This window comes from Capricornis sumatraensis, chromosome 1 (genome assembly GCF_032405125.1).
Source record: "Capricornis sumatraensis isolate serow.1 chromosome 1, serow.2, whole genome shotgun sequence".
In the NCBI taxonomy this organism is placed as follows: Eukaryota; Metazoa; Chordata; class Mammalia; order Artiodactyla; family Bovidae; genus Capricornis; species Capricornis sumatraensis.
The window spans coordinates 106,798,597-106,869,603 of record NC_091069.1 but is presented as its reverse complement, the minus strand read 5'-3'; positions in this window follow the sequence as shown (position 1 = coordinate 106,869,603).

Genomic DNA, 71,007 nt, shown 5'->3' with positions numbered 1-71,007 from the left:
CGCACGTGCATGCCCCCACTCGAGACGAGGCTTGACTCCCCTGGGGAGACTCCAGAAGTACCCCAAGATTCATGTCAGCACCGGAGAGGAATAAACAGTTTCCAGCCCTGACTCCACACAAGGTTTTTGGCACGGGTATCGTCGGGAGAGGAATCCCGAGAGGCCCCCTAGCAACTCGCATGGGGAATGGCCTTTCCTGAGGCCACCAGGGCGGGTCCCTGACGTCCCCATCGTAATTCGAGAACACCTGCTGCAACTCGAGAAAATCCAGGAAGTTCTCCCTTCCAGGCGAGATGAGGACTATTTCCGATGAGGTGTCAGGAGACTAATGACACCTAACCTCTGGAACTTCGAAAGGGTCTTTCACACCCTTGCTGCAACTCAAGAAATTCACCGCCATACCCGTCTCCACTCGAGAGGAAGCACGATGGTCCCGCCCACATCCAGAGGAGCCCCGTTTCCCCCTCGTAGCTCGAGATGAGGGATCCTTTCTCTGCTTTCAAAGGGAAAGAATTCCCGGCGTTCCCGTCGCATCTCAAGAGGAGGCGCTCTCAATAGGAAAGGCGAGAGGAACTCCATGGTCGTACAACCATTTCAAGAGTCCCCCATATATCTCAGTCCATTCCAGAGGAACCTCTTTTCCTTGCACTGGCTCATCTTTCACGCCGAGGATCGACTCACACCACGGTGGCACTTGGGTCAGCCCTGTGGGAAAGCCTCGAGGGAAAACCACAGATCCTTTGTTCCACGCGATGGGAAGCGTGACATTGCTGCTACAGCCTGGAAGGAAAGCGCACATGCATGCCCCCACTCAAGACTAGGCCTGACTCCCCTGGGGAGACTCCAGAAGTACCCCAAGATCCATGTCAGCACCGGAGAGGAAACCTCAGGTTCCGGCCCTGAATCCACACAAGGTTTTTGGCTCCGGTATCGATGGGAGAGGAATCCCGAGAGGCCCCCTATCAACTCGCATGGGGACTGGCCTTTCCTGAGGCCACCAGGGCGGGTCCCTGAGGTCCCCGTCGTAACTCCAGAACACGTGCCCGAACTCGAGAAAATCCAGGAAGCTCTCCCATCCAGGCGAGATGAGGCCTATTTCCGATGAGGCGCCTGGAGACTAATGACACCTAACCTCTGGAACTTCAAAAGGGTCTTTCACACCCTTGCTGCAACTCAAGAAGTTCACCGCCATATCCGTCTCCACTCGAGAGGAAGCAAGTTGGTCCCGCCCACATCCAGAGGAGCCCCGGTTCCCCCTCGTAGCTCGAGATGAGGGATCCTTCCCCTGCTTTCAACGGGAAAGAATTCCCGGCGTTCCCGTCGCATCTCAAGAGGAGGCACTCTCAACAGGAAAGGCGAGAGGAACTCCATGGTCGTACCACCATTCCAAGAGTCCCCCAGATGTCTCAGTCCATTCCAGAGGAACCTCTTGCCCTGCACTGGCTCATTTTTCACGCCGACGATCGACTCACACCACGGTGGCACGAGGAAAAGCCCTGTGGGAAAACCTCGAGGGTAAGCCTCGAGGGAAAACCACAGATCCTTTGATCCACGCGACGGGAAGCGTGACATTGCTGCTACAGCCTGGAAGGAAAGCGCACTTGCATGCCCCCACTCGAGACGAGGCCTGACTCCCCTGGGTAGACTCCAGATGTATCCAAAGATCCATGTCAGCCCCTGAGAGGAAACTTCGGTTCCCGCCCTGACTCCACACAAGGATTTTGGCCCCGGTATCGACGGGAGAGGAATCCCGAGAGGCCCCCTAGCAACTCGCATGGGCACTAGGCTTTCCTGAGGTAACCAGGGCGGGTCCCTGAGGTCCCCGTTGTAACTCGAGAACACCTGCCTCAACTCGAGAAAATCCAGGACGTTCTCCCTTCCAGGCGAGATGAGGCCTATTTCCGAGGAGGCGTCTGGAGACTAATGACACCTAACCTCTGGAACTTCGAAAGGGTCTTTCACACCCTTGCTGCAACTCAAGAAGTTCACCGCCATACCCGTCTCCACTCGAGAGGAAGCGTGATGGTCCCGCCCATATGCAGAGGAGCCCCGTTCCCCCCTCGTAGATCGAGATGAGGGATCCTTTCCCTGCTTTAAACGGGAAAGAATTCCCGGTGTTCCCGTCGCATCTCAAGAGGAGGCACTCTCAACAGGAAAGGCGAGAGGAACTCCATGGTCGTACCACCATTCCAAGAGTCCCCCAGATGTCTCAGTCCATTTCAGAGGAACCTCTTTGCCCTGCACTGGCTCATCGTTCACGCCGAGGATCGACTCACACCACGGTGGAACGTGGGACAGCCCTGTGGGAAAGCGTTGAGGGAAAGACTCGAGGGAAAACCACAGATCCTTTGATCCATGCGACGGGAAGCGTGACATTGCTGCTACAGCCTGGAAGGAAAGTGCACGTGCATGCCCCCACTCGAGACGAGGCCTGACTCCCCTGGGGAAGTCCAGAAGTACCCAAAGATCCATGTTAGCCCCTGAGGGGAATCCTCGGTTCCGGCCCTGACTCCACACAAGGTTTTACGCCCCTGTATCGACTGGAGAGGAATCCCGAGAGGCCCCCTAGCAACTCGCATGGGGACTGGCCTTTCCTGAGGCCACCAGGGCGGGTCACTGAGGTCCCCGTCGTAACTCGAGAACACCTGCCGCAACTTGAGAAAATCCAGGAAGTTCTCCCTTCCAGGCGAGATGAGGCCTATTTCCGATGAGGCGTCAGGAGACGAATGACACCTAACCTCTGGAACTTCGAAAAGGTCTTTCACACCCTTGCTGCAACTCAAAGAGGAAACACGATGGTCCCGCCCACATCCAGAGGAGCCCCGTTTCCCCCTCGTAGCTCGAGATGAGGGATCCTTTCCCTGCTTTCAACGGGAAAGAATTCCCGGTGTTCCGGTCGCATCTCAAGAGGAGGCACTCTCAACAGGAAAGGCGAGAGGAACTCCATGGTCGTACCACCATGCCAAGAGTCCCCCAGCTGTCTCAGTCCATTCCAGAGGAACCTCTTTGCCCTGCACCGGCTCATCTTTCACGCCGAGGATCGACTCACACCACGGTGGCACGTGGGACAGCCCTGTGGGAAAGCCTCGAGGGAAAACCACAGATCCTTTGATCCACGGGACGGGAAGCGTGACATTGCTGCTACAGCCTGGAAGGAAAGCGCACGTGCATGCCCCCACTCGAGACGAGGCCTGACTCCCCTGGGGAGACTCCAGAAGTACCCAAAGATCCATGTCAGACCCTGAGAGGAATCCTCGGTTCCGGCCCTGACACCACACAAGGATTTTGGCCCCGGTATCTACGGCAGAGGAATCCCGAGAGGCCCCGTAGCAACAGGCATGCGGACTGGCCTTTCCTGAGGCCACCAGGTCGGGTCCCTGAGGTCCACGTCGTATCTCCAGAACACCTGCCGCAACTCGAGAAAATCCAGGAAGTTCTCCCTTCCAGGCGAGATGAGGCCTATTTCCGATGAGGCGTCTGGAGACTAATGACACCTAACCTCTGCAACTTCGAAAGGGTCTTTCACAACCTTGCTGCAGCTCAAGAAGTTCACAGCCATACCCGTTTCCACTCGAGAGGAAGCACGATGGTCCCGCCCACATCCAGAGGAGCCCCGTTTCCCCCTCGTAGCTCGAGATGAGGGATCCTTTCCCTGCTTTCAACGAGAAAGAATTCCCGGCGTTCCCGTCGCATCTCAAGAGGAGGCACTCTCAACAGGAAAGGCGAGAGGAACTCCATGGTCGTACCACCATGCCAAGAGTCCCCCAGATGTCTCAGTCCATTCCAGAGGAACCTCTTTGCCCTGCACTGGCTCATCTTTCACGCCTAGGATCGATTCACACCACGGTGGTACCTGGGACAGCCCTGTGGGAAAGCCTCGAGGGAAAACCACAGATCCTTTGATCCACGCGACGGGAAGCGTGACATTGCTGCTACAGCCTGGAAGGAAAGTGCACGTGCATGCCCCCACTCGAGACGAGGCCTGACTCCCCTGGGGAGAGTCCAGAAGTACCCAAAGATCCATGTTAGCCCCTGAGGGGAATCCTCGGTTCCGGCCCTGACTCCACACAAGGTTTTACGCCCCTGTATCGACTGGAGAGGAATCCCGATAGGCCCCCTAGCAACTCGCATGGGGACTGGCCTTTCCTGAGGCCAGCAGGGCGGGTCACTGAGGTCCCCGTCGTAACTCGAGAACACCTGCCGCAACTTGAGAAAATCCAGGAAGTTCTCCCTTCCAGGCGAGATGAGGCCTATTTCCGATGAGGTGTCAGGAGACGAATGACACCTCACCTCTGGAACTTCGAAAAGGTCTTTCACACCCTTGCTGCAACTCAAAGAGGAAACACGATGGTCCCGCCCACATCCAGAGGAGCCCCGTTTCCCCCTCGTAGCTCGAGATGAGGGATCCTTTCCCTGCTTTCAACGAGAAAGAATTCCCGGCGTTCCCGTCGCATCTCAAGACGAGGCACTCTCAACAGGAAAGGCGAGAGGAACTCCATGGTCGTACCACCATTCCAAGAGTCCCCCAGATGTCTCAGTCCATTCCAGAGGAACCTCTTTGCCCTGCACTGGCTCATCTTCCACGCCGAGGATCGACTCACACCACGGTTGCACGTGGGACAGCCCTGTGGGAAAGGCTCGAGGGAAAGCCTCGAGGGAAAACCACAGATCCTTTGATCCACGCGACGGGAAGCGTGACATTGCTGCTACAGCCTGGAAGGAAAGCGCACGTGCATGCCCCATACTCGAGACGAGGCCTGACTCCCCTGGGGAGACTCCAGAAGTACCCAAAGATCCATGTCATCCCCTGAGAGGAATCCTGGGTTCCGGCCCTGACTCCACACAAGATTTTTGGCCCCGGTATCGACGGGAGAGTAATCCCGATAGGCTCCCTAGCAACTCGCATAGGGACTGGCCTTTCCGGCGGCCACCAGGGCGGGTCCCTGAGGTCCCCGTCTTAACTCGAGAACACCTGCCGCAACTCGAGAAAATCCAGGAAGTTCTCCCTTCCAGGCGAGATGAGGCCTATTTCCGATGAGGCGTCTGGAGACTAATGACACCTAACCTCTGGAACTTCGAAAGGGTCTTTCACACCCTTGCTGCTACTCAAGAAGTTCACCGCCATACCCGTCTCCACTTGAGAGGAAGCACGATGGTCCCGCCCACATCCAGAGGAGACCCGTTTCCCCCTCGTAGCTCGAGATGAGGGATCCTTTCTCTGCTTTCAACGGGAAAGAGTTCCCGGCGTTCCCGTCGCATCTCAAGAGGAGGCACTCTCAACAGGAAAGGCGAGAGGAACTCCATGGTCGTACCACCATGCCAAGAGTCCCCCAGATGTCTCAGTCCATTCCAGAGGAAACTCTTTGCCCTGCACTGGCTCATCTTTCATGCCAAGGATTGACTCACATCACGATTGCACGTGGGACAGCCCTGTGGGAAAGCCTCGAGGGAAAGCCTCGAGGGAAAACCACAGATCCTTGATCCACGCGACGGGAAGCGTGACATTGCTGCTACAGCCTGGAAGGAAAGCGCACGTGCATGCCCCCACTCGAGACGAGGCCTGACTCCCCTGGGGAGACTCCAGAAGGACCCAAAGATCCATGTCAGCGTCTGAGAGGAATGCTCGGTTCCGGCCCTGACTCCACACAAGGTTTTTGGCCCCGGTATCGACGGGAGAGGAATCCCGAGAGGCCTGCTAGCAACTCGCATGGGGACTGGCCTTTCCTGAGGCCACCAGGGCGGGTCCCTGAGGTCCCCGTCGTAACTCGAGAACACCTGCCGCAACTCGAGAAAATCCGGGAAGTTCTCCCTTCCAGGCGAGATGAGGCCTATTTCCGAGGAGGCGTCTGGAGACTAATGACACCTAACCTCTGGAACTTCGAAAGGGTCTTTCACACGCTTGCTGCAACTCAAGAAGTTCACCGCCATACCCGTCTCCACTCGAGAGGAAGCACGATGGTCCCGCCCACATCCAGAGGAGCCCCGTTTTCCCCTCGTAGCTCGAGATGAGGGATCCTTTCCCTGCTTTCAACGGGAAAGAATTCCCGGCGTTCCCGTCGCATCTCAAGAGGAGGCACTCTCAACAGGAAAGGCGAGAGGAACTCCATGGTCGTGCCACCATTCCAAGAGGCCCCAGATGTCTCTGTCCATTCCAGAGGAACCTCTTTTCCCTGCACCGGCTCATCTTTCAGGCCGAGGATCGACTCACACCACGGTGGCACATGGGACAGCCCTGTGGGAAAGCCTCGAGGGAAAGCCTCGAGGGAAAACCACAGATCCATTGTTCCACGCGATGGGAAGCGTGACACTGCTGCTACAGCCTGGAGGGAAAGCGCACGTGCATGCCTCCAATCGAGACATGGCCTGACTCCCGTGGGAAGACTCCAGAAGTACCCCAAGATCCATGTCAGAATCGGAGAGGAATCCTCAGTTTCCGGCCCTGACTCCACACAAGGTTTTTGGCCCTGGAATCGACGGGAGAGGAATCCCGAGAGGCCCCCTAGCAACTCGCATGGGGACTGGCCTTTCCTGAGGCCAGCAAGTCGGGTCCCTGAGGTCCCCGTCGTAACTCGAGAACACGTGCCGCAACTCGAGAAAATCCAGGAAGTTCTTCCTTCCAGGCCAGATGAGGCCTATTTCCGATGAGGCGTCTGGAGACTAATGACACCTAAGCTCTGGAACTTCGAAAGGGTCTTTCACACCCATGCTGCAACTCAAGAAGTTCACCGCCATGCCCGTCTCCACTCGAGAGGAAGCACGTAGGTCCCGCCCACATCCAGAGGAGCCCCGTTTCCCCCTAGTAGCTCGAGATGAGGGATCCTTTCCCTGCTTTCAACGGGAAAGAATTCCCAGCGTTCCCGTCGCATCTCAAGAGGAGGCGCTCTCAACAGGAAAGGCGAGAGGAACTCCATGGTCGTACCACCATTCCAAGAGTCCCCAAGATGTCTCAGTCCATTCCGAGGAACCTCTTTTCCCTGCACTGGCTCATCTTTCACGCCGAGGATCGACTCACACCACGGTGGCACGTGGGACAGCCCTGTGGGACAGCCTCGAGGGAAAACCACAGATCCTTTGATCCACGCGACGGGAAGCGTGACATTGCTGCTACAGCCTGGAAGGAAAGCGCACGTGCTTGCCCCCACTCGAGACGAGGCCTGACTCCCCTGGGGAGACTCCAGAAGGACCCAAAGCTCCATGTCAGCCCCTGAGAGGAATCCTCGGTTCCGGCCCTGACTCCACACAAGGATTTTGGCCCCGGTATCGATGGGAGAGGAATCCCGAAAGGCCCCCTAGCAACTCGCGTGGGAACTGGCCTTTCCTGAGGTCACCACGCCGGGTCCCTGAGGTCCCCGTCGTAACTTCAGAACACCTGCCACAACTCGAGAAAAATCAGGAAGTTCTCCGTTCCAGGCGAGATGAGGCCTATTTCCGATGAGGCGTCTGGAGACTAATGACACCTAACCTCTGGAACTTCGAAAGGGTCTTTCACACCCTTGCTGCAACTCAAGAAGTTCACCGCCATACCCGTCTCCACTCGAGAGGAAGCACGATTGTCCCGCCCACATCCAGAGGAGCCCCGTTTCCCCCTCGTAGCTCGAGATGAGGGATCCTTTCTCTGCTTTCAACGGGAAAGAATTCCCGGCATTTCCGTCGCATCTCTAGAGGAGGCACTCTCAACAGGAAAGGCGAGAGGAACTCCATGGTCGTACCACCATTCCAAGAGTCCCCCAGATGTCTCAGTCCATTCCAGAGGAACCTCTTTGCCCTGCACTGGCTCATCTTTCACGCCGAGGATCGACTCACACCACGGTTGCACGTGGGACAGCCCTGTGGGAAAGGCTCGAGGGAAAGCCTCGAGGGAAAACCACAGATCCTTTGATCCACGCGACGGGAAGCGTGACATTGCTGCTACAGCCTGGAAGGAAAGCGCACGTGCATGCCCCATACTCGAGACGAGGCCTGACTCCCCTGGGGAGACTCCAGAAGTACCCAAAGATCCATGTCATCCCCTGAGAGGAATCCTGGGTTCCGGCCCTGACTCCACACAAGATTTTTGGCCCCGGTTTCGACGGGAGAGTAATCCCGATAGGCTCCCTAGCAACTCGCATAGGGACTGGCCTTTCCGGCGGCCACCAGGGCGGGTCCCTGAGGTCCCCGTCTTAACTCGAGAACACCTGCCGCAAATCGAGAAAATCCAGGAAGTTCTCCCTTCCAGGCGAGATGAGGCCTATTTCCGATGAGGCGTCTGGAGACTAATGACACCTAACCTCTGGAACTTCGAAAGGGTCTTTCACACCCTTGCTGCTACTCAAGAAGTTCACCGCCATACCCGTCTCCACTTGAGAGGAAGCACGATGGTCCCGCCCACATCCAGAGGAGACCCGTTTCCCCCTCGTAGCTCGAGATGAGGGATCCTTTCTCTGCTTTCAACGGGAAAGTGTTCCCGGCGTTCCCGTCACATCTCAAGAGGAGGCACTCTCAACAGGAAAGGCGAGAGGAACTCCATGGTCGTACCACCATGCCAAGAGTCCCCCAGATGTCTCAGTCCATTCCAGAGGAAACTCTTTGCCCTGCACTGGATCATCTTTCATGCCGAGGATCGACTCACATCACGATTGCACGTGGGACAGCCCTGTGGGAAAGCCTCGAGGGAAAGCCTCGAGGGAAAACCACAGATCCTTGATCCACGCGACGGGAAGCGTGACATTGCTGCTACAGCCTGGAAGGAAAGCGCACGTGCATGCCCCCACTCGAGACGAGGCCTGACTCCCCTGGGGAGACTCCAGAAGGAACCAAAGATCCATGTCAGCGTCTGAGAGGAATGTTCGGTTCCGGCCCTGACTCCACACAAGGTTTTTGGCCCCGGTATCGACGGGAGAGGAATCCCGAGAGGCCTGCTAGCAACTCGCATGGGGACTGGCCTTTCCTGAGGCCACCAGGGCGGGTCCCTGAGGTCCCCGTCGTAACTCGAGAACACCTGCCGCAACTCGAGAAAATCCGGGAAGTTCTCCCTTCCAGGCGAGATGAGGCCTATTTCCGAGGAGGCGTCTGGAGACTAATGACACCTAACCTCTGGAACTTCGAAAGGGTCTTTCACACCCTTGCTGCAACTCAAGAAGTTCACCGCCATACCCGTCTCCACTCGAGAGGAAGCACGATTGTCCCGCCCACATCCAGAGGAGCCCCGTTTCCCCCTCGTAGCTCGAGATGAGGGATCCTTTCTCTGCTTTCAACGGGAAAGAATTCCCGGCATTCCCGTCGCATCTCTAGAGGAGGCACTCTCAACAGGAAAGGCGAGAGGAACTCCATGGTCGTACCACCATTCCAAGAGTCCCCCAGATGTCTCAGTCCATTCCAGAGGAACCTCTTTGCCCTGCACTGGCTCATCTTTCACGCCGAGGATCGACTCACACCACGGTTGCACGTGGGACAGCCCTGTGGGAAAGGCTCGAGGGAAAGCCTCGAGGGAAAACCACAGATCCTTTGATCCACGCGACGGGAAGCGTGACATTGCTGCTACAGCCTGGAAGGAAAGCGCACGTGCATGCCCCATACTCGAGACGAGGCCTGACTCCCCTGGGGAGACTCCAGAAGTACCCAAATATCCATGTCAGCCCCTGAGAGGAATGCTCGGTTCCGGCCCTGACTCCACACAAGGTTTTTGGCCCCGGTATCGACGGGAGAGGAATCCCGAGAGGCCTGCTAGGAACTCGCATGGGGACTGGCCTTTCCTGAGGCCACCAGGGCGGGTCCCTGAGGTCCCCGTCGTAACTCGAGAACACCTGCCGCAACTCGAGAAAATCCGGGAAGTTCTCCCTTCCAGGCGAGATGAGGCCTATTTCCGAGGAGGCGTCTGGAGACTAATGACACCTAACCTCTGGAACTTCGAAAGGGTCTTTCACACGCTTGCTGCAACTCAAGATGTTTACCGCCATACCCGTCTCCACTCGAGAGGAAGCACGATGGTCCCGCCCACATCCAGAGGAGCCCCGTTTTCCCCTCGTAGCTCGAGATGAGGGATCCTTTCCCTGCTTTCAACGGGAAAGAATTCCCGGCGTTCCCGTCGCATCTCAAGAGGAGGCACTCTCAACAGGAAAGGCGAGAGGAACTCCATGGTCGTGCCACCATTCCAAGAGGCCCCAGATGTCTCTGTCCATTCCAGAGGAACCTCTTTTCCCTGCACCGGCTCATCTTTCAGGCCGAGGATCGACTCACACCACGGTGGCACATGGGACAGCCCTGTGGGAAAGCCTCGAGGGAAAGCCTCGAGGGAAAACCACAGATCCATTGTTCCACGCGATGGGAAGCGTGACACTGCTGCTACAGCCTGGAGGGAAAGCGCACGTGCATGCCTCCAATCGAGACATGGCCTGACTCCCGTGGGAAGACTCCAGAAGTACCCCAAGATCCATGTCAGAATCGGAGAGGAATCCTCAGTTTCCGGCCCTGACTCCACACAAGGCTTTTGGCCCTGGAATCGACGGGAAAGGAATCCCGAGAGGCCCCCTAGCAACTCGCATGGGGACTGGCCTTTCCTGAGGCCAGCAAGTCGGGTCCCTGAGGTCCCCGTCGTAACTCGAGAACACGTGCCGCAACTCGAGAAAATCCAGGAAGTTCTTCCTTCCAGGCCAGATGAGGCCTATTTCCGATGAGGCGTCTGGAGACTAATGACACCTAAGCTCTGGAACTTCGAAAGGGTCTTTCACACCCATGCTGACCCTCAAGTTCACTGCCATGCCCGTCTCCACTCGAGAGGAAGCACGTAGGTCCCGCCCACATCCAGAGGAGCCCCGTTTCCTCCTAGTAGCTCGAGATGAGGGATCCTTTCCCTGCTTTCAACGGGAAAGAATTCCCGGCGTTCCCGTCGCATCTCAAGAGGAGGCGCTCTCAACAGGAAAGGCGAGAGGAACTCCATGGTCGTACCACCATTCCAAGAGTCCCCCAGATGTCTCAGTCCATTCCGAGGAACCTCTTTTCCCTGCACTGGCTCATCTTTCACGCCGAGGATCGACTCACACCACGGTGGCACGTGGGATAGCCCTGTGGGACAGCCTCGAGGGAAAACCACAGATCCTTTGATCCACGCGACGGGAAGCGTGACATTGCTGCTACAGCCTGGAAGGAAAGCGCACGTGCATGCCCCCACTCGAGACGAGGCTTGACTCCCCTGGGGAGACTCCAGAAGTACCCCAAGATTCATGTCAGCACCGGAGAGGAATAAACAGTTTCCAGCCCTGACTCCACACAAGGTTTTTGGCACGGGTATCGTCGGGAGAGGAATCCCGAGAGGCCCCCTAGCAACTCGCATGGGGAATGGCCTTTCCTGAGTCCACCAGGGCGGGTCCCTGACGTCCCCATCGTAATTCGAGAACACCTGCCGCAACTCGAGAAAATCCAGGAAGTTCTCCCTTCCAGGCGAGATGAGGACTATTTCCGATGAGGTGTCAGGAGACTAATGACACCTAACCTCTGGAACTTCGAAACGGTCTTTCACACCCTTGCTGCAACTCAAGAAATTCACCGCCATACCCGTCTCCACTCGAGAGGAAGCACGATGGTCCCGCCCACATCCAGAGGAGTCCCGTTTCCCCCTCGTAGCTCGAGATGAGGGATCCTTTCTCTGCTTTCAACGGGAAAGAATTCCCGGCGTTCCCGTCGCATCTCAAGAGGAGGCGCTCTCAATAGGAAAGGCGAGAGGAACTCCATGGTCGTACAACCATTTCAAGAGTCCCCCATATATCTCAGTCCATTCCAGAGGAACCTCTTTTCCTTGCACTGGCTCATCTTTCACGCCGAGGATCGACTCACACCACGGTGGCACTTGGGTCAGCCCTGTGGGAAAGCCTCGAGGGAAAACCACAGATCCTTTGATCCACGCGACGGGAAGCGTGACATTGCTGCTACAGCCTGGAAGGAATGCGCACCTGCATGCCCCCACTCGAGACGAGGCCTGACTCCCCTGGGTAGACTCCAGATGTATCCAAAGATCCATGTCAGCCCCTGAGAGGAATCTTCGGTTCCCGCCCTGACTCCACACAAGGATTTTGGCCCCGGTATCGACGGGAGAGGAATCCCGAGAGGCCCCCTAGCAACTCGCATGGGCACTAGGCTTTCCTGAGGTAACCAGGGCGGGTCCCTGAGGTCCCCGTCGTAACTCGAGAACACCTGCCTCAACTCGAGAAAATCCAGGACGTTCTCCCTTCCAGGCGAGATGAGGCCTATTTCGGAGGAGGCGTCTGGAGACTAATGACACCTAACCTCTGGAACTTCGAAAGGGTCTTTCACACCCTTGCTGCAACTCAAGAAGTTCACCGCCTTCCCCGTCTCCACTCGAGAGGAAGCGTGATGGTCCCGCCCATATGCAGAGGAGCCCCGTTTCCCCCTCGTAGATCGAGATAAGGGATCCTTTCCCTGCTTTAAACGGGAAAGAATTCCCGGTGTTCCCGTCGCATCTCAAGAGGAGGCACTCTCAACAGGAAAGGCGAGAGGAACTCCATGGTCGTACCACCATTCCAAGAGTCCCCCAGATGTCTCAGTCCATTCCAGAGGAACCTCTTTGCCCTGCACTGGCTCATCGTTCATGCCGAGGATCGACTCACACCACGGTGGAACGTGGGACAGCCCTGTGGGAAAGCGTCCAGGGAAAGACTCGAGGGAAAACCACAGATCCTTTGATCCACGCGACGGGAAGCGTGACATTGCTGCTACAGCCTGGAAGGAAAGCGCACGTGCATGCCCCCACTCGAGACGAGGCCTGACTCCCCTGGGGAGAGTCCAGAAGTACCCAAAGATCCATGTTAGCCCCTGAGGGGAATCCTCGGTTCCGGCCCTGACTCCACACAAGGTTTTAGGCCCCTGTATCGACTGGGGAGGAATCCCGAGAGGCCCCCTAGCAACTCTCATGGGGACTGGCCTTTCCTGAGGCCACCAGGGCGGGTCACTGAGGTCCCCGTCGTAACTCGAGAACACCTGCCGCAACTTGAGAAAATCCAGGAAGTTCTCCCTTCCAGGCGAGATGAGGCCTATTTCCGATGAGGCGTCTGGAGACTAATGACACCTAACCTCTGGAACTTCGAAAGGGTCTTTCACACCCTTGCTGCAACTCAAAGAGGAAACACGATGGTCCCGCCCACATCCAGAGGAGCCCCGTTTCCCCCTCGTAGCTCGAGATGAGGGATTCTTTCCCTGCTTTCAACGGGAAAGAATTCCCGGCGTTCCGGTCGCATCTCAAGAGGAGGCACTCTCAACAGGAAAGGCGAGAGGAACTCCATGGTCGTACCACCATGCCAAGAGTCCCCCAGATGTCTCAGTCCATTCCAGAGGAACCTCTTTGCCCTGCACTGGCTCATCTTTCACGCGGAGGATCGACTCAACAACGGTGGCACGTGGGACAGCCCTGTGGGAAAGCCTCGAGGGAAAACCACAGATCCTTTGATCCACGCGACGGGAAGCGTGACATTGCTGCTACAGCCTGAAAGGAAAGCGCACGTGCATGCCCCCACTCGAGACGAGGCCTGACTCCCCTGGGTAGACTCCAGATGTATCCAAAGATCCATGTCAGCCCCTGAGAGGAATCTTCGGTTCCCGCCCTGATTCCACACAAGGTTTTTGGCCCCGGTATCGACGGGAGAGGAATCCCGAGAGGCCCCATAGCAACTCGCATGGGGACTGGCATTTCCTGAGGCCACCAGGGCGGGTCACTGAGGTCCCCGTCGTAACTCGAGAACACCTGCCGCAACTTGAGAAAATCCAGGAAGTTCTCCCTTCCAGGCGAGATGAGGCCTATTTCCGATGAGGCGTCAGGAGACGAATGACACCTAACCTCTGGAACTTCGAAAAGGTCTTTCACACCCTTGCTGCAACTCAAAGAGGAAACACGATGGTCCCGCCCACATCCAGAGGAGCCCCGTTTCCCCCTCGTAGCTCGAGATGAGGGATCCTTTCCCTGCTTTCAACGGGAAAGAATTCCCGGCGTTCCGGTCGCATCTCAAGAGGAGGCACTCTCAACAGGAAAGGCGAGAGGAACTCCATGGTCATACCACCATGCCAAGAGTCCCCCAGATGTCTCAGTCCATTCCAGAGGAATCTCTTTGCCCTGCACCGGCTCATCTTTCACGCCGAGGATCGACTCACACCACGGTGGCACGTGGGACAGCCCTGTGGGAAAGCCTCGAGGGAAAACCACAGATCCTTTGATCCACGCGACGGGAAGCGTGACATTGCTGCTACAGCCTGGAAGGAAAGCGCACGTGCATGCCCCATACTCGAGACGAGGCCTGACTCCCCTGGGGAGACTCCAGAAGTACCCAAAGATCCATGTCAGCCCCTGAGAGGAATGCTCGGTTCCGGCCCTGACTCCACACAAGGTTTTTGGCCCCGGTATCGACGGGAGAGGAATCCCGAGAGGCCTGCTAGCAACTCGCATGGGGACTGGCCTTTCCTGAGGCCACCAGGGCGGGTCCCTGAGGTCCCCGTCGTAACTCGAGAACACCTGCCGCAACTCGAGAAAATCCGGGAAGTTCTCCCTTCCAGGCGAGATGAGGCCTATTTCCGAGGAGGCGTCTGGAGACTAATGACACCTAACCTCTGGAACTTCGAAAGGGTCTTTCACACGCTTGCTGCAACTCAAGATGTTTACCGCCATACCCGTCTCCACTCGAGAGGAAGCACGATGGTCCCGCCCACATCCAGAGGAGCCCCGTTTTCCCCTCGTAGCTCGAGATGAGGGATCCTTTCCCTGCTTTCAACGGGAAAGAATTCCCGGCGTTCCCGTCGCATCTCAAGAGGAGGCACTCTCAACAGGAAAGGCGAGAGGAACTCCATGGTCGTGCCACCATTCCAAGAGGCCCCAGATGTCTCTGTCCATTCCAGAGGAACCTCTTTTCCCTGCACCGGCTCATCTTTCAGGCCGAGGATCGACTCACACCACGGTGGCACATGGGACAGCCCTGTGGGAAAGCCTCGAGGGAAAGCCTCGAGGGAAAACCACAGATCCATTGTTCCACGCGATGGGAAGCGTGACACTGCTGCTACAGCCTGGAGGGAAAGCGCACGTGCATGCCTCCAATCGAGACATGGCCTGACTCCCGTGGGAGGACTCCAGAAGTACCCCAAGATCCATGTCAGAATCGGAGAGGAATCCTCAGTTTCCGGCCCTGACTCCACACAAGGTTTTTGGCCCTGGAATCGACGGGAAAGGAATCCCGAGAGGCCCCCTAGCAACTCGCATGGGGACTGGCCTTTCCTGAGGCCAGCAAGTCGGGTCCCTGAGGTCCCCGTCGTAACTCGAGAACACGTGCCGCAACTCGAGAAAATCCAGGAAGTTCTTCCTTCCAGGCCAGATGAGGCCTATTTCCGATGAGGCGTCTGGAGACTAATGACACCTAAGCTCTGGAACTTCGAAAGGGTCTTTCACACCCATGCTGACCCTCAAGTTCACTGCCATGCCCGTCTCCACTCGAGAGGAAGCACGTAGGTCCCGCCCACATCCAGAGGAGCCCCGTTTCCCCCTAGTAGCTCGAGATGAGGGATCCTTTCCCTGCTTTCAACGGGAAAGAATTCCCGGCGTTCCCGTCGCATCTCAAGAGGAGGCGCTCTCAACAGGAAAGGCGAGAGGAACTCCATGGTCGTACCACCATTCCAAGAGTCCCCCAGATGTCTCAGTCCATTCCGAGGAACCTCTTTTCCCTGCACTGGCTCATCTTTCACGCCGAGGATCGACTCACACCACGGTGGCACGTGGGATAGCCCTGTGGGACAGCCTCGAGGGAAAACCACAGATCCTTTGATCCACGCGACGGGAAGCGTGACATTGCTGCTACAGCCTGGAAGGAAAGCGCACGTGCATGCCCCCACTCGAGACGAGGCTTGACTCCCCTGGGGAGACTCCAGAAGTACCCCAAGATTCATGTCAGCACCGGAGAGGAATAAACAGTTTCCAGCCCTGACTCCACACAAGGTTTTTGGCACGGGTATCGTCGGGAGAGGAATCCCGAGAGGCCCCCTAGCAACTCGCATGGGGAATGGCCTTTCCTGAGTCCACCAGGGCGGGTCCCTGACGTCCCCATCGTAATTCGAGAACACCTGCCGCAACTCGAGAAAATCCAGGAAGTTCTCCCTTCCAGGCGAGATGAGGACTATTTCCGATGAGGTGTCAGGAGACTAATGACACCTAACCTCTGGAACTTCGAAACGGTCTTTCACACCCTTGCTGCAACTCAAGAAATTCACCGCCATACCCGTCTCCACTCGAGAGGAAGCACGATGGTCCCGCCCACATCCAGAGGAGTCCCGTTTCCCCCTCGTAGCTCGAGATGAGGGATCCTTTCTCTGCTTTCAACGGGAAAGAATTCCCGGCGTTCCCGTCGCATCTCAAGAGGAGGCGCTCTCAATAGGAAAGGCGAGAGGAACTCCATGGTCGTACAACCATTTCAAGAGTCCCCCATATATCTCAGTCCATTCCAGAGGAACCTCTTTTCCTTGCACTGGCTCATCTTTCACGCCGAGGATCGACTCACACCACGGTGGCACTTGGGTCAGCCCTGTGGGAAAGCCTCGAGGGAAAACCACAGATCCTTTGATCCACGCGACGGGAAGCGTGACATTGCTGCTACAGCCTGGAAGGAATGCGCACCTGCATGCCCCCACTCGAGACGAGGCCTGACTCCCCTGGGGAGACTCCAGATGTATCCAAAGATCCATGTCAGCCCCTGAGAGGAATCTTCGGTTCCCGCCCTGACTCCACACAAGGATTTTGGCCCCGGTATCGACGGGAGAGGAATCCCGAGAGGCCCCCTAGCAAATCGCATGGGCACTAGGCTTTCCTGAGGTAACCAGGGCGGGTCCCTGAGGTCCCCGTCGTAACTCGAGAACACCTGCCTCAACTCGAGAAAATCCAGGACGTTCTCCCTTCCAGGCGAGATGAGGCCTATTTCGGAGGAGGCGTCTGGAGACTAATGACACCTAACCTCTGGAACTTCGAAAGGGTCTTTCACACCCTTGCTGCAACTCAAGAAGTTCACCGCCTTCCCCGTCTCCACTCGAGAGGAAGCGTGATGGTCCCGCCCATATGCAGAGGAGCCCCGTTTCCCCCTCGTAGATCGAGATGAGGGATCCTTTCCCTGCTTTAAACGGGAAAGAATTCCCGGTGTTCCCGTCGCATCTCAAGAGGAGGCACTCTCAACAGGAAAGGCGAGAGGAACTCCATGGTCGTACCACCATTCCAAGAGTCCCCCAGATGTCTCAGTCCATTCCAGAGGAACCTCTTTGCCCTGCACTGGCTCATCGTTCATGCCGAGGATCGACTCACACCACGGTGGAACGTGGGACAGCCCTGTGGGAAAGCGTCCAGGGAAAGACTCGAGGGAAAACCACAGATCCTTTGATCCACGCGACGGGAAGCGTGACATTGCTGCTACAGCCTGGAAGGAATGCGCACCTGCATGCCCCCACTCGAGACGAGGCCTGACTCCCCTGGGGAGACTCCAGATGTATCCAAAGATCCATGTCAGCCCCTGAGAGGAATCTTCGGTTCCCGCCCTGACTCCACACAAGGATTTTGGCCCCGGTATCGACGGGAGAGGAATCCCGAGAGGCCCCCTAGCAAATCGCATGGGCACTAGGCTTTCCTGAGGTAACCAGGGCGGGTCCCTGAGGTCCCCGTCGTAACTCGAGAACACCTGCCTCAACTCGAGAAAATCCAGGACGTTCTCCCTTCCAGGCGAGATGAGGCCTATTTCGGAGGAGGCGTCTGGAGACTAATGACACCTAACCTCTGGAACTTCGAAAGGGTCTTTCACACCCTTGCTGCAACTCAAGAAGTTCACCGCCTTCCCCGTCTCCACTCGAGAGGAAGCGTGATGGTCCCGCCCATATGCAGAGGAGCCCCGTTTCCCCCTCGTAGATCGAGATGAGGGATCCTTTCCCTGCTTTAAACGGGAAAGAATTCCCGGTGTTCCCGTCGCATCTCAAGAGGAGGCACTCTCAACAGGAAAGGCGAGAGGAACTCCATGGTCGTACCACCATTCCAAGAGTCCCCCAGATGTCTCAGTCCATTCCAGAGGAACCTCTTTGCCCTGCACTGGCTCATCGTTCATGCCGAGGATCGACTCACACCACGGTGGAACGTGGGACAGCCCTGTGGGAAAGCGTCCAGGGAAAGACTCGAGGGAAAACCACAGATCCTTTGATCCACGCGACGGGAAGCGTGACATTGCTGCTACAGCCTGGAAGGAAAGCGCACGTGCATGCCCCCACTCGAGACGAGGCCTGACTCCCCTGGGGAGAGTCCAGAAGTACCCAAAGATCCATGTTAGCCCCTGAGGGGAATCCTCGGTTCCGGCCCTGACTCCACACAAGGTTTTAGGCCCCTGTATCGACTGGGGAGGAATCCCGAGAGGCCCCCTAGCAACTCTCATGGGGACTGGCCTTTCCTGAGGCCACCAGGGCGGGTCACTGAGGTCCCCGTCGTAACTCGAGAACACCTGCCGCAACTTGAGAAAATCCAGGAAGTTCTCCCTTCCAGGCGAGATGAGGCCTATTTCCGATGAGGCGTCAGGAAACGAATGACACCGAACCTCTGGAACTTCGAAAAGGTCTTTCACACCCTTGCTGCAACTCAAAGAGGAAACACGATGGTCCCGCCCACATCCAGAGGAGCCCCGTTTCCCCCTCGTAGCTCGAGATGAGGGATTCTTTCCCTGCTTTCAACGGGAAAGAATTCCCGGCGTTCCGGTCGCATCTCAAGAGGAGGCACTCTCAACAGGAAAGGCGAGAGGAACTCCATGGTCGTACCACCATGCCAAGAGTCCCCCAGATGTCTCAGTCCATTCCAGAGGAACCTCTTTGCCCTGCACTGGCTCATCTTTCACGCGGAGGATCGACTCAACAACGGTGGCACGTGGGACAGCCCTGTGGGAAAGCCTCGAGGGAAAACCACAGATCCTTTGATCCACGCGACGGGAAGCGTGACATTGCTGCTACAGCCTGAAAGGAAAGCGCACGTGCATGCCCCCACTCGAGACGAGGCCTGACTCCCCTGGGTAGACTCCAGATGTATCCAAAGATCCATGTCAGCCCCTGAGAGGAATCTTCGGTTCCCGCCCTGATTCCACACAAGGTTTTTGGCCCCGGTATCGACGGGAGAGGAATCCCGAGAGGCCCCCTAGCAACTCGCATGGGGACTGGCATTTCCTGAGGCCACCAGGGCGGGTCACTGAGGTCCCCGTCGTAACTCGAGAACACCTGCCGCAACTTGAGAAAATCCAGGAAGTTCTCCCTTCCAGGCGAGATGAGGCCTATTTCCGATGAGGCGTCAGGAGACGAATGACACCTAACCTCTGGAACTTCGAAAAGGTCTTTCACACCCTTGCTGCAACTCAAAGAGGAAACACGATGGTCCCGCCCACATCCAGAGGAGCCCCGTTTCCCCCTCGTAGCTCGAGATGAGGGATCCTTTCCCTGCTTTCAACGGGAAAGAATTCCCGGCGTTCCGGTCGCATCTCAAGAGGAGGCACTCTCAACAGGAAAGGCGAGAGGAACTCCATGGTCGTACCACCATGCCAAGAGTCCCCCAGATGTCTCAGTCCATTCCAGAGGAACCTCTTTGCCCTGCACCGGCTCATCTTTCACGCCGAGGATCGACTCACACCACGGTGGCACGTGGGACAGCCCTGTGGGAAAGCCTCGAGGGAAAACCACAGATACTTTGATCCACGCGACGGGAAGCGTGACATTGCTGCTACAGCCTGGAAGGAAAGCGCACGTGCATGCCCCATACTCGAGACAAGGCCTGACTCCCCTGGGGAGACTCCAGAAGTACCCAAAGATCCATGTCAGCCCCTGAGAGGAATGCTCGGTTCCGGCCCTGACTCCACACAAGGTTTTTGGCCCCGGTATCGACGGGAGAGGAATCCCGAGAGGCCTGCTAGCAACTCGCATGGGGACTGGCCTTTCCTGAGGCCACCAGGGCGGGTCCCTGAGGTCCCCGTCGTAACTCGAGAACACCTGCCGCAACTCGAGAAAATCCGGGAAGTTCTCCCTTCCAGGCGAGATGAGGCCTATTTCCGAGGAGGCGTCTGGAGACTAATGACACCTAACCTCTGGAACTTCGAAAGGGTCTTTCACACGCTTGCTGCAACTCAAGATGTTTACCGCCATACCCGTCTCCACTCGAGAGGAAGCACGATGGTCCCGCCCACATCCAGAGGAGCCCCGTTTTCCCCTCGTAGCTCGAGATGAGGGATCCTTTCCCTGCTTTCAACGGGAAAGAATTCCCGGCGTTCCCGTCGCATCTCAAGAGGAGGCACTCTCAACAGGAAAGGCGAGAGGAACTCCATGGTCGTGCCACCATTCCAAGAGGCCCCAGATGTCTCTGTCCATTCCAGAGGAACCTCTTTTCCCTGCACCGGCTCATCTTTCAGGCCGAGGATCGACTCACACCACGGTGGCACATGGGACAGCCCTGTGGGAAAGCCTCGAGGGAAAGCCTCGAGGGAAAACCACAGATCCATTGTTCCACACGATGGGAAGCGTGACACTGCTGCTACAGCCTGGAGGGAAAGCGCACGTGCATGCCTCCAATCGAGACATGGCCTGACTCCCGTGGGAAGACTCCAGAAGTACCCCAAGATCCATGTCAGAATCGGAGAGGAATCCTCAGTTTCCGGCCCTGACTCCACACAAGGTTTTTGGCCCTGGAATCGACGGGAAAGGAATCCCGAGAGGCCCCCTAGCAACTCGCATGGGGACTGGCCTTTCCTGAGGCCAGCAAGTCGGGTCCCTGAGGTCCCCGTCGTAACTCGAGAACACGTGCCGCAACTCGAGAAAATCCAGGAAGTTCTTCCTTCCAGGCCAGATGAGGCCTATTTCCGATGAGGCGTCTGGAGACTAATGACACCTAAGCTCTGGAACTTCGAAAGGGTCTTTCACACCCATGCTGACCCTCAAGTTCACTGCCATGCCCGTCTCCACTCGAGAGGAAGCACGTAGGTCCCGCCCACATCCAGAGGAGCCCCGTTTCCCCCTAGTAGCTCGAGATGAGGGATCCTTTCCCTGCTTTCAACGGGAAAGAATTCCCGGCGTTCCCGTCGCATCTCAAGAGGAGGCGCTCTCAACAGGAAAGGCGAGAGGAACTCCATGGTCGTACCACCATTCCAAGAGTCCCCCAGATGTCTCAGTCCATTCCGAGGAACCTCTTTTCCCTGCACTGGCTCATCTTTCACGCCGAGGATCGACTCACACCACGGTGGCACGTGGGATAGCCCTGTGGGACAGCCTCGAGGGAAAACCACAGATCCTTTGATCCACGCGACGGGAAGCGTGACATTGCTGCTACAGCCTGGAAGGAAAGCGCACGTGCATGCCCCCACTCGAGACGAGGCTTGACTCCCCTGGGGAGACTCCAGAAGTACCCCAAGATTCATGTCAGCACCGGAGAGGAATAAACAGTTTCCAGCCCTGACTCCACACAAGGTTTTTGGCACGGGTATCGTCGGGAGAGGAATCCCGAGAGGCCCCCTAGCAACTCGCATGGGGAATGGCCTTTCCTGAGTCCACCAGGGCGGGTCCCTGACGTCCCCATCGTAATTCGAGAACACCTGCCGCAACTCGAGAAAATCCAGGAAGTTCTCCCTTCCAGGCGAGATGAGGACTATTTCCGATGAGGTGTCAGGAGACTAATGACACCTAACCTCTGGAACTTCGAAACGGTCTTTCACACCCTTGCTGCAACTCAAGAAATTCACCGCCATACCCGTCTCCACTCGAGAGGAAGCACGATGGTCCCGCCCACATCCAGAGGAGTCCCGTTTCCCCCTCGTAGCTCGAGATGAGGGATCCTTTCTCTGCTTTCAACGGGAAAGAATTCCCGGCGTTCCCGTCGCATCTCAAGAGGAGGCGCTCTCAATAGGAAAGGCGAGAGGAACTCCATGGTCGTACAACCATTTCAAGAGTCCCCCATATATCTCAGTCCATTCCAGAGGAACCTCTTTTCCTTGCACTGGCTCATCTTTCACGCCGAGGATCGACTCACACCACGGTGGCACTTGGGTCAGCCCTGTGGGAAAGCCTCGAGGGAAAACCACAGATCCTTTGATCCACGCGACGGGAAGCGTGACATTGCTGCTACAGCCTGGAAGGAATGCGCACCTGCATGCCCCCACTCGAGACGAGGCCTGACTCCCCTGGGGAGACTCCAGATGTATCCAAAGATCCATGTCAGCCCCTGAGAGGAATCTTCGGTTCCCGCCCTGACTCCACACAAGGATTTTGGCCCCGGTATCGACGGGAGAGGAATCCCGAGAGGCCCCCTAGCAACTCGCATGGGCACTAGGCTTTCCTGAGGTAACCAGGGCGGGTCCCTGAGGTCCCCGTCGTAACTCGAGAACACCTGCCTCAACTCGAGAAAATCCAGGACGTTCTCCCTTCCAGGCGAGATGAGGCCTATTTCGGAGGAGGCGTCTGGAGACTAATGACACCTAACCTCTGGAACTTCGAAAGGGTCTTTCACACCCTTGCTGCAACTCAAGAAGTTCACCGCCTTCCCCGTCTCCACTCGAGAGGAAGCGTGATGGTCCCGCCCATATGCAGAGGAGCCCCGTTTCCCCCTCGTAGATCGAGATGAGGGATCCTTTCCCTGCTTTAAACGGGAAAGAATTCCCGGTGTTCCCGTCGCATCTCAAGAGGAGGCACTCTCAACAGGAAAGGCGAGAGGAACTCCATGGTCGTACCACCATTCCAAGAGTCCCCCAGATGTCTCAGTCCATTCCAGAGGAACCTCTTTGCCCTGCACTGGCTCATCGTTCATGCCGAGGATCGACTCACACCACGGTGGAACGTGGGACAGCCCTGTGGGAAAGCGTCCAGGGAAAGACTCGAGGGAAAACCACAGATCCTTTGATCCACGCGACGGGAAGCGTGACATTGCTGCTACAGCCTGGAAGGAAAGCGCACGTGCATGCCCCCACTCGAGACGAGGCCTGACTCCCCTGGGGAGAGTCCAGAAGTACCCAAAGATCCATGTTAGCCCCTGAGGGGAATCCTCGGTTCCGGCCCTGACTCCACACAAGGTTTTAGGCCCCTGTATCGACTGGGGAGGAATCCCGAGAGGCCCCCTAGCAACTCTCATGGGGACTGGCCTTTCCTGAGGCCACCAGGGCGGGTCACTGAGGTCCCCGTCGTAACTCGAGAACACCTGCCGCAACTTGAGAAAATCCAGGAAGTTCTCCCTTCCAGGCGAGATGAGGCCTATTTCCGATGAGGCGTCAGGAAACGAATGACACCTAACCTCTGGAACTTCGAAAAGGTCTTTCACACCCTTGCTGCAACTCAAAGAGGAAACACGATGGTCCCGCCCACATCCAGAGGAGCCCCGTTTCCCCCTCGTAGCTCGAGATGAGGGATTCTTTCCCTGCTTTCAACGGGAAAGAATTCCCGGCGTTCCGGTCGCATCTCAAGAGGAGGCACTCTCAACAGGAAAGGCGAGAGGAACTCCATGGTCGTACCACCATGCCAAGAGTCCCCCAGATGTCTCAGTCCATTCCAGAGGAACCTCTTTGCCCTGCTCTGGCTCATCTTTCACGCGGAGGATCGACTCAACAACGGTGGCACGTGGGACAGCCCTGTGGGAAAGCCTCGAGGGAAAACCACAGATCCTTTGATCCACGCGAAGGGAAGCGTGACATTGCTGCTACAGCCTGGAAGGAAAGCGCACGTGCTTGCCCCCACTCGAGACGAGGCCTGCCTCCCCTGGGGAGACTCCAGAAGGACCCAAAGCTCCATGTCAGCCCCTGAGAGGAATCCTCGGTTCCGGCCCTGACTCCACACAAGGATTTTGGCCCCGGTATAGACGGGAGAGGAATCCCGAGAGGCCCCCTAGCAACTCGCGTGGGAACTGGCCTTTCCTGAGGTCACCACGCCGGGTCCCTGAGGGCCCCGTCGTAACTTCAGAACACCTGCCGCAACTCGAGAAAAATCAGGAAGTTCTCCCTTCCAGGCGAGATGAGGCCTATTTCCGATGAGGCGTCTGGAGACTAATGACACCTAAACTCTGGAACTTCGAAAGGGTCTTTCACACCCTTGCTGCAACTCAAGAAGTTCACCGCCATACCCGTCTCCACTCGAGAGGAAGCACGATTGTCCCGCCCACATCCAGAGGAGCCCTGTTTCCCCCTCGTAGCTCGAGATGAGGGATCCTTTCCCTGCTTTCAACGGGAAAGAATTCCCGGCGTTCCCGTGGCATCTCAAGAGGAGGCACTCTCAACAGGAAAGGCGAGAGGAACTCCATGGTCGTACCACCATGCCAAGAGTCCCCCAGATGTCTCAGTCCATTCCAGAGGAACCTCTTTGCCCTGCACTGTCTCATCTTTCACGCCGAGGATCGACTCACTCCACGGTGGCACGTGGGACAGCCCTGTGGGAAAGCCGCGAGGGAAAGACTCGAGGGAAAACCACAGATCCTGTGATCCACGCGACGGGAAGAGTGACATTGCTGCTACAGCCTGGAAGGAAAGCGCACGTGCATGCCCCCACTCGAGACGAGGCCTGACTCCCCTGGGGAGACTCCAGAAGTACCCAAAGATCCAAGTCAGCCCCTGAGAGGAATCCTCGGTTCCGACCCTGACTCCACACAAGGTTTTTGGCCCCGGTATCGACGGGAGAGGAATCCCCAGAGAACCCCTAGCAACTCGCATCGGGACTGGCCTTTCCTGAGGCCACCAGGGCGGGTCCCTGAGGTCCCCGTCGTAACTCGAGAACACCTCCCTCAACTCGAGTAAATCCAGGAAGTTCTCCCTTCCAGGCGAGATGAGGCCTATTTCCGATGAGGCGTCTGGAGACTAATGACACCTAACCTCTGGAACTTCGAAAGGGTCTTTCACACCCTTGCTGCAACTCAAGAAGTTCACCGTGATACCGTCTCCACTCGAGAGGAAGGACGATGGTCCCGCCCACATCCAGAGGAGCCCCGTTTCCGCCTCGTAGCTCGAGATGAGGGATCCTTTCCCTGCTTTCAACGGGAAAGTATTCCCGGCGTTCCTGTCGCATCTTAAGAGGAGGCACTCTCAACAGGAAAGGCGAGAGGAACTCCATGGTCGTACCACCATGACAAAAGTCCCCCAGATGTCTCAGCCCATTCCAGAGGAATCTCTTTGCCCTGCACCGGCTCATCTTTCACGCCGAGGATCGACTCACACCACGGTTGCACGAGGGACAGCCCTGTGGGAAAGTCTCGAGGGAAAGCCTCGAGGGAAAACCACAGATCCTTTGATCCACGCGACGGGAAGCGTGACATTGCTGCTACAGCCTGGAAGGAAAGCGCACGTGCTTGCCCCCACTCGAGACGAGGCCTGCCTCCCCTGGGGAGACTCCAGAAGGACCCAAAGCTCCATGTCAGCCCCTGAGAGGAATCCTCGGTTCCGGCCCTGACTCCACACAAGGATTTTGGCCCCGATATGGACGGGAGAGGAATCCCGAGAGGCCCCCTAGCAACTCGCGTGGGAACTGGCCTTTCCTGAGGTCACCACGCCGGGTCCCTGAGGTCCCCGTCGTAACTTCAGAACACCTGCCGCAACTCGAGAAAAATCAGGAAGTTCTCCCTTCCAGGCGAGATGAGGCCTATTTCCGATGAGGCGTCTGGAGACTAATGACACCTAACCTCTGGAACTTCGAAAGGGTCTTTCACACCCTTGCTGCAACTCAAGAAGTTCACCGCCATACCCGTCTCCACTCGAGAGGAAGCACGATTGTCCCGCCCACATCCAGAGGAGCCCCGTTTCCCCCTCGTAGCTCGAGATGAGGGATCCTTTCCCTGCTTTCAACGGGAAAGAATTCCCGGCGTTCCCGTCGCATCTCTAGAGGAGGCACTCTCAACAGGAAAGGCGAGAGGAACTCCATGGTCGTACCACCATTCCAAGAGTCCCCCAGATGTCTCAGTCCATTCCAGAGGAACCTCTTTGCCCTGCACTGGCTCATCGTTCACGCCGAGGATCGACTCACACCACGGTGGAACGTGGGACAGCCCTGTGGGAAAGCGTCCAGGGAAAGACTCGAGGGAAAACCACAGATCCTTTGATCCACGCGACGGGAAGCGTGACATTGCTGCTACAGCCTGGAAGGAAAGCGCACGTGCATGCCCCCACTCGAGACGAGGCCTGACTCCCCTGGGGAGACGCCAGAAGTACCCAAAGATCCATGTTAGCCCCTGAGGGGAATCCTCGGTTCCGGCCCTGACTCCACACAAGGTTTTACGCCCCTGTATCGACTGGAGAGGAATCCCGAGAGGCCCCCTAGCAACTCGCATGGGGACTGGCCTTTCCTGAGGCCACCAGGGCGGGTCACTGAGGTCCCCGTCGTAACTCGAGAACACCTGCCGCAACTCGAGAAAATCCAGGAAGTTCTCCCTTCCAGGCGAGATGAGGCCTATTTCCGATGAGGCGTCAGGAGACGAATGACAACTAACCTCTGGAACTTCGAAAAGGTCTTTCACACCCTTGCTGCAACTCAAAGAGGAAACACGATGGTCCCGCCCACATCCAGAGGAGCCCCGTTTTCCCCTCGTAGCTCGAGATGAGGGATCCTTTCCCTGCTTTCAACGGGAAAGAATTCCCGGCGTTCCGGTCGCATCTCAAGAGGAGGCACTCTCAACAGGAAAGGCGAGAGGAACTCCATGGTCGTACCACCATGCCAAGAGTCCCCCAGATGTCTCAGTCCATTCCAGAGGAACCTCTTTGCCCTGCACCGGCTCATCTTCCACGCCAAGGATCGACTCACACCACGGTGGCACGTGGGACAGCCCTGTGGGAAAGCGTCCAGGGAAAGACTCGAGGGAAAACCACACATCCTGTGATCCACGCGACGGGAAGAGTGACATTGCTGCTACAGCCTGGAAGGAAAGCGCACGTGCATGTCCCCACTCGAGACGAGGCCTGACTCCCCTGGGGAGACTTCAGAAGTACCCAAAGATCCAAGTCAGCCCCTGAGAGGAATCCTCGGTTCCGACCCTGACTCCACACAAGGTTTTTGGCCCCGGTATCGACGGGAGAGGAATCCCCAGAGAACCCCTAGCAACTCGCATCGGGACTGGCCTTTCCTGAGGCCACCAGGGCGGGTCCCTGAGGTCCCCGTCGTAACTCGAGAACACCTCCCTCAACTCGAGTAAATCCAGGAAGTTCTCCCTTCCAGGCGAGATGAGGCCTATTTCCGATGAGGCGTCTGGAGACTAATGACACCTAACCTCTGGAACTTCGAAAGGGTCTTTCACACCCTTGCTGCAACTCAAGAAGTTCACCGTGATACCGTCTCCACTCGAGAGGAAGGACGATGGTCCCGCCCACATCCAGAGGAGCCCCGTTTCCGCCTCGTAGCTCGAGATGAGGGATCCTTTCCCTGCTTTCAACGGGAAAGTATTCCCGGCGTTCCTGTCGCATCTTAAGAGGAGGCACTCTCAACAGGAAAGGCGAGAGGAACTCCATGGTCGTACCACCATGCCAAAAGTCCCCCAGATGTCTCAGCCCATTCCAGAGGAATCTCTTTGCCCTGCACCGGCTCATCTTTCACGCCGAGGATCGACTCACACCACGGTTTCACGTGGGACAGCCCTGTGGGAAAGGCTCGAGGGAAAGCCTAGAGGGAAAACCACAGATCCTTTGATCCACGCGACGGGAAGCGTGACATTGCTGCTACAGTCTGGAAGGAAAGCGCACGTGCTTGCCCCCACTCGAGACGAGGCCTGCCTCCCCTGGGGAGACTCCAGAAGGACCCAAAGCTCCATGTCAGCCCCTGAGAGGAATCCTCGGTTCCGGCCCTGACTCCACACAAGGATTTTGGCCCCGGTATCGACGGGAGAGGAATCCCGAGAGGCCCCCTAGCAACTCGCGTGGGAACTGGCCTTTCCTGAGGTCACCACGCCGGGTCCCTGAGGTCCCCGTCGTAACTTCAGAACACCTGCCGCAACTCGAGAAAAATCAGGAAGTTCTCCCTTCCAGGCGAGATGAGGCCTATTTCCGATGAGGCGTCTGGAGACTAATGACACCTAACCTCTGGAACTTCGAAAGGGTCTTTCACACCCTTGCTGCAACTCAAGAAGTTCACCGCCATACCCGTCTCCACTCGAGAGGAAGCACGATTGTCCCGCCCACATCCAGAGGAGCCCCGTTTCCCCCTAGTAGCTCGAGATGAGGGATCCTTTCCCTGCTTTCAACGGGAAAGAATTCCCGGCGTTCCGGTCGCATCTCAAGAGGAGGCACTCTCAACAGGAAAGGCGAGAGGAACTCCTTGGTCGTACCACCATGCCAAGAGTCCCCCAGATGTCTCAGTCCATTCCAGAGGAACCTCTTTGCCCTGCACCGGCTCATCTTCCACGCCGAGGATCGACTCACACCACGGTGGCACGTGGGAGAGCCCTGTGGGAAAGCCTCGAGGGAAAACCACAGATCCTTTGATCCACGCGACGGGAAGCGTGACATTGCTGCTACAGCCTGGAAGGAAAGCGCACGTGCATGCCCCCACTCGAGACGAGGCCTCACTAACCTGGGGAGACTCCAGAAGTACCCAAAGATCCATGTCAGACCCTGAGAGGAATCCTCGGTTCCGGCCCTGACACCACACAAGGTTTTTGGCCCCGGTATCTACGGCAGAGGAATCCCGAGAGGCCCCGTAGCAACGCGCATGCGGACTGGCCTTTCCTGAGGCCACCAGGGCGGGTCCCTGAGGTGCCCGTCGTAACTCCAGAACACCTGCCGCAACTCGAGAAAATCCAGGAAGTTCTCCCTTCCAGGCGAGATGAGGCCTATTTCCGATGAGGCGTCTGGAGACTAATGACACCTAACCTCTGCAACTTCGAAAGGGTCTTTCACAACCTTGCTGCAACTCAAGAAGTTCACAGCCATACCCGTTTCCACTCGAGCGGAAGCACGATGGTCCCGCCCACATCCAGAGGAGCCCCGTTTCCCCCTCGTAGCTCGAGATGAGGGATCCTTTCCCTGCTTTCAACGAGAAAGAATTCCCGGCGTTCCCGTCGCATCTCAAGAGGAGGCACTCTCAACAGGAAAGGCGAGAGGAACTCCATGGTCGTACCACCATGCCAAGAGCCCCCAGATGTCTCAGTCCATTCCAGAGGAACCTCTTTGCCCTGCACTGGCTCATCGTTCACGCCGAGGACCGACTCACACCACGGTGGCACGTGGGACAGCCCTGTGGGAAAGCCTCGAGGGAAAGTCACAGATCCTTTGATCCAGGCGACGGGAAGCGTGACATTGCTCCTACAGCCTGGAAGGAAAGCGCACGTGCATGCCCCGACTCGAGACGAGGCCTGACTCCCCTGGGGAGACTCCAGAAGTACTGAAAGATCCATGTCAGCCCCTGAGAGGAATACTCGGTTCCGGCCCTGACTCCACACAAGGTTTTGGGCCCCGGTATCGACGGGTGAGGAATCCCGAGAGAACCCCTAGCAACTCGCATCGGGACTGGCCTTTCCTGAGGCCACCAGGGCGGGTCCCTGAGGTCCCCGTCGTAACTCGAGAACACCTCCCTCAACTCGAGTAAATCCAGGAAGTTCTCCCTTCCAGGCGAGATGAGGCCTATTTCCGATGAGGCGTCTGGAGACTAATGACACCAAACCTCTGGAACTTCGAAAGGGTCTTTCACACCCTTGATGCAACTCAAGAAGTTCACTGCCATACCCGTATCCACTCGAGAGGAAGCACGATGGTCCCGCCCACATCCAGAGGATCCCCGTTTCCCCCTCGTAGCTCAAGATGAGGGATCCTTTCCCTGCTTTCAACGGGAAAGAATTCCTGGCGTTTCCATCGCATCTCAAGAGGAGGCACTCTCAACAGGAAAGGCAAGAGGAACTCCATGGTCGTACCACCATTCCAAGAGTCCCCCAGATGTCTCAGTCCAGTCCAGAGGAACCTCTTTGCGTGCACTGGCTCATCGTTCACGCCGATTATCGACTCACACCACGGTGGCACGTGGGACAGCCCTGTGGGAAAGCCTCGAGGGAAAGCCTCGAGGGAAAAAAACAGATCCTTTGATCCACGCGACGGGAAGCGTGACATTGCTGCTACAGCCTGAAAGGAAAGGGAACGTGCATGCCCCCACTCGAGGCGAGGCCTGACTCCCCTGGGGAGACTCCAGAAGTACCCAAAGATCCATGTCAACCCCTGAGAGAAATCCTCGGTTCCGGCCCTGACTCCACACAAGGTTTTTGGCCCCGGTATCGACGGGAGAGGAATCCCGAGAGGCCCCCTAGCAACGCGCATGTGCACTGGCCTTTCCTGAGGCCACCAGGGCGGGTCCCTCAGGTCCCAGTCGTAACTCGAGAACACCTGCCGCAACTCGAGAAAATCCAGGAAGTTCTCCCTTCCAGGCGAGATGAGGCCTTTTTCCGATGAGGCGTCTGGAGACTCATGACACCTAACCTCTGGAACTTCGAAAGGGTCTTTCACACCCTTGCTGCAACTCAAGAAGTTCACCGCCATACCCGTCTCCACTCGAGAGGAAGCACGATTGTCCCACCCACATCCAGAGGAGCCCCGTTTCCCCCTCGTAGCTCGAGATGAGGGATCCTTTCCCTGCTTTCAACGGGAAAGATTTCCCGGCGTTCCCGTCGCATTTCAAGAGGAGGCACTCTCAACAGGAAAGGCGAGAGGAACTCCATGGTCGTACCACCATTCCAAGAGTCCCCCAGATGTCTCAGTCCATTCCAGAGGAACCTCTTTGCCCTGCACTGGCTCATCTTTCACGCCGAGGATAGTCTCACACCACGGTGGCACGTGGGACATCCCTGTGGGAAAGCCTCGAGGGAAAACCACAGATCCGTTGATCCACGCGACGGGAAGCGTGACATTGCTGCCACAGCTTGGAAGGAAAGCGCACGTGCATGCCCCCACTCGAGACGAGGCCTGACTCCCCTGCGGAGACTCCAGAAGGACCCAAAGATCCATGTCAGCCCCTGAGAGGAATCCTCGGTTCCGGCCCTGAATCCACACAAGGTTTTTGGCCCTGTTATCGAAGGGAGAGGAATCCCGAGAGGCCCCTTAGCAACTCACATGTAGACTGGCTTTTCCTGAGACCACCAGGGCGGGTCCCTGAGGTCCCCGTCGTAACTCGAGAACACCTGCCGCAACTCGAGAAAATCCAGGAAGTTCTCCCTTCCAGGCATGATGAGGCCTATTTACGATGAGGCGTCTATAAACTAATGACACCTAACCTCTGGAACTTCGAAAGGGTCTTTCACACCCTTGGTGCAACTCAAGAAGTTCACTGCCATACCCGTCTCCACTCGAGAGGAAGCACGATGGTCCCGTCCACATGCAGAGGAGCCCCGTTTCCCCCTCGTAGCTCGAGATGTGGGATCCTTTCCCTGCTTTCAACGGGAAAGAATTCCCGGCGTTCCCGTCACATCTGAAGAGGAGGCACTGTCAACAGGAAAGGCGAGAGGAACTCCATGGTCGTACCACCATTCCAAGAGTCCCCCAGATGTCTCAGTCCATTCCAGAGGAACCTCTTTGCCCTGCACTGGCTCATTTTTCACGCCGAAGATCGACTCACACCACGGTGGCACGTGGGACAGCCCTGTGGGAAAGCCTCGAGGGAAAGCCTCGAGGGAAAACCACAGATCCTTTAATCCACGCGACGAGAAGCGTGACATTGCTGCTAGAGCCTTGAAGGAAAGCGCACGTGCATGCACCCACTCGAGACGAGGCCTGACTCCCCTGGGGAGACTCCAGAAGTACCCAAAGATCCATGTCAGCCCCTGAGAGGAATCCTCGGTTCCGGCCCTGGCTCCACACAAGTATTTTGGCCCCGGTATCGATGGGAGAGGAATACCGAGAGGCCCCCTAGCAACTCGCATGGGGACTGGCCTTTCCTGAGGCCACCAGGGCGGATCCCTGAGGTCCCCATCGTAACTTGAGAACAGTTGCCCAAGCTCGAGAAAATCCTGGAAGTTCTCCCTTCCAGGAGAGATGAGGCCTATTTCCGATGAGGCGTCTGGACACTAAAGACACCTAACATATGGAACTTCGAAAGGGACTTTCACACCCTTGCTGCAACTCAAGAAGTTCACCGCCATACCCGTCTCCACTCGAGAGGAAGCACGATGGTCCCGCCCACATCCAGAGGAGCCCCGTTTCCCCCTCGTAGCTCGAGTTGAGGGATCCTTTCCCTGCTTTCAACGGGAAAGAATTCCCGGCGTTCCCATCGCATCTCAAGAGGAGGCACTCTCAACAGGAAAGGCGAGAGGAACTCCATGGTCGTACCACCATTCCAAGAGTCCCCCAGATGTCTCAGTCCATTCCAGAGGAACCTCTTTGCCCTGCACTGGCTCATCTTTCACGCCGAGGATCGACTCACACCACGGTGGCACGTGGGACAGCCCTGTGGAAAAGCTTCGTGGGAAAGCCTCGAGGGAAAACGACAGATCCTTTAATCCACGCGTTGGGAGGCGTGACAATGCTGCTACAGCCTGGAAGGAAAGCGCAGGTGCATTCCCCCACTCGAAACGAGGCCTGACTCCCCTGGGGAGACTCCAGAAGTACCCAAAGATCCATGTCAGGCCCTGAGAGGAATCCTCGGTTCGGGCCCTGACTCCACACAAGGTTTTTGGCCCCGGTATCGACGCGAGAGGAATCCCGAGAGGCCCCCTAGCAACTCGCATGGGGACTGGCCTTTCCTGAGGCCAGCAGGGCGGGACCCTGAGGTCCCCGTCGTAACTCGAGAACACCTGCCTCAACACGAGAAAATCCAGGAAGTTCTCGCTTCCAGGAGAGATGAGGCCTATTTCCGATGAGGCGTCTGGAGACTAATGACACCAAACCTCTGGAACTTCGAAAGGGTCTTTCACACCCTTGATGCAACTCAAGAAGTTCACTGCCATACCCGTATCCACTCGAGAGGAATCACGATGGTCCCGCCCACATCCAGAGGATCCCCGTTTCCCCCTCGTAGCTCAAGATGAGGGATCCTTTCCCTGCTTTCAACGGGAAAGAATTCCTGGCGTTTCCATCGCATCTCAAGAGGAGGCACTCTCAACAGGAAAGGCAAGAGGAACTCCATGGTCGTACCACCATTCCAAGAGTCCCCCAGATGTCTCAGTCCAGTCCAGAGGAACCTCATGGCGTGCACTGGCTCATCGTTCACGCCGATTATCGACTCACACCACGGTGGCACGTGGGACAGCCCTGTGGGAAAGCCTCGAGGGAAAGCCTCGAGGGAAAAAAACAGATCCTTTGATCCACGCGACGGGAAGCGTGACATTGCTGCTACAGCCTGAAAGGAAAGGGAACGTGCATGCCCCCACTCGAGGCGAGGCCTGACTCCCCTGGGGAGACTCCAGAAGGACCCAAAGATCCATGTCAGCCCCTGAGAGGAATCCTCGGTTCCGGCCCTGACTCCACACAAGGTTTTTGGCCCCGGTATCGACGGGGGAAGAATCCCAAGAGGCCCGCTAGCAACTCGCATGGGGACTGGCCTTTCCTGAGGCCACCAGGGCGGGTCCCTGATGTCCCCGTCGTAAGTCGAGAACAGCTGCCGCAACTCGAGAAAATCCAGGAAGTTCTCCCTTCCAGGCGAGATGAGGCCTATTTCCGATGAGGCGTCTGGAGACTAATGACACCTAACCTCTGGAACTTCGAAAGGGTCTTTCACACGCTTGCTGCAACTCAAGAAGTTCACCGCCATACCCGTCTCCACTCGAGAGGAAGCACGATGGTCCCGCCCACATCCAGAGGAGCCCCGTTTTCCCCTCGTAGCTCGAGATGAGGGATCCTTTCCCTGCTTTCAACGGGAAAGAATTCCCGGCGTTCCCATCGCATCTCAAGAGGAGGCACTCTCAACAGGAAAGGCGAGAGGAAATCCATGGTCGTACCACCATTCCAAGAGTCCCCCAGATGTCTCAGTCCATTCCAGAGGAACCTCTTTGCCCTGCACTGGCTCATCTTTCACGCCGAGGATAGTCTCACACCACGGTAGCACGTGGGACATCCCTGTGGGAAAGCCTCGAGGGAAAATCACAGATCCTTTGATCCACGCGACGGGAAGCGTGACATTGCTGCTACAGCTTGGAAGGAAAGCGCACGTGCATGCCCCCACTCGAGACGAGGCCTGACTCCCCTGCGGAGACTCCAGAAGGACCCAAAGATCCATGTCAGCCCCTGAGAGGAATCCTCGGTTCCGGCCGTGACTCCACACAAGGTTTTTGGCCCCGGTATCGACGGGAGAGGAATCCCGAGAGGCCCCTTAGCAACTCACATGTAGACTGGCTTTTCCTGAGACCACCAGGGCGGGTCCCTGAGGTCCCCGTCGTAACTCGAGAACACCTGCCGCAACTCGAGAAAATCCAGGAAGTTCTCCCTTCCAGGCGAAATGAGGCCTATTTACGATGAGGCGTCTATAGACTAATGACACCTAACCTCTGGAACTTCGAAAGGGTCTTTCACACCCTTGCTGCAACTAAAGAAGTTCACCGCCATACCCGTCTCCACTTCTGAGGAAGTAAGATGGTCCCGCCCACATCCAGAGGAGCCCCGTTATGCCCTCGTAGCTCGAGATGTGGGATCCTTTCCCTGCTTTCAACGGGAAAGATTTCCCGGCATTCCCGTCGCATCTCAAGAGGAGGCACTGTCAACAGGAAAGTCAAGAGGAACTCCATGGTCGAATCACCATTCCAGGAGTCCACCAGATGTTTCAGTCCATTCCAGAGGAACCTCTGTGCCCTGCACTGGCTCATCTTTCACGCCGAGGATCGACTCACACCACGATGGCACGTGGGACAGCCCTGTGGGAAAGCCTCGAAGGTAAAACACAGATCCTTTGATCCACGCGACGGGGAGCGTGACATTGCTGCTACAGCCTGGAAGGAAAGTGCACGTGCATGCCCCCACTCGAGACGAGGCCTGACTCCCCTGGGGAGACTCCAAAAGTACCCAAAGATCCATGTCAGCCCCTGAGAGGAATCCTCAGTTCCGGCCCTGACTCCACACAAGGTTTTTGGCCCCGGTATCGACGGGAGAGGAATCCCGAGAGGCCCCCTAGCAACTCGCATGTGCACTGGCCTTTCCTGAGGCCACCAGGGCGGGTCCCTGAGGTCCCAGTCGTATCTCGAGAACACCTGCCGCAACTCAAGAAAATCCAGGAAGTTCTCCCTTCCAGGCGAGATGAGGCCTTTTTCCGATGAGGCGTCTGGAGACTAATGACACCTAACCTCTGGAACTTCGAAAGGGTCTTTCACACCCTTGCTGCAACTCAAGAAGTTCACCGCCATACCCGTATCCACTTCTGAGGAAATAAGATGGTCCCGCCCACATCCAGAGGAGCCCCGTTTCCCCCTCGTAGCTCGAGATGAGGGATCCGTTCCCTGCTTTCAACGGGAAAGATTTCCCGGCATTCCCGTCGCATCTCAAGAGGAGGCACTGTCAACAGGAAAGGCAAGAGGAACTCCATGGTCGAATCACCATTCCAAGAGTCCCCCAGATGTCTCAGTCCATTCCAGAGGAACCTCTTTGCCCTGCACTGGCTCATCTTTAACGCCGAGGATCGACTCACACCACGGTGGCACGTGGGACAGCCCTGTGGGAAAGCCGCGAGGGAAAGACTCGAGGGAAAACCACAGATCCTGTGATCCACCCGACGGGAAGAGTGTCATTGCTGCTACAGCCTGGAAGGAAAGCGCACGTGCATACCCCCACTCGAGACGAGGCCTGACTCCCCTGGGGAGACTCCAGAAGTACCCAAAGATCCAAGTCAGCCCCTGAGAGGAATCCTCGGTTCCGACCCTGACTCCAAACAAGGTTTTTGGCGCCGGTATCGATGGGAGAGGAATCCCGAGAGGCCCCCTATCAACTCGCATGGGGACTGGCCTTTCCTGAGGCCACCAGGGCGGGTCCCTGAGATCCCCGTCGTAACTCGAGACCACCTCCCTCAACTCGAGGAAATCCAGGAAGTTCTCCCTTCCAGGCGAGATGAGGCCTATTTCCGATGAGGCGTCTGGAGACTAATGACACCTAACCTCTGGAACTTCGAAAGGGTCTTTCACACCCTTGCTGCAACTCAAGAAGTTCACCGTGATACCGTCTCCACTCGAGAGGAAGGAATATGGTCCCGCCCACATCCAGAGGAGCCCCGTTTCCCCCTCGTAGCTGGAGATGAGGGATCCTTTCCCTGCTTTCAACGGGAAAGTATTCCCGGCGTTCCTGTCGCATCTCAAGAGGAGGCACTTTCAACAGGAAAGGCGAGAGGAACTCCATGGTCGTCCCACCATGCCAAAAGTCCCCCAGATGTCTCAGCCCATTCCAGAGGAACCTCTTTGCCCTGCACCGGCTCATCTTTCACGCCGAGGGTCGACTCACACCACGGTGGCACGTGGGACAGCCCTGTGGGAAAGGCTCGAGGGAAAGCCTCGAGGGAAAACCACAGATCCTTTGATCCACGCGACGGGAAGCGAGACATTGCTGCTACAGCCTGGAAGGAAAGCGCACGTGCATGCCCCGACTCGAGACGAGGCCTGACTCCCCTGGGGAGACTCCAGAAGTACCCAAAGATCCATGTCAGCCCCTGAGAGGAATCCTCGGTTCCGGCCGTGACTCCACACAAGGTTTCTGGCCCCGGTATCGACGGGAGAGGAATTCCGAGAGGCCCCGTAGTAACTCGCATGGGGACTGGCCTTTAATGAGGCCACAAGGGCGGGTCCCTTAGGTCCCCGCCGTAACTCGAGAACACCTGTGGCAACTCGAGAAAGTCCAGGAAGTTTTCCCTTCCAGGCGAGATGAGGCCTATTTCCGATGAGGCTTCTGGAGACGAATGACACCTAAACTCTGGAACTTCGAAAGGGTCTTTCACACCCTTGCTGCAACTCAAGAAGTTCTCCGCCATACCCGTCTCCACTCAAGAGGAAGCAGGATGGTCCCGCCCACATCCAGAGTAGCCCCGTTTCCCCCTCGTAGCTCGAGATGAGGGATCCTTTCCCTGCTTTCAACGGGAAAGAAATCCCGGCGTTCCCGTCGCATCTCAAGAGGAGGCTATCTGACCTGGAAAGGCGAGAGGAACTCCATGGTCGTACCACCATTCCAAGAGTCCCCCAGATGTCTCAGTCCATTCCAGAGGAACCTCTTTGCCCTGCACTGGCTCATCTTTCATGCCGAAGATCGACTCACACCACGGTGGCACGTGGGACAGCCCTGTGGGAAAGCCTCGAGGGAAAACCACAGATCCTTTGATGCACGCGACTGGAAGCATGACATTGCTGCTACAGCCTGGAACGAAAGCGCAAGTGCATGCCCCCACTCGAGACGAGGCCTGACTCCCCTGGGCAGACTCCAGCAGTACCCAAAGATCCATGTCAGCCCCTGAGAGGATTCCTCGGTTCCGGCCCTGACTCCACACAAGGATTTTGGCCCCGGTATCGACGGGAGAGGAATCCCGAGAGGCCCCCTAGCAACTCGCATGGGGACTGGCCTTTCCTGAGGCCACCAGGGCGGGTCCCTAAGGTCCCCGTCGTAACTCGAGAACACCTGCCGCAATTCGAGAAAATCCAGGAATTCTCCCTTCCAGGCGAGATTAGGCCTATTTCCGATGAGGCGTCTGGAGACTAATGACACCTAACCTCTGGAACTTCGAAAGGGTCTTTCACACCCTTGCTGCAACTCAAGAAGTTCTCCGCCATACCCGTCTCCACTCGAGAGGAAGCACGATGGTCCCGCCCACATTCAGAGGAGCCCTGTTTCCCACTCGTAGCTCGAGATGAGAGATCCTTTCCCTACTTTCAACGGGAAAGAATTCCCGGCGTTCCCGTCGCATCTCAAGAGGAGGCACTCTCAACAGGAAAGGCGAGAGCAACTCCATGGTCGTACCACCATTCCAAGAGTCCCCCAGATGTCTCAGTCCATTCCAGAGGAAACTCTTTGCCCTGCACTGGCTCATCTTTCATGCCGAGGATCGACTCACACCACGGTGGCACGTGGGACAGCCCTGTGGGAAAGCCTCGAGGGAAAGCCTCGAGGAAAAACCACAGATCGTATGATCCACGGGACGGGAAGCGTGACAGTGCTGCTACAGCCTGGAACGAAAGCGCACGTGCATGCCCCCATTCGACACAAGGCTTGACTCCCCTGGGGACACTCCAGAAGTACCCAAAGATCCATGTCAGCCCCTGAGAGGAATCCTCGCTTCCGGCCCTGACTCCACACAAGGATTTCGGCCCCGGTATCGACGGGAGAGGAATCCCGAGAGGCCCCCTAGCAACTCGCATGGGGACTGGCCTTTCCTGAGGCCACCAGGGCGGGTCCCTGAGGTCCCCGTCGTAACTCGAGAACACCTGCCGCAACTCGAGAAAATCCAGGAAGTTCTCCCTTCCAGGCAACATGAGGCCTATTTCCGATGAGGCGTCTGGAGACGAATGACACCGAAACTCTTGAACTTCGAAAGGGTCTTTCACACCCTTGCTGCAACTCAAGAAGTTCACCGCCATACCCGTCTCCACTCGAGAGGAAGCACGATGGTCCTGCCCACATCCAGAGGAGCCCCATTTCCCCCTCGTAGCTCGAGATGAGGGATCCTTTCCCTGCTTTCAACGGGAAAGAATTCCCGGCGTTCCCGTCGCATCTCAAGGGGAGGCACTCTCAACTGGAAAGGCGAGAGGAACTCCATGGTCGTACCACCATTCCAAGAGTCCCCCAGATGTCTCAGTCCATTCCAGAGGAACCTCTTTGCCCTGCCCTGGCTCATCTTTCACAACGAGGATCGACTCACACCATGGTGGCACGTTGGACAGCCCTGTGGGAAAGCCTCGAGGGAAAACCACAGATCCTTTGATCCACGCGACGGGAAGCGTGACATTGCTGCTGCAGCCTGAAAGGAAAGCGCACGTGCATGCCCCCACTCGAGACGAGGCCTGACTCCCCTGAGAAGACCCCAGAAGTATCCAAAGATCCATGTCAGCCCCTGAGAGGAATCCTCGGTTACGGCCCTGACTCCACACAAGGTTTTGGCCCCGGTATCAACGGGAGAGGAATCCCGAGAGGCCCCCTAGCAACTCGCATGGGGACTGGCCTTTCCTGAGGCCACCAGGGCGGATCCCTGAGGTCCCCGTCATAACTCGAGAACACCTGCCGCAACTCTAGAAAATCGAGGAAGTTCTCCCTTCCAGGCGAGATGAGGCCTATTTCCGATGAGGCGTCTGGAGACTAATGACACCTAACCTCTGGAACTTCGAAAGGGTCTTTCACACGCTTGCTGCAACTCAAGAAGTTCACCGCCATACCCGTCTCCACTCGAGAGGAAGCACGATGGTCCCGCCCACATCCAGAGGAGCCCCGTTTCCCCCTCGTAGCTCGAGATGAGGGATCCTTTCCCTGCTTTCAACGGGAAAGAATTCCCGGCGTTCCCGTCTCATCTCAAGTGGAGGCACTCTCAACAGGAAAGGCGAGAGGAACTCCATGGTCCTACCACCATTCCAAGAGTCCCCCAGATGACTCAGTCCATTCCAGAGGAACCTCTTTGCCCTGCACTGGCTCATCTTTCACGCAGAGGATCGACTCACACCATGGTGGCACGTGGGACAGCCCTGTGGGAAAGCCTCGAGGGAAAGCCTCGAGGGAAAACCACAGATCCTTTGATCCACGAGACGGGAAGCGTTACATTGCTGCTACAGCCTGGAAGGAAAGCGCACGTGCATGCCCCCACTCGACACGAGGCCTGACTCCCCTGGGGAGATTCCAGAAGTACCCAAAGATCCATGTCAGCCCCTGAGAAGAATCCTCGGTTCTGGCCCTGACTTCACACAAGGTTTTTGGGCCCGATATCGACGGGAGAGGAATCCCGAGAGGCCCCCTAGAAAATCGCATGGGGACTGGCCTTTCCTGAGGCCACCAGGGCGGATCCCTGAGGTCCGCGTCGTAACTCGAGAACACCTGCCGCAACTCGAGAAAATCCAAGAAGTTCTCCCTTCCAGGCCAGATGAGGCCTATTTCCGATGAGGCGTCTGGAGATTAATGACACCTAAGCTCTGGAACTTCGAAATGGTCTTTCACACCCTTGCTGCAACTCAAGAAGTTCACCGCCATACCCGTCTCCACTCGAGAGGAAGCACGATGGTCCCGCCCACATCCAGAGGAGCCCCATTTCCCCCTCGTAGCTCGAGATGAGAGATCCTTTCCCTGCTTTCAACGGGAAAGAATTCCCGGCGTTTCCGTCGCATCTCAAGAGGAGGCACTCTCAACAGGAAAGGCGAGAGGAACTCCATGGTCGTACCACCATTGCAAGAGTCCCCCAGATGTCTCACTCCATTCCAGAGGGACCTCTTTTCCCTGCACTGGCTCATCTATCACGCCGAGGATGGACTCACACCACGGTGGCACGTGGGACAGCCCTGTGGGAAAGCCTCGAGGGAAAGCCTCGAGGGGAAACAACAGATCATTTGATCCACGCGATGGGAAGCATGACATTGCTGCTAAAGCCTGGTTGGAAAGCGCACGTGCATTCCCCCACTCGAGACGAGGCCTGACTCCCCTGGGGAGACTCCAGAAGTACCCCAAGATCCATGTCAGTACCGGAGAAGAAACCTCAGGTTCCGGCCCTGATTCCACACAACATTTTTGTCCCCGGTAACGATGGGAGTGGAATCCCGAAGGACCCCTATTAACTTGCATGGGGACTGGCCTTTCCTGAGGCCACCAGGGCGGGTCCCTGAGGTCTCCTTCGTAACTCGAGAACACCTGCTGCAACTCGAGAAAATCCAGGAAGTTCTCCCTTCCAGGCGAGATGAGGCCTATTTCCGATGAGGCGCCTGGAGACTAATGACACCTAACATCTGGAACTTCAAAAGGGGCTTTCACACCCTTGCTGCAAATCAAGAAGTTCACCGCCATACCCGTCTCCATTCGAGAGGAAGCACGATGGCTCCGCCCATGTCCAGAGGAGACCCGTTTCCCCCTCGTAGCTCGAGATGAGGGATCGTTTCCCGGCTTTCAACGGGAAAGTATTCCCGGCGTTCCCGTCTCATCTCGAAGAGGCACTCTCAACAGGAAAGGGGAGAGGAACTCCGCGGTGGTACCACCATTCCAAGTGTCCCCCGGATGTCTCAGTCCATTCCAGAGGAACCACTTTTTCCTGCACTGGCTCATCTTTCACGCCGAGGATCGACTCACACCACCGTGGCACGTGGGACAGCCCTGTGGGAAAGCCTGGAGGAAAGCCTCGAGGGAAAGCCTCGATGTAAAACCACGGTTCTTTGGTCCTCTCGACGGGAAGCGTGACATTGCTGCTACCGCCTGGAAGGAAAGCGCAAGTGCATGACCCCACTTGAGACGAGGGCTGACTCCCCTGGGGAGACTCCAGAGGTACCCCAAGATCCATGTGAGCACCGGAGAGGAATCCTCAGGTTCCATCCGTGACTCCACACAAGGTTTTAGGCCCCGGCATCGACGGGAGAGGAATCCCGAGAGGGACCCTAACAACTCGCATGCGGGCTGGCCTTTCCTGAGGCCACCGAAGCGGGTCCCTGAAGTCCCAGTCGTAACTCGAGAACACCTGACGCAACTTGAGAATATCCAGGAAGTTCTCTCCTCCAAGCGAGATGAGGCCTATTTCTCTGAGGCGTCTCGAGGCTAATGACACCTAACCTCTGGAACTTCGAAAGGGTCCTTCACACCCTTGCTGCAGCTCAAGAAGTTCCCCGCCATAGCCGCCTCCACTCGAGAGGAAGCACGAGGGTCCCGCCCACATGCAAAGGAGCCCTGTTTCCCCCTCGAAGCTCGAGATGTGGTATCCTTTTCCTTCATCGTCGGGAAAGAATTTCCGGCCTTCCCCTTGCATCTCAAGAGGAGGCGCTCTCAACAGGAAAGGCAAGAAGAACTCCAGGGTCGTGCCACCATTCCAAGAGTCCCCCAGATGTCTCATTCCATTCCAGAGGAAACTGTTTTCCCTGAACTGACTCGGCTTTCACGCCGAGGATCCACTCACACCAGGGTGGCACGTGGGACAGCCCTGTGGGAAAGCCTCGTGGGAAAGCCCCGAGGGAATGCCACAGATCCATTGATGCACGCGACGATAAGCGTGCCATTGGTGCTACAGCTCGGGAGGAAAGCGCACGTGCATGCTCCCACTGGAGACGAGGCCTGACTCCCTTGGAGAGACTTCAGAAGTACCCCAAGATCCATGTCAGCACCGGAGAGGAATCCTCAGGTTCTGGCCCTGACTCCACACAAGGTTTTGGGCTCCGTCATCAATGGGAGAGGAATCCCGAGAGGGCCCCTAGCACCTCGCATGGGGACTAGCTTTTCCAGAGGCCACCAGATCGGGTCCCTGAGGTCCCCGTCGTAACTCGAGAACACCTGCCACAAATCGAGAAAATCCAGAAAATTCTCCCCTCCAGGCGAGATGAGCCCCATTTCCGCTGAGGCGTCTCGAGGTTAATCACATCTATCCTCTGAAACTGCAAAAGAGTCCTTGACACCCTTGCTGCAACTCAAGAAGTTCCCTGACATAACCGTCTCTTCTCCTGAGGAGGCACGAAGATCCCGCCCACATCCAGAGTAGCCCGGTTCAAGCCTCGTAGCTCGAGATGAGGGATACTTTCCCTTCATCTACGGGAAATAATTCCCGGCATTCCCGTCGCATGTCAAGAGGATGCGCTCAAATAGGAAAGGCGAGAGGCACTCCAGGGTCGTGCCACCTTTCCAAGAGTCCCGCAGATGTCTCAGTCCATTCCAGAGGAACCTCTTTTCCCTGCACTGGCTCATATTTCACGCCGAGGATCGAGTCACACCACGGTGGAACCTGGGACAGCCCTGTGAGAAAGCTTCGTGGGAAAGCCTCGAGGGAAAACCACAGATCCCTTGATGTAGGCGACGTTAAACGTGGCACTCCTGCTACAGCTCGGGAGGAAAGCGCACGTGCATGCCCCAACTCGTGACGAGGCCTGACTCCCCTGGGGAGACTGCAGAAGTACCCCAAGATCCGTGTCCGAAGCCGAGAGGAATCCTCAGTTCCGGCCCTGGCTCTATGCAAGTTCTAAGGCCACGGGATCTATGGGAGAGGAACCCCGAGACGCCCCCTAGCAACTCCCATGAGGCCTGGCCTTTCCTGAGACCACCAGAGTGGATCCGTCAGGTCCCCTTCGTATCTCGAGAACACCTGCTGCAACTCGAGAAAATCCAGGAAGTTCTCCCCTCCAGGAGAGATGAGACCTATTTCCGCTAAGGCGTCTCGAGGCTAGTCAAACATAACCTCTGGACTTCGAAAGGGTTCTCCACACCTTTGCAGCAAATCAAGAAGTTCCCCGAGAACCCCGTCTCCACTAGAAAGGAAGCACAAGGGTCCCGCACACATCCAGAGGAGCCCTGTTCCTCCTCGTAGCTCGAGATGAGGGTCGTTTCCCTACTTCGTCGGGAATGAATTTCTGGCGCTTTAGTCGAAAATCAAGAGGAGGCGCTCTCAACAGAAAAGGCGAGAGGAACTCCAGGGTCGTGCCACCATTCCAAGAGTCCACGAGATATCTCAGTCCATTCCAGAGGAACCTGTTTTCCCTGCACTGGTTCGACTTTCACGCCATGGATCAACTCACAAAAAGGTTGCACGGTGGAACGCCTCGTGGGAAAGCCTCGTGGGAAAGCCACGAGGGAAGCTACCGATTTCATGATCCACTCTACGGGAAGAGTGACACTGGTGCTACAGCACGGGAGGAATGCGGACGTGCGTGAACCCACTCGAGACAATGACTAACACCCCTAGGGAGACTCCAGAAGTACCGCAATATCAAAGTCACCACTAGAGAGGAATCCTCAGGTTCCGGCCTGGTCTCCGCATAAGGTCATAGGTTCCGGCATCGACAGGAGCAGAATCCCAAGTGGCCCCCGAGCAACTCGCATGGGGATTGGCCTTTCCTGAGGCCACCTGATCAGGTCGCTGGTGTTCCACTGGCTTTTCCTGTTGAGAATGCCTCCTCTTGAAATGCGAAGGGAACGACGGGAATTCTTTCCCGACAAAGAAGGGAAAGGATTCCTCTTCTCGAGCTATGAGGCAGATACGGGGCTCCTCTGGATGTGGGCGGGACCCGCGTGCATCCTCAAGAGTGGAGGCGGGTTGGTCGGGGAACTTCTTGAGTTGCAGCAAGGGTGAGAAGGACCCTTTCGAAGTTCCAGAGGTTAGGTGTCATTAGCCTCGAGACGCCTCAACCAAAATGGGACTCATCTCGCCTGGAGGGGAAAACCTCCTGGATTTTCTCGAGTTGCGGCAGGTGCTCTCGAGTAACGATGGGGACATCAGGGACCCGACTGGTGGCCTCAAGAAAGGCCAGTCCCTGTGCGATTTGCTCCGGGGCAACTCGGGATACCTCTCCCATCGATATTGCGGCCTGAGACCTTGTGTGGAGTCTGGTCCGGAAACCTCAGATTCCTCTCCAGTGCTGGCCTGGATATTGGGGTACTTCTGGAGTCTCCCCAGGGGAGTCAGGCCTCATCTCGAGTAGGGGCTTGCACGTACGCTTTCCTCCCGGCTTTATCAGCAGTGTCAACCCTTCCGTCACGTGGATCAAGGGATCTGTGGCTTTCCCTCATGGCTTTCCCATGAGGCTTTCCCACATGGCTTTCCCACATGCCATCATGGTGTGGAGTTGAACCTCGTCGTGAAAGACGAGCCAGCGCAGGGAAAAGAGGTTCCTCTGGAATGGACTGAGACATCTGGGGTACTCTTGGAATGGTGGCACGACCCTGGAGCTCTTCACGCCTTTCCTGTTGAGAGCGCCTCCTCTTGAAACGTGACGGGAACCCTGGGAATTCGTTCCCGAGTAAGCAGGGAAAGGATCCCTCCTCTCGAGCTACGAGGCGGAAACGGGGCTCCTCTGGATGTGGGCGGGACCCTCGTGCTTGCTCTCCAGTGGAGACGGGTATGTCGGGGAACTTCTTGAGTTGCAGGAAGAGTGTGAGGGACCCTTTCGAAGTTCCAGAGGTTAGGTGTAATTAGCCTCGAGACGCCTCAGCGGAAATGGGCCTCATCTCGCCTGGAGGGGAGAACATCCTGGATTTTCTCGAGTTGCGGCTAGTGTTCTCGAGTTATGATGGGGACCTCACGGACCCATTCTGGTGGCCTCAGCTAAGGCCAGTACACATGCGAGTCGCAAGTGGGCATCTCAGGATATCTCTCCCGTCGATTCCAGTGACTAAGACCTTGTGTGGAATCGGAGCCAGAACCTGAGGTTTTGTCTCCTGTGTTGACTTGGATCTTGGGGTACTTCTGGAGTCTCCACAGTGGAGTCAGGCCACGTCTCGAGTGGGGGCATGTACCTGTGCTTTCCTCCCGAACTGTAGGAGCAGTGTCACCCTTCCCGTCTGGTGGATCAAGGGGTCAGTGGCTTTCCCACGAGGTTTTCTCACAGGGCTGTCCCACGGGCCACCGTGGTGTGAGTCAAACCTGGCGTGAAAGACAAGCCAGTGCAGGGAAAAGATGTTCCTCTGGAATGGACTGAGATATCTTGAGGACTCTAGGAGTCGTGGCAAGACCCTGGAGTTCCTCTCACCTTTCCTGTTGAGAGCGCCTCCTCTTGAGATGCGACGGGAATGCCGGGAATTCTTTCTGGACGAAGCAGGGAAAGGATCCCTCATATCGAGCTACAATGTGGAAACGGGTCTCATCCAGATGTTGGCGTGACCCTCGTGAATCATCTCGAGTGGAGACGGGTATGTCGGGGAACATCTTGAGTTGCAGCAAGAGTGTGAAGGACCCATTGGAAGGTCCAGAGGTTAGGTGTGAATAGCCTCGAGACGCTTCAGTGGAAATGTGCCTCATCTGGCCTGGAGGGGAGAACCTCCTGGTTTTTCTCGAGTTGAGCCCGGTGTTCTCGAGTTATGAAGGGGACCTCAGGAACCCGCTCTGGTGGCCTCAGGAAAAGCCAGTCCCCATGCGAGTTGCTATGGGGCATTGAGGGATAACTCTGCCCTCGATGTGGGGGGCCTAAGACATTGCCTGAAGTCTGGGCCGGAACCTGAGGATTCTTCTCCAGTGCTGACATGGATCTTGGGGTACTTCTGGAGCCTCCCCTGGGTAGCCAGTCCTCGTTACGAGTGAGGGCAAGCACGTGGGCTTACCTCCCTTGCTGTAGAAGTAGTGTCACACTTCCCGTCACGTGAATCTAGGGATTTGTTGTTTCCATCGAGGCTTTTCCATGAGGCTTTCCCACAGGGCTGTCCCACGTGCCACCGTGATGTGAGTCGATCCTAGGCGTGAAAGACGAGCCAGTGCATGGAAAACAGGTTCATCTGGAATAGACTGGGTTATCTGGGGGATTCTTGGAATGGTGTCACTACCCTGAAGTTCCTCAAGCCTTCCCTGTTGAGAGCACCTCCTCTTGAGATACGACGGGAATGCCAGGAACTCTTTCCCGACGAAACAAGAAAAGGATCCCTCATCTCGAACTTTGAAGCGGAAACGGGATTCCTTTGGATGTGGGCGGGACCCTCGTGCTACCTCTCGAGTGGAGACGGGTATGGCGGTGAACTTCTTGAGTTGCAGCAATGGTGAGAAGGACCCTTTCGAAGTTCCAGAGATTAGGTTTGATTAGCCTTGAGACGGCTCAGCAGAAATGGGCCTCATCTCGCCTGGAGGGGAGAACCTTCTGGATTTTCTCGAGATGCGGCACATGTTCTCGAGTTACGACGGGGTCCTCAGGGACCCGCTCTTGTGGCCTCAGGAAAGGCCAGGCCCCATGCGAGTTGCAATGGGGCATTTCGGGAAAACTCTCCCGTCGATGCCGGGGCCTAAGACCTTGTGTGGAGTCAGGGCCGGAAACTGAGGATTCATGTCCGGTGCTGACTTGGATCTTGGGGTACTTAAGCAGTCTACCCAGGGGAGTCAGCCCTCGTCTCGAGTGGGGGCATGCACGTGGGCTTTCCTCCCGAGCTGTAGCAGCAGTGTCATGCTTCCCATCCCGTGGATCAAGGGATCTGTGGCTTACCCTTGAGGCTTTCCCACGAGGCTTTCCCACAGGGCTGTTCCACGTGCCACCGTGGTGTGAGTCGATCCTCGGCTAGAAAGACGAGCCAGTGCAGGGAAAACAGCATCCTATGCAGTGGACTCATACATCTGGGGGACTCTTGGAATGGTAACACTACCCTGGAGATCCTCTGGCCTTTCTTGTTGAGAGCGCCTCCTCTTCAGTTGCGACGGGAATGCCGGGAATTCTTTCCTGAAGAAGTAGGGAAAGGATCCCTCATCTCGAGCTACGTGGCGGAAACGGGGCGCCTCTGGATTTGTGCGGGACCCTCGTGCATCCACTCAAGTCGAGGTGGATATGTCGGGGAACTTCTTGAGTTGCAGCCAGGGTGTGAAGGACCCTATCGAAGTTCCAGAAGTTAGGTGTCATCAGTCTCGAGATGCCTCATTGGAAATGGGCCTCAACTCGCCTGGCGGGGAGAGCTTCCTGGATTTTCTCGAGTTACTGCAGGTGTTCTCGAGTTACGATGGGGACCTCAGGGACCCGCCCTGGTGGCCTCAGGAAAGGTCAGTCCCCATGCGAGTTGTTAGGGTCTCTCTCAGGATTGCTCTCCCATCGATGCCGGTGCCCAAAACCTTGTGTGTACTCAGGGCCAAACCTGAGGATTCCTCTCCAGTGCTGACATGGATCTTGAGGTCCTTCTGGAGTCTCCCCAGGTTAGTCAGGCTTCGTCTCAAGTGGGGGCAGGCACGTGCGCTTTCCTCCCGAGCTGTAGAAGCAGTGTCACCCTTCCCGTCACGTGGATCAAGGAATCTGTGGTTTCCCTCGAGGCCTTCACACTAGGCTTTCCCACAGGGCTGTCCCACGTGACACGTGGTGTGAGACGATCCTCGGCGTGAAAGACGAGCCAGTGCAGGGAAAACAGGTTCCTCTGGAATGGACTGAGACATCTGGGGGACTCTTGGAATGGTTGCACGACCCTGGAGTTCCACTCGCCTTTCCTGTTGAGAGCGCCTCCTCTTGAAATGCGAGGGGAACGCCAGGAATTCTTTCCCGAAAAAGCAGGGAAAGGATCCCACATCTCGAGCTATGATGGGAAACGGGGCTCCTCTGGATGTGGGCGGGACCCTCGTGCTTCCTCTCGAGTGGAGGTGGGTATGGCCGGGAACTACTTGAGTTGCAGCAAGGGTGTGAAGAACCCTTTCGAAGTTCCAGAGGTTTGGAGTGATTAGCCTCAAGATGCCTCAGCGGAAATAGGCCTCATCTCGCCTGGATGGGAGAACTTCCTGGATTTTCTCGAGTTGCTGCAGGTGTCCTCGAGTTAGGACGGGGACCTCAGGGACCCGCACTGGTTGTCTCAGGAAAGACCATTCCGCATGCGAGTTGCTCGGGGGCATCTCGGGATTCCTCTCCCATTGATGCCGGGGCCTAATACCTTGTTTGAAGTCAGGGCCGGAACCTGAGGATTCCTCCCCGGTGCTGACTTGATCTTGGGGTACGTCAGGAGTCTCCCCAGGGGAATCAGTCCTCGTCTCGAGTGGGGGCATGCACGTGCCATTTTCCCCCAAGCTGTACCAGCAATGTCACGTTTACCGTCGCGTGGATAAAGGGATCTGTGGCATTTTCTCGAGGGATTCCCACGATGCTTTCCCACAGGGCTGTTCCACGTGCCACGTCGGTGTGAGTCGATCTTCGGCGTGAAAGATGAGATAGTGCAAGGAAAACAGGTTCCTCTGGAATAGACTCAAATATCTGGGGGACTCTTGGAATGGTGGCACGAACCTGGAGTGCCTCACGCCTTTCCTATTGAGAGTGCCTCCTCTTGAGATGAGATGGGAACGCCAGGAATTCTTTCCCGTTGAAAGCAGGGCAAGGATACCTCATCTCGAGCTACGAGGGGGAAACGGGGCTCCTCTGGATGTGGGCGGGACAATCGTGCTTCCTCTCGAGTGGAAATGGGTATGGAGGGGAATTTCTTGATTGGAGCAAGGGTGTGAAAGACCCTTTCGAAGTTCCAGAGGTTAGGTGTGATTAGCCTCGAGACGCCTCAGCGGAATTGGCCCTCATCTCGCCTGGAAGGGAGAACTTCCTGAATTTTCTCGATTTGCGGCAGGTGTTCTCGAGTTGCGACTGGGACCTCAGGGAACCCATCCGGTGGCCTCAGGAAAGGCCATTCCACATGTGAGTTTCTAGGGGGCCTCTCGAGATTCCTCTCCCGTGGTTGCCGGGCCTTAAGACCCTGTGTGGAATCAGGGTCGGAACCTGAGGATACCTCTCCGGTGCTGACATGGATTTTGGGGTACTTCTGGAGTCTCCCCAGGGGAGTCAGGCCTCGTCTCTAGTGGGGGCACGCACGTGCGCTTTGCTCCCAAGCTGTAGCAGCAGTGTCCCGCTTCCCGACGGGTGGATCAAGGGATCTGTGTTTTCCCTTGAGGCTTTCACACGAGGCTTTCCCTCAGGGCTGTCCCACGTGCCATAGTGGTGTGAGTCCATCCTCGGTTTCAAAGACGAGCCAGTGAAGGGAAAAGAGGTTCCTCTGGAATGGACTGAGACGTCTGGGGGACTCTTGAAATGTTGGCATGACCCAGGAGTTCATCTCGCCATTCCTGTTAAGAGCACCTCCTGTTGAGATGCGACGGGAAAGCAGGAAATTCTTGCCTGACGAAGCAGGGAAAGGATCCCCCATCTCGAGCTACGAGGGGTAAAAGGGGCTCCTCTGGATGTGGGCGGGACTTTCGTGCTTCCTCTCGTGTGGAGGCGGGTATGGCGGGGATCTTCTTGAGTTGCAGCAAGGGTGTGAAGGACCCTTTCTAACTTCCAGAGGTTAGGTGTGATTAGCCTGGAAACCCCTCAGGGGAAATAGGCCTCATCCCGCCTGGAGGGGAGAACTTCCTGATATTCTCGAGTTGCGGCAGGTGTTCTGGAGTTACGACGGGGACCTCAGGGACCCGCCCTGGTGGCCTCAGGAAAGGCCATTCCTCATGCGAGTTTCTACGGGGCCTCTCGGGATTCCTCTCCCGTCGATGCCGGGTCCTAAGACCTTGTGTGATGTCAGGGCTGGAACCTGAGGATTCCTCTCCGGTGCTGACATGGATCTTGCGGTACTTCTGGAGTCTCCCCAGGGGAATCAGGCCTGGTTTCGAGTGGGCGCATGCACGTGGGCTTTCCTCACGAGCTATAGCAGCAGAGTCACGCTTCCCGAAACGTAGATCAAGGAATCTGTGGTTTCCCTCGAGGCATTCTTACGGGGCTTTCCACAGGACTGTCCCACGTTCCACCGTGGTGTAAGTCGATCCTCGGCATGAAATAAGAGCCAGTGCAGGAAAAACAAGTTCCTCTGGATTGAACTGTGACACCTGGAGGAGTCTTGGAATGGTGACACGACCCTGGAGTGCCTCTCGCCTTTCCTATTGAGATGCCTGCTCCTGAGATGCGTCGGGAACGCCAGGAATTCTTTCCCGTTGAAAGCAGGGAGATGATCCCTCATCTCGAGGTACGAGGGGGAAACGGAGCTCCTCTGGATGTGGGCGGGACCATCGTGCTTTCTTTCGACTGGAAACGGGTATGGCAGGCACTTTCCTGAGTTGCATCAAGGGTGAGAAAAACCCTTTCAAAGTTCCAGAGTTTAGGTGTGATTAGCCTCGAGACGCCTCAGCGGAAATGGGCCTCATCTCGCCTGGAAGGGAGAACTTCCTGGATTTACTCTAGTGGCAGCAGGTGTTCTCGAGTTACGATGGGGACCTCAGGGACCCGCTCTGGTGGCCTCATGAAAAGCCATTCCCCATTAGAGTTGCTAGGGGGCCTTCCGGGATTCCTCTCCCATCGATGCCGGGGCCTAAGACCTGTTTGTAGTCAGGGCAGGAACCTGCGGATTCCTCTCCGGTGCTGACATGGATCTTGGGGTACTTCTGGAATCTCCCTAGGGGAGTCAGGCATCGTCTCGAATGGGGGCATGCACGTGCACTTTCCTCCTGACCTATAGCAGCAGTGTCACACTTCCCATTAAGCGGATCAAGGGATATGTGGTTTCCCTCGAGGCTTAGACACGAGGCTTTCCCTCAGGGCTGTCCCACGTGCCACCGTGGTGTGAATCTATCCTGGGCGTGAGGAACGAGCCAGTGCAGGGAAAACAGATTCCTCTGGAATGGACAGAGACATCAGGGGGACTCTTGGAATGGTGGCACCACCCTGGAGTTCCTCTCGCCTTTCCTGTTGAGAGTGCCACCTCTTGGGATGCGACAGGAAGGCTGGGAATTCTTTCTAGATGAAGCAGGAAAAAGATCCCTCATCTCGAGCTACGAGGAAGAAACGGGGCTCCTCTGGATGTGTGCGGGACCCTCGTTCTTCATCTCTAGTGGAAACGGATCTGCCGCGGAACTTCTTGAGTTGCCGCAAGGGTGTCAAGAAACCTTTCGAAGTTCCAGAAGTTACATGTGATTAGTCTTGAGACGCCTCAGCGGAAATGGGTCTCATCTCGCCTTTAGGGGAGAACTTCCTGGATTTTCTCGAGTGGCGGCAGGTGTTCTCGAGTTACGACGGGGAACTCAGGGACCCGCTCTGGTGGCTTCAGGAAAGGCAAGTACTTATGCGAGTTGCTAGTGGGACTCTCAGGATTCCTCTCCCGTTGATGCCTGGGCCTAATACCTTGTGTGGATTCGGGGCCGGAACCGGAGGAATCCTCTCCGGTGGTGGCATGGATCTTGGGGTTCTTATGGAGTCTCCCCAGGGGAGTCAGTCCTCTACTCCAGTGGAGGCATGCACTTGCGCTTTCCTCCCGAGCTGTAGCAGCAGTGTCACGCTTCCTGGCGCGTGGATCAAGGGATCTGTGGCTTTCCCTAAGGCTTTCCAACGAGGCTTTCCCACAGGGCTGTCCCACATGCCACCGTGGTGTGAGTCAATCCTCGGCATGAAAGACAAGCCATTGCAGGGAAAAGAGGTCCCTCTGAAAAGGACTGAGACATCTGGGGGAGTCTTTGAATGGTGGCACGATCCTGGAGTCCCTCTCGCCTTTCCTATTGAGAGTGCCTCCTCTTGAGATGCGACGGGGACGCCGGGAATTCTTTCCCATTGAAAGCAGGGAAAGGATCCCTTATCTCGAGCTACGAGGCGGAAACGGAGCTCCTCTGGATGTGGGGGGACACTCGTGCATCCTCTCGAGTGGAGACGGGTATGGCAAGGAACTGCTTGAGTTGCAGCAAGGGTGTGAAAGACCCTTTCGAAGTTCCAGAGGTTAGGTGTGATTAGCCTCGAAATGCCTCAGTGGAAATAGGCCTCATCTCGCCTGGAGGGGAGAACTTCCTGGACTTTCTCGAGTTGCAGCAGGTGTTCTGGAGTTACGACGGGGACCTCAGGGACACGCTTTGGTGGCCTCAGGAAAGGCCAGTCCCTATGAGAGTTGCTAGGGGGCCTCTCCGGATTCCTCTCCCGTCCATACCGGGGCCAAAAACCTTGTGTGGAGTCAGGGCCGGAACCTGAGAATTCCTCGCCGGTGCTGACATCGATCTTGGGGTACTTCTGGAGTCTCCCCAGGGGAGTTAGGCTTTGTTTCGAGTGGGAGCATGCACGTGTGCTTTCCTTCCAAGCTGTAGCAGCAATATCACGTATCCCGTCACGTGGAACAAAGGATCTGTGGATTTCCATCGAGACTTTCCCACAGGGATGTCCCACGTCCCACCGTGGTGTGAGTCGATCCTCGGCGTGAAAGATGAGCCAGTGCAGGGAAAAGAGGTTCCTCTGGATGGACTTAGACATCTGGGGGACTCTTGGAATGGTGGTACGACCATGGAGATCCTCTCGCCTTTCCTGTTGAGAGTGCCTCCCCTTGAGATGCGACGGGAACGTTGGGAATACTTTCCCGTTGAAAGCAGGGAAAGGTACCCTCATCTCGAGCTACGAGGGGGAAACCGGGCTCCTCTGGATGTGGGCGGGACCATCGTGGTTCCTCTCCAATGGAGACGGCTAAGGCGATGAACTTCTTGAGATGCGGCAATGGTGTGAAAGACCCTTTCGAATTTTCCAGGGGTTAGGTGTCATTAGTGTCCAGGCACCTCATCGGAAATAGGCCTCATCTCGCCTGGACGGGAGAACTTCCTGGATTTTCTCGAGTTGTTGCAGGTGTTCTCGAGTTACGACGGGGACCTCAGGGACTCGCCCTGTTGGCCTCAGGAAAGGCCAGTCCCCATGCGAGTTGCTAGGGGGCCTCTAGGGATTCCTCTCCCGTCGATACCGGGGCCAAAATCCTTGTGTGGAGTCAGGGCCGGAACCTGAGGATTTCTCTCCGGTGTTTACATGGATCTTGGGCTACTTCTGGAGAATTCCCAGGGGAGTCAGGCCTCGTCTCGACTGGGGGGATGCACGTGGGCTTTCCTTCCAGGCTGTAGCAGCACTGTCACGCTTCCCGTCACGTGGATCAAAGGATCTGTGGTTTTCCCTCGAGGCTTTCCCTCGAGGCTTTCCCTACCGGCTGTCCCACGTGCCACCGTGGTGTGAGTCGATCCTCGGCATGAAAGATGAGCCAGTGCAGGGAAAAGAGTTTCCTCAGAACGGAATGAGACATCTGGGGGACTCTTGGAATGGTGGTACGACCATGGAGTTCCTCTCGCCTTTCCTGTTTAAAGTGCCTTCTCTTGAGATGGGACTGGAACGCCGGGAATTCTTTCCCGTTGAAAGCAGGGGAAGGATCCCTCATCTCGAGCTACGAGGGGAAACGGGGCTCCTCTGGGTGTGGGCGGAACCATCGTGCTTCCTCTCGAGTGGAGACGGGTATGGCGGTGAACTTCTTGAGCTGCAGCAAGGGTGTGAAAGACCCTTTCGAAGTTGCAGAGGTGAGGTGTCATTAGTCTCCAGACGCCTCATCGGAAATAGGGCTCATCTCGCCTGGAAGGGAGAACTTCCTGGATTTTCTCTAGTTGCGGCAGGTGTTCTCAAGTTACGTCGGGGACCTCAGGGACCCGCCCTGGTGGCATCAGGAAAGGCCTGTCCCCATGCGAGTTGCTAGCGGGCCTCTCCGGATTCCTCTCCCGTCGATACAAGGGCCAAAATCCTTGTGTGGACTGAGTGCCGGAACCGAGGATTCCTCTCAGGGGCTGACATGGATCTTTGGGTACTTCTGGAGTCTCCCCAGGGGAGTCAGGCCTCGTCTCGAGTGGGAGCATGCACGTGCGCTTTCCTTCCAGGCTGTAGCAGCAATGTCATGCTTTCCGTCGCATGCATCAAAGGATCTGTTGTTTTCCCTCGAGGCTTTCCCTCGAGGCTTTCCCACAGGGCTGTCCCACGTGCCACTGTGGTGTGTGTCGATCCTCGGCGAGAAAGATGAGCCAGTGCAAGGCAAAGAGGTTCCTCTGGAATGGACTGAGACATCTGGGGGACTCTTGGAATGGTGGTAGGACCATGGAGTTCCTCTCGCCTTTCCTGTTGAGAGTGCCTCCTCTTGAGATGCGACAGGAACGCCGGGAATTCTTTCCCGTTGAAAGCAGGGAAAGGGTCCCTCATCTCGAGCTACGAGCGGGAAACGGGGATCCTCTGGATGTGGGCGGGACCATCGTGCTTCCTCTCGAGTGGAGACGGGCATGGCGGTGAACTTCTTGAGTTGCAGCAAGGGTGTGAAAGACCCTTTCGAAGTTCCAGAGGTTAGGTGTCATTAGTCTCCAGATGCCTCATCGGAAATAGGCCTCACCTCGTCTGGAAGGGAGAACTTCCTGGATTTTCTCGAGTTGCGGCAGGTCTTCTCGAGTTACGACGGGGACCTCAGGGACCCGCCCTGGTGGCCTCAGGAAAGGCCAGACCCCATGCGAGTTGCTAGGGGGCCTCTCGGGATTTCTCTTCCGTCGATACCGGGGCCAAAAACCTTGTGTGGAGTCAGGGCGGGAACCGAGGATTCCTCTCAGGGGCTGACATGAATCTTTGGGTACTTCTGGAGTTTCTCAAGGGGAGTCAGGCCTCGTCTCGAGTGGGGGCATGCACGTGCACTTTCCATCCAGGCTGAAGCAGCATTGCCACGATACCTGTCGCGTGGATCAAAGGATCTGTGGTTTTCCCTCGAGGCTTTCCCTGGAGACTTTCCCAAAGGGCTGTCCCACGTGCAACCGTGGTTGAGTCGTTCCTCGGCGTGTAAGATGAGCCAGTGCAGGGCAAAGAGGTTCCTCTGGAATGGACTGAGACATCTGGGGGACTCTTGGCATGCTGGTAGGAACATGGAGTTCCTCTTGCCTTTCCTGCTGAGAGTGCCTTCTCTTGAGATGGGACTGGAACGCCGGGAATTTTTTCCCGTTGAAAGCAGGGAAGGGATCCCTAATCTCGAGCTACGAGGGGGAAACGGGGCTCCTCTGGATGTGGGCGAGACCATCGTGCTTCCTCTCAAGTGGAGACGGGTATGGCGGTGAACTTCTTGAGTTGCAGCAAGGGTGTGAAAGTCCCTTTCGAAGTTCCAGAGGTTAGGTGTCATCAGTATCCAGACGCCTCATCGGAAATAGGCCTCATCTCGCCTGGAAGGAAGAACTTCCTGGATTTTCTCGAGTTGCGGCAGGTGTTCTCGAGTTACGACGGGGACCTCAGGGACACGCCCTGGTGGCCTCAGGAAAGGCCAGTCCCCATGCGAGTTGCTAGGGGGCCTTTCGGGATTCCTCTCCCGTCGATACCATGGCCAAAAACCTTGTGTGGAGTCAGGGCCGGAACCGAGGATTCCTCTCAGGGGCTGACATGGATCTTTGGGTACTTCTGGAGTCTCCCCAGGGGAGTCAGGCCTCGTCTCGAGTGGGGGTATGCACGTGCGCATTCCTTTCAGGCTGTAGCAGCAATGTCATGCTTCCCGTCGCGAGGATCAAAGGATTTGTGGTTTTCCCTCGAGACATTCCCTCGAGGCTTTCCCACAGGGCTGTCCCACGTGCCACGGTGGTGTGAGTCGATCCTCGGCGTGAAAGATGAGCCAGTGCAGGGCAAAGAGGTTCCTCTGGAATGGACTGAGACATCTGGGGACCTCTTGGAATGGTGGTACGACCATGGAGTTCCTCTCGCCTTTCCTGTTGAGAGTGCCTCCTCTTGAGATGCGACGGGAACGTCGGGAATTCTTTCCCGTTGAAAGTAGGGAACGGATCCCTCATCTCGAGCTACGAGGGGGAAACGGGGCTCCACTGGGTGTGGGCGGAACCATCGTGATTCCTCTGAGTGGAGACGGGTATGGCGGTGAACTTCTTGAGCTGCAGCAAGGGTGTGAAAGACCCTTTCGAAGTTCCAGAGGTGAGGTGTCATTAGTCTCCAGACGCCTCATCGGAAATAGGCATCATCTCGCCTGGAAGGGAGAACTTCCTGGATTTTCTCTAGTTGCGGCAGGTGTTCTCAAGTTACGTCGGGGACCTCAGGGACCCGCCCTGGTGGCCTCAGGAAAGGCCTGTCCCCATGCGAGTTGCTAGCGGGCCTCTCGGGATTCCTCTCCCGTCGATACCGGGGCCAAAAACCTTGTGCGGAGTCAGGGCCGGAACCGAGGATTCCTCTCAGGGGCTGACATGGATCTTGGGTATTTCTGGAGTCTCCCCAGGGGAGTCAGGCCTCGTCTCGAGTGGGGGCATGCACGTGCGCTTTCCTTCCAGGCTGTAGCAGCAATGTCAGGCTTCCCGTCTCGAGGATCAAAGGATTTGTGGTTTTCCCTCGAGGCATTCCCTCGAGGCTTTCCCACAGGGCTGTTCCACGTGCCACCGTGGTGTGAGTCGATCCTCGGCGTGAAAGATGAGCCAGTGCAGGGCAAAGAGGTTCCTCTGGAATGGACTGAGACATCTGGGGGACTCTTGGAATGGTGGTACGACCATGGAGTTCCTCTCGCCTTTCCTGTTTAAAGTGCCTTCTCTTGAGATGCGACGGGAATGTAGGGAATTCTTTCCCGTTGAAAGCAGGGAAAGGATCCCACATCTCGAGCTTCGAGGGGGAAACGGGCCTCCTCTGGATGTGGGCGGGACCATCGTGCTTCCTCTCGTCTGGAGATGGGTTTTGCGGTGAACTTCTAGAGTTGCAGCAAGGGTGTGAAAGACGCTTTCCAAGTTCCAGAGGTTAGGTGTCATTAGTCTCCAGAGGCCTCATCGGAAATAGGCCTCATCTCGCCTGGAAGGAAGAACTTCCTGGATTTTCTCGAGTTGCGGCAGGTGTTCTCGAGTTTCGACGGGGACCTCAGGGACACGCCCTGGTGGCCTCAGGAAAGGCCAGTCCCCATGCGAGTTGCTAGGGGGCCTTTCGGGATTCCTCTCCCGTCGATACCATGGCCAAAAACCTTGTGTGGAGTCAGGGCCGGAACCGAGGATTCCTCTCAGGGGCAGACATGGATCTTTGGGTACTTTTAGAGTCTCCCCAGGGGAGTCAGGCCTCGTCTCGAGTGGGGGCATGCACGTGCGCTTTCCTTTCAGGCTGTAGCAGCAATGTCAGGCTTCCCGTCGCGAGGATCAAAGGATTTGTGGTTTTCCCTCGAGGCATTCCCTCGAGGCTTTCCCACAGGGCTGTCCCACGTGCCACCGTGGTGTGAGTCGATCCTCGGCGTGAAAGATGAGCCAGTGCTGGGCAAAGAGTTTCCTCTGGAATGGACTGAGACATCTGGGGGACTCTTGGAATGGTGGTACGACCATGGAGTTCCTCTCGCCTTTCCTGTTGAGAGTGCCTCCTCTTGAGATACGACGGGAACGTCGGGAATTCTTTCCCGTTTAAAGCGGGGAAAGAATCCCTCATCTCGAGCTACGAGGGGGAAACGGGGCTCCTCTGGATGTGGGCGGAACCATCGTGCTTCCTCTGAGTGGAGACGGGTATGGCGGTGAACTTCTTGAGCTGCAGCAAGGGTGTGAAAGACCCTTTCGAAGTTCCAGAGGTGAGGTGTCATTAGTCTCCAGACGCCTCATTGGAAATAGGCATCATCTCGCCTGGAAGGGAGAACTTCCTGGATTTTCTCTAGTTGCGGCAGGTGTTCTCAAGTTACGTCGGGGACCTCAGGGACCCGCCCTGGTGGCCTCAGGAAAGGCCTGTCCCCATGCGAGTTGCTAGCGGGCCTCTCCGGATTCCTCTCCCGTCGATACCGGGGCCAAAAACCTTGTGTGGAGTCAGGGCCGGAACCGAGGATTCCTCTCAGGGGCTGACATGGATCTTGGGTATTTCTGGAGTCTCCCCAGGGGAGTCAGGCCTCGTCTCGAGTGGGGGCATGCACGTGCGCTTTCCTTCCAGGCTGTAGCAGCAATGTCAGGCTTCCCGTCGCGAGGATCAAAGGATCTGTAGTTTTCCCTCGAGGCATTCCCTCGAGGCTTTCCCACAGGGCTGTTCCACGTGCCACCGTGGTGTGAGTCGATCCTCGGCGTGAAAGATGAGCCAGTGCAGGGCAAAGAGGTTCCTCTGGAATGGACTGAGACATCTGGGGGACTCTTGGAATGGTGGTACGACCATGGAGTTCCTCTCGCCTTTCCTGTTTAAAGTGCCTTCTCTTGAGATGCGACTGGAATGTCGGGAATTCTTTCCCGTTGAAAGCAGGGAAAGGATCCCACATCTCGAGCTACGAGGGGGAAACGGGCCTCCTCTGTATGTGGGCGGGACCATCGTGCTTCCTCTCGTCTGGAGACGGGTTTTGCGGTGAACTTCTAGAGTTGCAGCAAGGGTGTGAAAGACGCTTTCCAAGTTCCAGAGGTTAGGTGTCATTAGTCTCCAGAGGCCTCATCGGAAATAGGCCTCATCTCGCCTGGAAGGAAGAACTTCCTGGATTTTCTCGAGTTGCGGCAGGTGTTCTCGAGTTTCGACGGGGACCTCAGGGACACGCCCTGGTGGCCTCAGGAAAGGCCAGTCCCCATGCGAGTTGCTAGGGGGCCTTTCGGGATTCCTCTCCCGTCGATACCATGGCCAAAAACCTTGTGTGGAGTCAGGGCCGGAACCGAGGATTCCTCTCAGGGGCTGACATGGATCTTTGGGTACTTTTAGAGTCTCCCCAGGGGAGTCAGGCCTCGTCTCGAGTGGGGGCATGCACGTGTGCTTTCCTTTCAGGCTGTAGCAGCAATGTCAGGCTTCCCGTCGCGAGGATCAAAGGATTTGTGGTTTTCCCTCGAGGCATTCCCTCGAGGCTTTCCCACAGGGCTGTCCCACGGGCCACCGTGGTGTGAGTCGATCCTCGGCGTGAAAGATGAGCCAGTGCTGGGCAAAGAGTTTCCTCTGGAATGGACTGAGACATCTGGGGGACTCTTGGAATGGTGGTACGACCATGGAGTTCCTCTCGCCTTTCCTGTTGAGAGTGCCTCCTCTTGAGATACGACGGGAACGTCGGGAATTCTTTCCCGTTTAAAGAGGGGAAAGGATCCCTCATCTCGAGCTACGAGGGGGAAACGGGGCTCCTCTGGATGTGGGCGGAACCATCGTGCTTCCTCTGAGTGGAGACGGGTATGGCGGTGAACTTCTTGAGCTGCAGCAAGGGTGTGAAAGACCCTTTCGAAGTTCCAGAGGTTAGGTGTCATTAGTCTCCAGACGCCTCATCGGAAATAGGCTTCATCTCGCCTGGAAGGAAGAACTTCCTGGATTTTCTCGAGTTGTTGCAGGTGTTCTCGAGTTACGACGGGGACCTCAGGGACCCGCCCTGGTGGCCTCAGGAAAGGCCAGTCCCCATGCAAGTTGCTAGGGGGCCTCTCGAGATTCCTCTCCCATCGATACCGGGGCCAAACACCTTGTGTGGAGTCAGGACCGGAACCGAGGATTCCTCTCAGGGGCTGACATGGATCTTTGGGTACTTCTGGAGTCTCCCCAGGGGAGTCAGGCCTCGTCTTGATTGGAGGCATGCAGGTGCGCATTCCTTCCAGGCTGTAGCAGCAATGTCATGCTTCCCTTCGCGTGGATCAACGGATCTGTGGTTTTCCCTCGAGGCTTTCCCTCGAGGCTTTCCCACAGGGCTGTCCCACGTGCTACCGAGGTGTGAGTCGATCCTCGGCGTGCAAGATGTGCCAGTGCAGGGCAAAGAGGTTCCTCTGGAATGGACTGAGACATCTGGGGGACTCTTGGAATGGTGGTACGACCATGGAGTTCCTCTCGCCTTTCCTGTTGAGAGTGCCTCCTCTTGAGATGCGACGGAAACGCCGGGAATTCTTTCCCGTTGAAAGCAGGGAAAGGATCCCTCATCTCGAGCTACGAGGGGGAAACGGGGCTCCTCTGGATGTGGGCGGGACAATCGTGCTTCCTCTCGAGTGGAGACGGGTATGGCGGTGAACTTCTGGAATTGCAGAAAGGGTGTGAAAGACGCTTTCCAAGTTCCAGAGGTGAGGTGTCATTAGTCTCCAGACGCCTCATCGGAAATAGGCCTCATCTCGCCTGGAAGGAAGAACTTCCTGGATTTTCTCGAGTTGCGGCAGGTGTTCTCGAGTTACGACGGGGACCTCAGGGACACGCCCTGGTGGCCTCAGGAAAGGCCAGTCCCCATGCGAGTTGCTAGGGGGCCTTTCGGGATTCCTCTCCCGTCGATACCATGGCCAAAAACCTTGTGTGGAGTCAGGGCCGGAACTTAGGATTCCTCTCAGGGGCTGACATGGATCTTGGGTATTTCTGGAGTCTCCCCAGGGGAGTCAGGCCTCGTCTCGAGTGGGGGCATGCACGTGCGCTTTCCTTCCAGGCTGTAGCAGCAATGTCAGGCTTCCCGTCGCGAGGATCAAAGGATTTGTGGTTTTCCCTCGAGGCATTCCCTCGAGGCTTTCCCACAGGGCTGTCCCACGTGCCACCGTGATGTGAGTCGATCCTCGGCGTGAAAGATGAGCCAGTGCAGGGCAAAGAGGTTCCTCTGGAATGGACTGAGTCATCTGGAGGACTCTTGGAATGGTGGTACGACCATGGAGTTCCTCTCGCCTTTCCTGTTTAAAGTGCCTTCTCTTGAGATGCGACGGAAATGTCGGGAATTCTTTCCCGTTGAAAGCAGGGAAAGGATCCCACATCTCGAGCTACGAGGGGGAAACGGGCCTCCTCTGGATGAGGGCGGGACCATCGTGCTTCCTCTCGAGTGGAGACGGGTTTGGCGGTGAACTTCTTGAGTTGCAGCAAGGGTGTGAAAGACCCTTTCGAAGTTCCAGAGGTTAGGTGTCATTAGTCTCCAGACGCCTCATCGGAAATAGGCCTCATCTCGCCTGGAAGGGAGAACTTCCTGGATTTTCTCGAGTTGGGGCAGGTGTTCTCGAGTTACGACGGGGACCTCAGGGACCCGCCCTGGTGGCCTCAGGAAAGGCCAGTCCCCATGTGAGTTGCTAGGGGGCATCTCGGGATTCCTCTCCTGTCGAAACCGGGACTAAAAACCTTGTGTGGAGTCAGGGCCGGAACCGAGGATTCCTCTCAGGGGCTGACATGGATCTTTGGGTACTTCTGGAGTCTCCCCAGGGGAGTCAGGCCTCGTCTCGAGTGGGGGCATGCACGTGCGCTTTCCTTCCAGGCTGTAGCAGCAATGTAACGCTTCCAGTAGCGTGGATCAAAGGATCTGTGGTTTTCCCTCGAGGCTTTCCCTCGAGGCTTTCCCACAGGGCTGTCCGACGTGCTACCGTGGTGTGAGTCGATCCTCGGCGTGAAAGATGAGCCAATGCAGGGCAAAGAGTTTCCTCTGGAATGGACAGAGACATCTGAGGGACTCTTGGAATGGTGTCACGACCATGGAGTTCCTCTCGTCTTTCCTGTTGAGAGTGCCGCCTCTTGAGATGTGACGGGAACACCTGGAAGTCTTTTCTGTTGAAAGCAGGGAAAGGATCCCTCATCTCGAGCTACGAGGGGGAAACGGGGCTCCTCTGGATGTGGGCGGGAGCATCGTGCTTCCTCTCGAGTGGAGACGGTATGGCGGTGAACTTCTGGAGTTGCCGCAAGGGTGTGAAAGACGCTTTCCAAGTTCCAGAGGTTAGGTGTGATTAGTCTCCAGACGCCTCATCGGAAATAGGCCTCATCTCGCCTGGAAGGGAGAACTTCCTGGATTTTCTCGAGTTGCGGCAGGTTTTCTCGAGTTACGACGGGGACCTCAGGGAACCGCCCTGGTGGCCTCAGGAAAGGCCAGTCCCCATGCAAGTTGCTAGGGGGCCTCTCGAGATTCCTCTCCCGTCGATACCGGGGCCAAAAACCTTGTGTGGAGTCAGGACCGGAACCGAGGATTCCTCTCAGGGGCTGACATGGGTCTTTGGGTACTTCTGGAGTCTCCCCAGGGGAGTCAGGCCTCGTCTTGATTGGAGGCATGCACGTGCGCATTCCTTCCAGGCTGTAGCAGCAATGTCACGCTTCCCGTCGCGTGGATCAAAGGATCTGTGGTTTTCCCTCGAGGCTTTCCCTCGAGGCTTTCCCACAGGGCTGTCCCACGTGCTACCGAGGTGTGAGTCGATCCTCGGCGTGCAAGATGTGCCAGTGCAGGGCAAAGAGGTTCCTCTGGAATGGACTGAGACATCTGGGGGACTCTTGGAATGGTGGTACGACCATGGAGTTCCTCTCGCCTTTCCTGTTGAGAGTGCCTCCTCTTGAGATGCGACTGAAACGCCGGGAATTCTTTCCCGTTGAAAGCAGGGAAAGGATCCCTCATCTCGAGCTACGAGGGGGAAACGGGCCTCCTCTGGATGTGGGCGGGACCATCGTGCTTCCTCTCGAGTGACGACGGGTTTGGCGGTGAACTTCTTGAGTTTCAGCAAGGGTGTGAAAGACCCTTTCGAAGTTCCAGAGATTAGGTGTCATTAGTCTCCAGACGCCTCATCGGAAATAGGCCTCATCTCGCCTGGAAGGAAGAACTTCCTGGATTTTCTCGAGTTGCGGCAGGTGTTCTCGAGTTAAGACGGGGACCTCAGGGACCCTCCCTGGTGGCCTCAGGAAAGGCCAGTCCCCATGCGAGTTGCTAGGGGGCCTCTCGGGATTCCTCTCCCGTCGATACCATGGCCAAAATCCTTGTGTGGAGTCAGGGCCGGAACCGAGGATTCCTCTCAGGGGCTGACATGGATCTCTGGGTACTTCTGGAGTCTCCCCAGGGGAGTCAGGCCTCGTCTCGAGTGAGGGCATGCCGGTGCGCTTTCCTTCCAGGCTGTAGCTGCACTGTCAGGCTTCCCGTCGCGAGGATCAAAGGATTTGTGGTTTTCCCTCGAGACATTCCCTCGAGGCTTTCCCACAGGGCTGTCCCACGTGCCACCGTGGTGTGAGTCGATCCTCGGCGTGAAAGATGAGCCAGTGCAGGGCAAAGAGGTTCCTCTGGAACGGACTGAGACATCTGGGGGACTCTTGGAATGGAGTCACGACCATGGAGTTCCTCTCGCCTTTCCTGTTGAGAGTGCAGCCTCTTGAGATGTGACGGGAACGCCTGGAAATCTTTTCCGTTGAAAGCAGGGAAAGGATCCCACATCTCGAGCTACGAGGGGGAAACGGGGCTCCTCTGGATGTGGGCGGGACAATCGTGCTTCCTCTCGAGTGGAGACGGGTATGGCGGTGAACTTCTGGATTTGCAGCAAGGGTGTGAAAGACCCTTTCGAAGTTCCAGAGGTTAGGTGTCATTAGTCTCCAGACGCCTCATCGGAAATAGGCCTCATCTCGCCTGGAAGGAAGAACTTCCTGGATTTTCTCGAGTTGCGGCAGGTGTTCTCGAGTTACGACGGGGACCTCAGATACACGCCCTGGTGGCCTCAGGAAAGGCCAGTCCCCATGCGAGTTGCTAGGGGGCCTTTCGGGATTCCTCTCCCGTCGATACCATGGCCAAAAACCTTGTGTGGAGTCAGGGCCGGAACCGAGGATTCCTCGCAGGGGCTGACATGGATCTTTGGGTACTTCTGGAGTCTCCCAAGGGCAGTCAGGCCTCGTCTCGAGTGGGGGTATGCTCGTGCGCATTCCTTTCAGGCTGTAGCAGCAATGTCAGGCTTCCCGTCTCGAGGATCAAAGGATTTGTGGTTTTCCCTCGAGGCATTCCCTCGAGGCTTTCCCACAGGGCTGTCCCACGTGCCACCGTGGTGTGAGTCGATCCTCGGCGTGAAAGATGAGCCAGTGCAGGGCAAGAGGTTCCTCTGGAATGGACTGAGACATCTGGGGGACTCTTGGAATGGTGGTACGACAATGGAGTTACTCTCGCCTTTCCTGTTGAGAGTGCCTCCTCTTGAGATGCGACGGGAACGTCGGGAATTCTTTCCCGTTGAAAGCAGGGAAAGGATCCCTCATCTCGAGCTACGAGGGGGAAACGGGGCTCCTCTGGATGTGGGCGGAACCATCGTGCTTCCTCTGAGTGGAGACGGGTATGGCGGTGAACTTCTTGAGCTGCAGCAAGGGTGTGAAAGACCCTTTCGAAGTTCCAGAGGTGAGGTGTCATTAGTCTCCAGACGCCTCATCGGAAATAGGCCTCATCTCGCCTGGAAGGGAGAACTTCCTGGATTTTCTCTAGTTGCGGCAGGTGTTCTCAAGTTACGTCGGGGACCTCAGGGACCCGCCCTGGTGGCCTCAGGAAAGGCCAGTCCCCATGCGAGTTGCTAGGGGGCCTCTCGGGATTCCTCTCCCGTCGATACCGGGGCCAAAAACCTTGTGTGGAGTCAGGACCGGAACCGAGGATTCCTCTCAGGGGCTGACATGGATCTTTGGGTACTTCTGGAGTCTCCGAGGGGAGTCAGGCCTCGTCTCGAGTCGGGGCATGCACGTGCGCTTTCCTTCCAGGCTCTAGCAGCATTGTCAGGCTTCCCGTCGCGAGGATCAAAGGATCTGTGGTTTTCCCTCGAGGCATTCCCTCGAGGCTTTCCCACAGGGCTGTCCCACGTGCCACCGTGGTGTGAGTCGATCCTAGGCGTGAAAGATGAGCCAGTGCAGGGCAAAGAGGTTCCTCTGGAATGGACTGAAACATCTGTGGGACTCTTGGAATGGTGGTACGACCATGGAGTTCCTCTCGCCTTTCCTGTTGAGAGTGCCTCCTCTTGAGATGCGACGGGAACGCCGGGAATTCTTTCCCGTTGAAAGCAGGGAAAGGATCCCTCATCTCGAGCTACGAGGGGGAAACGGGCCTCCTCTGGATGTGGGCGGGACCATCGTGCTTCCTCTCGAGTGGAGACGGGTTTGGCGGTGAACTTCTTGAGTTGCAGCAAGGGTGTGAAAGACCCTTTCGAAGTTCCAGAGGTTAGGTGTTATTAGTCTCCAGACGCCTCATTGGAAATAGGCCTCATCTCGCCTGGAAGGGAGAACTTCCTGGATTTTCTCGAGTTGCGGCAGGTGTTCTCGAGTTACGACGGGGACCTCAGGGACCCGCCCTGGTGGCCTCAGGAAAGGCCAGTCCCCATGCGAGATGCTAGGGGGCCTCTCGGGATTCCTCTCCCGTCGATACCGGGGCCAAAATCCTTGTGTGGAATCAGGGCCGGAACCGAGGATTCCTCTCAGGGGCTGACATGGATCTTTGGGTACTTCTGGAGTCTCCCCAGGGGAGTCAGGCCTCGTCTCGAGTGGGGGCATGCACGTGCGCTTTCCTTCCAGGCTGTAGCAGCAATGTCAGGCTTCCCGTCGCGAGGATCAAAGGATTTGTGGTTTTCCCTCGAGGCATTCCCTCGAGGCTTTCCCACAGGGCTGTCCCACGTGCCACCGTGGTGTGAGTCGATCCTCGGCGTGAAAGATGAGCCAGTGCAGGGCAAAGAGGTTCCTCTGGAATGGACTGAGTCATCTGAAGGACTCTTGAAATGGTGGTACGACCATGGAGTTCCTCTCGCCTTTCCTGTTTAAAGTGCCTTCTCTTGAGATGCGACGGAAATGTCGGGAATTCTTTCCCGTTGAAAGCAGGGAAAGGATCCCACATCTCGAGCTACGAGGGGGAAACGGGCCTCCTCTGGATGTGGGCGGGACCATCGTGCTTCCTCTCGAGTGGAGATGGGTTTGGCGGTGAACTTCTTGAGTTGCAGCAAGGGTGTGAAAGACCCTTTCGAAGTTCCAGAGGTTAGGTGTCATTAGTCTCCAGACGCCTCATCGGAAATAGGCCTCATCTCGCCTGGAAGGGAGAACTTCCTGGATTTTCTCGAGTTGGGGCAGGTGTTCTCAAGTTACGACGGGGACCTCAGGGACCCGCCCTGGTGGCCTCAGGAAAGGCCAGTCCCCATGTGAGTTGCTAGGGGGCATCTCGGGATTCCTCTCCTGTCGAAACCGGGACCAAAAACCTTGTGTGGAGTCAGGGCCGGAACCGAGGATTCCTCTCATGGGCTGACATGGATCTTTGGGTACTTCTGGAGTCTCCCCAGGGGAGTCAGGCCTCGTCTCGAGTGGGGGCATGCACGTGCGCTTTCCTTCCAGGCTGTAGCAGCAATGTAACGCTTCCAGTAGCGTGGATCAAAGGATCTGTGGTTTTCCCTCTAGGCTTTCCCTCGAGGCTTTCCACAGGGCTGTCCCACGTGCTACCGTGGTGTGAGTCGATCCTCGGCGTGAAAGATGAGCCAATGCAGGGCAAAGAGTTTCCTCTGGAATGGACAGAGACATCTGAGGGACTCTTGGAATGGTGTCACGACCATGGAGTTCCTCTCGCCTTTCCTGTTGAGAGTGCCGCCTCTTGAGATGTGACGGGAACGCCTGGAAGTCTTTTCTGTTGAAAGCAGGGAAAGGATCCCTCATCTCGAGCTACGAGGGGGAAACGGGGCTCCTCTGGATGTGGGCGGAACCATCGTGCTTCCTCTGAGTGGAGACGGGTATGGCGGTGAACTTCTTGAGCTGCAGCAAGGGTGTGAAAGACCCTTTCGAAGTTCCAGAGGTTAGGTGTCATTAGTCTCCAGACGCCTCATCGGAAATAGGCATCATCTCGCCTGGAAGGGAGAACTTCCTGGATTTTCTCTAGTTGCGGCAGGTGTTCTCAAGTTACGTCGGGGACCTCAGGGACCCGCCCTGGTGGCCTCAGGAAAGGCCTGTCCCCATGCGAGTTGCTAGCGGGCCTCTCCGGATTCCTCTCCCGTCGATACCGGGGCCAAAAACCTTGTGTGGAGTCAGGGCCGGAACCGAGGATTCCTCTCAGGGGCTGACATGGATCTTGGGTATTTCTGGAGTCTCCCCAGGGGAGTCAGGCCTCGTCTCGAGTGGGGGCATGCACGTGCGCTTTCCTTCCAGGCTGTAGCAGCAATGTCAGGCTTCCCGTCTCGAGGATCAAAGGATTTGTGGTTTTCCCTCGAGGCATTCCCTCGAGGCTTTCCCACAGGGCTGTTCCACGTGCCACCGTGGTGTGAGTCGATCCTCGGCGTGAAAGATGATCCAGTGCAGGGCAAAGAGGTTCCTCTGGAATGGACTGAGACATCTGGGGGACTCTTGGAATGGTGGTACGACCATGGAGTTCCTCTCGCCTTTCCTGTTTAAAGTGCCTTCTCTTGAGATGCGACGGGAATGTCGGGAATTCTTTCCCGTTGAAAGCAGGGAAAGGATCCCACATCTCGAGCTACGAGGGGGAAACGGGCCTCCTCTGGATGTGGGCGGGACCATCGTGCTTCCTCTCGTCTGGAGACGGGTTTTGCGGTGAACTTCTAGAGTTGCAGCAAGGGTGTGAAAGACGCTTTCCAAGTTCCAGAGGTTAGGTGTCATTAGTCTCCAGAGGCCTCATCGGAAATAGGCCTCATCTCGCCTGGAAGGAAGAACTTCCTGGATTTTCTCGAGTTGCGGCAGGTGTTCTCGAGTTTCGACGGGGACCTCAGGGACACGCCCTGGTGGCCTCAGGAAAGGCCAGTCCCCATGCGAGTTGCTAGGGGGCCTTTCGGGATTCCTCTCCCGTCGATACCATGGCCAAAAACCTTGTGTGGAGTCAGGGCCGGAACCGAGGATTCCTCTCAGGGGCTGACATGGATCTTTGGGTACTTTTAGAGTCTCCCCAGGGGAGTCAGGCCTCGTCTCGAGTGGGGGCATGCACGTGTGCTTTCCTTTCAGGCTCTAGCAGCAATGTCAGGCTTCCCGTCGCGAGGATCAAAGGATTTGTGGTTTTCCCTCGAGGCATTCCCTCGAGGCTTTCCCACAGGGCTGTCCCACGGGCCACCGTGGTGTGAGTCGATCCTCGGCGTGAAAGATGAGCCAGTGCTGGGCAAAGAGTTTCCTCTGGAATGGACTGAGACATCTGGGGGACTCTTGGAATGGTGGTACGACCATGGAGTTCCTCTCGCCTTTCCTGTTGAGAGTGCCTCCTCTTGAGATACGACGGGAACGTCGGGAATTCTTTCCCGTTTAAAGCGGGGAAAGGATCCCTCATCTCGAGCTACGAGGGGGAAACGGGGCTCCTCTGGATGTGGGCGGAACCATCGTGCTTCCTCTGAGTGGAGACGGGTATGGCGGTGAACTTCTTGAGCTGCAGCAAGGGTGTGAAAGACCCTTTCGAAGTTCCAGAGGTGAGGTGTCATTAGTCTCCAGACGCCTCATCGGAAATAGGCATCATCTCGCCTGGAAGGGAGAACTTCCTGGATTTTCTCTAGTTGCGGCACGTGTTCTCGAGTTACGTCGGGGACCTCAGGGACCCGCCCTGGTGGCCTCAGGAAAGGCCTGTCCCCATGCGAGTTGCTAGCGGGCCTCTCCGGATTCCTCTCCCGTCGATACCGGGGCCAAAAACCTTGTGTGGAGTCAGGGCCGGAACCGAGGATTCCTCTCAGGGGCTGACATGGATCTTGGGTATTTCTGGAGTCTCCCCAGGGGAGTCAGGCCTCGTCTCGAGTGGGGGCATGCACGTGCGCTTTCCTTCCAGGCTGTAGCAGCAATGTCAGGCTTCCCGTCTCGAGGATCAAAGGATTTGTGGTTTTCCCTCGAGGCAATCCCTCGAGGCTTTCCCACAGGGCTGTCCCACGTGCCACCGTGGTGTGAGTCGATCCTCGGCGTGAAAGATGAGCCAGTGCAGGGCAAAGAGGTTCCTCTGGAATGGACTGAGACATCTGGGGGTCTCTTGGAATGGTGGTACGACCATGGAGTTCCTCTCGCCTTTCCTGTTTAAAGTGCCTTCTCTTGAGATGCGACGGGAATGTCGGGAATTCTTTCCCGTTGAAAGCAGGGAAAGGATCCCACATCTCGAGCTACGAGGGGGAAACGGGCCTCCTCTGGATGTGGGCGGGACCATCGTGCTTCCTCTCGAGTGGAGACGGGTTTGGCGGTGAACTTCTTGAGTTCCAGAAAGGGTGTGAAAGACCCTTTCGAAGTTCCAGAGGTTAGGTGTCATTAGTCTCCAGACGCCTCATCGGAAATAGGCCTCATCTCGCCTGGAAGGGAGAACTTCCTGGATTTTCTCGAGTTGGGGCAGGTGTTCTCGAGTTACGACGGGGACCTCAGGGACCCGCCCTGGTGGCCTCAGGAAAGGCCAGTCCCATGCGAGTTGATAGGGGTCATCTCCGGATTACTCTCCCGTCGATACCGGGGCCAGAAAACTTGTGTGGAGTCAGGGCCGGAACCGAGGATTCCTCTCAGGGGCTGACATGGATCTTTGGGTACTTCTGGAGTCTCACCAGGGGAGTCAGGCCTCGTCTCGAGTGGGGGCATGCACGTGCGCTTTCCTTCCAGGCTGTAGCAGCAATGTCAGGCTTCCCGTCGCGAGGATCAAAGGGTCTGTGGTTTTCCCTCGAGGCATTCCCTCGAGGCTTTCCCACAGGGCTGTCCCACGTGCCACCGTGGTGTGAGTCGATCCTCGGTGTGAAAGATGAGCCAGTGCAGGGCAAAGACGTTCCTCTGGAATGGACTCAGACATCTGGGGGACTCTTGAAATGGTGGTACGACCATGGAGTTCCTCTCGCCTTTCCTGTTGAGAGTGCCTCCTCTTGAGATGCGACGGAAACGCCGGGAATTCTTTCCCTTTGAAAGCAGGGAAAGGATCCCTCATCTCGAGCTACGAGGGGGAAACGGGCCTCCTCTGGATGTGGGCGGGACCATCGTGCTTCCTCTCGAGTGATGACGGGTTTGGCGGTGAACTTCTTGAGTTTCAGCAAGGGTGTGAAAGACCCTTTCGAAGTTCCAGAGGTTAGGTGTGATTAGTCTCCAGACGCCTCATCGGAAATAGGCTTCATCTCGCCTGGAAGGAAGAACTTCCTGGATTTTCTCGAGTTGCGGCAGGTGTTCTCGAGTTACGACGGGGACCTCAGGGACCCGCCCTGGTGGCCTCAGGAAAGGCCAGTCCCCATGCAAGTTGCTAGGGGGCCTCTCGAGATTCCTCTCCCATCGATACCGGGGCCAAAAACCTTGTGTGGAGTCAGGACCGGAACCGAGGATTCCTCTCAGGGGCTGACATGGATCTTTGGGTACTTCTGGAGTCTCCCCAGGGGAGTCAGGCCTCGTCTTGATTGGAGGCATGCAGGTGCGCATTCCTTCCAGGCTGTAGCAGCAATGTCATGCTTCCCTTCGCGTGGATCAACGGATCTGTGGTTTTCCCTCGAGGCTTTCCCTCGAGGCTTTCCCACAGGGCTGTCCCACGTGCTACCGAGGTGTGAGTCGATCCTCGGCGTGCAAGATGTGCCAGTGCAGGGCAAAGAGGTTCCTCTGGAATGGACTGAGACATCTGGGGGACTCTTGGAATGGTGGTACGACCATGGAGTTCCTCTCGCCTTTCCTGTTGAGAGTGCCTCCTCTTGAGATGCGACGGAAACGCCGGGAATTCTTTCCCGTTGAAAGCAGGGAAAGGATCCCTCATCTCGAGCTACGAGGGGGAAACGGGGCTCCTCTGGATGTGGGCGGGACAATCGTGCTTCCTCTCGAGTGGAGACGGGTATGGCGGTGAACTTCTGGAGTTGCAGAAAGGGTGTGAAAGACGCTTTCCAAGTTCCAGAGGTGAGGTGTCATTAGTCTCCAGACGCCTCATCGGAAATAGGCCTCATCTCGCCTGGAAGGAAGAACTTCCTGGATTTTCTCGAGTTGCGGCAGGTGTTCTCGAGTTACGACGGGGACCTCAGGGACACGCCCTGGTGGCCTCAGGAAAGGCCAGTCCCCATGCGAGTTGCTAGGGGGCCTTTCGGGATTCCTCTCCCGTCGATACCATGGCCAAAAACCTTGTGTGGAGTCAGGGCCGGAACCGAGGATTCCTCTCAGGGGCTGACATGGATCTTGGGTATTTCTGGAGTCTCCCCAGGGGAGTCAGGCCTCGTCTCGAGTGGGGGCATGCACGTGCGCTTTCCTTCCAGGCTGTAGCAGCAATGTCAGGCTTCCCGTCGCGAGGATCAAAGGATTTG